The sequence below is a fragment of the Prionailurus bengalensis genome, chromosome A2 (genome assembly GCF_016509475.1).
Source record: "Prionailurus bengalensis isolate Pbe53 chromosome A2, Fcat_Pben_1.1_paternal_pri, whole genome shotgun sequence".
NCBI classification, from domain to species: Eukaryota; Metazoa; Chordata; class Mammalia; order Carnivora; family Felidae; genus Prionailurus; species Prionailurus bengalensis.
The window spans coordinates 156,632,219-156,692,840 of record NC_057348.1 but is presented as its reverse complement, the minus strand read 5'-3'; the positions used below and the strand labels follow the sequence as shown (position 1 = coordinate 156,692,840).

General features: G+C 42.8%; 3 protein-coding genes and 1 long non-coding RNA gene across 4 annotated transcripts; 1 reads left to right on the top strand and 3 right to left on the bottom strand.

Annotated features, from left to right (window-relative positions):
* Positions 1–613: 613 nt before the first annotated feature.
* Positions 614–5,054, bottom strand: GSTK1 (glutathione S-transferase kappa 1). The gene is made up of 8 exons (XM_043589788.1): positions 4,863–5,054; positions 4,296–4,377; positions 3,991–4,119; positions 3,585–3,685; positions 3,377–3,412; positions 1,633–1,749; positions 1,187–1,280; positions 614–926 (listed from the first exon to the last, which is right to left on the bottom strand). Exons 1-8 carry the CDS (start codon positions 4,932–4,934, stop codon positions 877–879), a joined length of 681 nt encoding a protein of 226 aa, XP_043445723.1. The 5' UTR covers positions 4,935–5,054; the 3' UTR covers positions 614–876.
* Positions 5,055–5,336: 282 nt separating this feature from the next.
* LOC122488459 lies at positions 5,337–27,089 on the top strand. Its single transcript, XR_006298618.1, has 2 exons — positions 5,337–5,600; positions 26,860–27,089. It is a non-coding gene; the product is annotated as an uncharacterized LOC122488459 (long non-coding RNA).
* Positions 27,090–27,783: 694 nt separating this feature from the next.
* TAS2R40 (taste 2 receptor member 40) lies at positions 27,784–28,748 on the bottom strand. The gene is given in 2 exon segments (XM_043589785.1): positions 27,784–28,065; positions 28,068–28,748. Coding segments are annotated over 2 exon segments (963 nt in total).
* Positions 28,749–51,889: 23,141 nt separating this feature from the next.
* On the bottom strand, positions 51,890–55,171 carry TAS2R39 (taste 2 receptor member 39). Its single transcript, XM_043589647.1, is given in 3 exon segments — positions 51,890–54,795; positions 54,798–55,020; positions 55,022–55,171. Coding segments are annotated over 3 exon segments (1,038 nt in total). The 3' UTR covers positions 51,890–54,130.
* Positions 55,172–60,622: the final 5,451 nt, after the last annotated feature.

Genomic DNA, 60,622 nt, shown 5'->3' with positions numbered 1-60,622 from the left:
AGCCATCAAAAACTCCACACCTGGTTCCCAACAGATGCCTAAGTGTGGTTTCAGCTTTGAATAAAGAGTATTCTCAAAGAAGTCCAAAGATTGTTGAAACACAAGGTATTCTGATTACTGCATAGCTGGCACAAACAGAGCCAGGCCTTTGGATAAATAATTGAGGGAGTGGGAAAGCTACAGGTTTGTATGGGAAGGAACAGGGGTTCCAGGGAGAGAGGCCCTGGGATTTTCTCGAAATCTGCTTTGTGGGTGAGGGAACTCTGTGGGATGAGCACCTTGCCCAGGCCATGGCAACTCCAGCCTGTCTCCCGGTGCTGCCTTGCCGTTGTTCTGCTGGTCAGTGTAGCTGGAGCTGTTCAAATATCTGGGTAGAAGCTCAGCCATGCTCTGGATCCCTCTCAGGCACCATGACTGGTTAGAAGGCAGTAGGTACCAAACTGGTTAGTTAGTTTTCGGTCCCTGAAGAGGGATGGTTTCCTGCTCCTTCCACACAAGCTGGCCTGAGGGGAGCAGCGGGGCTGGCAGTATGGAAAAAGCTGTTTAGAAACACCCAGAGTGGACAGAATATGACAGTAGGAAGAACACACAAACACCAGACAGGACACAGAAATATTCTGCCTGATGATGTTAGGTTTATTCTGAGAGAAAGTAGAGTTTGGGGCTCTTGAAAGGCACTTGTGAGGCACGCAAGTAAAAGCAGTCATGAGACTAAGGTAGATGATGTAACACGCAGTCTCCCTCCCCGGCATCCCCAGGGCCACAGAGGAACCGCTGTCAGACAGGAAAACCAGAGTGCTAGTGTCACACAGTGGAAGAAGCGTAAGCAGATTATCTACTTTTTTATTTCAGTAGTTTTGCTTCCCTTGGGCATCCTTAAATTTTGGCATTTATGGCTGGAGGCACAGGGCCCATCCACTTCTCTCCTGGATGGAGAAAATCACATATGTTAGAGGCTGGCCCCACAAGCCTCAGGGGTTTTCTAAGGAGACCTCTGCTTGGCTTCCTTCTTTTCTGTGGGGGTGAAGGTGGTCTCTCCCCATTCAACCTTGAGGACCCCTGTGTATGAGGCTTCATTGTTGGAAATGCATAGAATATGTTTTGCTCTGCATCTGTCATTCTGGTCAACTGATATAATGGGGTGGGGCTGGGGTCAAGGGCAGCTCACCACGAACCTGTAACTTACCCAGCAGGTGTGCCAGCAACTCCATCCGGTCAGAGCCAAACAGCATGTGGGTTTGGCCATCCAGATGGGCCACGGTGACAGGCAGCCCAAAGGCCTGGAGAAAGCAGTGATGGAGCAGGTGTTTATTAGGCTGGGGTCAAAGGCTAAGAGTCAATACTTGTCTGAGGTCATAGAAGCAAAGTAGCCAAAGATGTGATTGCTAAGAAGTTCCTTGGCTCTAAGGAGTTTTCTGGTTTTAACTCTCAGATGTTGTCTTTCTTCTTGCCATCCAGCTCCCTCCCTTTTTCTCCATGGACTATGGGATGGGAAGGGAGAGGATGAGGGTTGACTGGGGGCTGGGAGGACTCATGCTGGGAGCAACTTCTGGGATAGGTGCATGGGGACCCAGCAGATTCTCATCCTGTCTCCAGCACTGGGGCTGGGGACCCACATCAGGAGTTGCTCACCCCGTATTTGCAGGCTGCGTTGGTGGTATCCCTGAGCTCATTCTTCACCTTTGGTGTTGAGATCTTTTCCAGAAGTCCCTGGGCTTGTTCTGTAGACATGCCAGCTTTCTCTGCAGCCTGAGGGCATGTGGTAGGGAACACAACTGTGTCTGAATTAGTGGGACCAGAAAATTCTGGTCTTTTTATTTTCTGCTCCCATCTTCATGGTAAGGCCTTTGTCCACCCACAAGTGGAGGTCTAGCTTTGCTAAGAGGGGCAAAACCTTGAGACTGGTGGAAAGAACAGGTGGCAGAGTCATAGCTGTAGAAATTTAAAGCCAGGGGGCATCTTAGAAACCAGTGAAGGGACTGTTATCCAGAGGCAGTCCATGACTTGGTTGGCATTAAAGAGCTTGTGAGTGGCAGAGCCAATGCTAGAATCCAGGTCCCCTGACAGTAAGTCTGGGCTCTTGCCTTCTTATTTCTCAGAATTCTTGAATATCTTGTGCTCTTCTGACTCAAGGGCTAGGCTACAAATTCTCATGGAATTTCTGGAGGACTTCTGAGCAGAGCACAGGGATACAGCTTCCTGCATGGCTAACAATAACAAAGGCTTCAGTATGGGGTTTGTTGGTATCGTTTGGGATTAGGGGTTCTTAACTTTGGCTGCACGTTAGAATCTCCCAAGGGAGCTTTTAAAAAATCCCATTCACAAGTCACCCCCTGGAACAATTACATCAGAACTTTTGGTAGGCAGTGTCCAGGTGCTCTAGGGGACTTAAATATACAGTCGAGGATGAGAACCACTGCAGCCTGACCTCCTCAACCTGGAGGAGGAAACACAAAGTTGTGCAGTGTATTCTAATGTGACACTATCTTTCTCGTACTTGTCTACGTAAGAGAATTGCGTCCCAGACTAAATGTTCAACAGGGGAATGGTTAAGTAAACAGAATGCTTCAAAAACAAAAAAACAAAATTGCCCACTGAATGCAATGCTATGTAGAAACTAAGAATGGTACTTTCAAAGAGCTTATGATGGCATGGAAAAGGATTGTTCATAAGTGGAAAGGCAAGCCTGGGCATATACTCTGCAGGAATAAAAACAGTGGAGGAATATATTGGCCATTCTTTGTATGTGTACTTTTGGTGATTTGCCATCTTATGTATTAAATCTGAATATGCTTCGACTATCATTTTGTAAACTGCAGGGGAAATATTATTTTGAGTTTCCCGATTTAATTCCAATGAAAAACTTAAGTTTTTATATACCTCATCGATGGCTGGCACACATTCCAATGTTTTGAGCTATTTCTATTTGTTTTCACTCAGGCTTTTGTGTAATTCTGGCTTGAGCCGGTTATCTCTTTTAGTCTCTTTAAAGTCTGTCTGTAAAGTCTCCTGCTTTCTACTCTGGCTATGTTGGTGTGGTCTGTGTTGGAGTCTCTGGGGCCAAGATTGGCAATGCTTCATCCCTCCCCATGTGGGGATGCCACCATTTAACAGCTCTCTCCCACTGACTCCTTTCATGAGATAAATTCTACCCATGCAGAAGTTTGCACTTCCCCTTTCAACCATGAGAGAATCTTCTGAGTGTCCTCCTAGTTCCAACCTTTCAGTAATTTGGCTTCTCAAACACAGACCTGCTTTCTCCCCTAATAACTATGACCTCTTGCACTGAATATGAAATCTGTGCCCTCTCTGCCCCTAAACACCAACTGTTCTCAGCTTTGCTATGAGAGGAGTGGGGACAAGCCAGGATACTCACAGCCAGGATGCTCTTGGGCTCCGAGATGTCTTCATCCTGAGAAGAAGAGAACACTCAGCAGGAAGGAGGTGGAGAGGGCGGAGATGGGGGACAAGTAGGCCAGTGAACAAGAGGGAAAGGCAGGACCAGGATGCTGGAAATGGTTCTGGGGGAGGGTCAGAACACCACCCAGGGTCTCCCAAGCAGGTTCCCAGAGTTCTGTCCTCACTCGTGACCAGACGCGCATCCATAGTTCTCTGGACACTTTCTCCAGCATCTTTGGGTGCTCCAGGTTCACAGCAGTGAGGAATCGCATGGCTGATAAACTTCCTGCAGGACAGAGGTACTCAGAGGTGGGCTCTCCTGGCTTGTTTCTGATGAAGGACCAGCTCTTTCATGCTTCTGGCATCCCCAGAGCTCAGTTGCCTTCAGCCTCCCACCCAAATTTCTCATAGCCAATTTGACCTGCTCTTTCTCCCCTTCTGTCCCCATAAGCTTCTGCTGACTCAACTCTAACCTGCGTTTCCCCCAGGTTTGTTTCAGTTTCATGTGGTTGCCAGCCCTTACTTCTTGCCACTGGTTTCCAAATGCGCTGCCTTTCACTAGATACCCCTTCTGTATCCCACTGTCTTCACCTTTTTCAAGGATCACAGAGAAGAAATCCTTGGGGAACTGGATGGGAACCTGGATATGCTGTCCCAGGAGCCTGATGTCATTTTGAAGGTATTGGGCTTTGCGGGGAAGCAGAGCTGGCGGCTGGTTTCCTGCAAATGGAAATTTGGGGACATTGGTGAGAGACCACGTGAGGGTCCCAGGCTTGGGGGCCGGCTACCTGGGTTTTGGCCAGAGGGCAGATTATGAGCTACAGGTGCCAATGTAAAGACCCAATTGAAGCCATCCCTCCCTCAAATCGCGGTCCCAAAGGCGACTGCCTTCACACCGCTGTCTTTCATGATCGCTGCAATGAGGCTCGGGCGCAACTGCAGGTTGATGTTCCAGAGCTTCTTATATCGGCACAGGACCTGCAGAGGCAGAGATGGGGAGCCATTGTGTCAGATGGAGAGAGTGAAGATGGCTAAGCGCAGAGTAGGGGTTCTGTGGATACCCTAAATTTCATTGCTAGAAATCGATCCCATGAACTTTGCTCCGTCCCAAGAAATCGATCGCAGGATCTTTCTGTGGACGGCTTCCATACTTCTCACTCTCAGGCCCCCAAAAGTGGTGGCAGTGCCATGGAATTCTCTTTGATACTTTGGAGTTACCCGTCTTCTTCCAAACCGCCGTGGGAAACCACTGCCTTAGAATATAAAGGCTCGACCTGGACCCAGCGACCGTATCCCGTTTAAAAACACAAAGTGACCTTCAGCGCTTCACCTCTCTATCGCGTGTCCTAAACCCCGTCCGGCAGCGCCAGGCCTTTCACGAGACTTCGGTCCCCGCGCCCCGCTCCCGCCCTTCTCTCCGCCCTTGCCCTCCAAGCCCCGGCCGAGGGGGCTCCCGGAGTCACCTCGAAGCCCAACCAGGAGTAGGGGGACAGCACATCGTAGAAGAGCTCCAGAGTGCGCGGCGCGGGCGTCATGCTGGCAGCAGCCGAGATCCTCTCTGGCGCGCCGAGCCCGCGTAGGGATTCCAGGCGTGGTATGGAGGACCCGCCCCGCTCTCCGCTGCGCAGCCGCGCGAGGAAGACAGCCCTGGGCCAAGTCTGGCCGAAGGTCGTGTGGGCGGGGCCGTCTGGCGGGAGCGGGTGGGCACCGCCCCCTGGGGAGCGCGTGGCGCGTGAGGGCGGGGCTGTCACTGGCCTGGTCCTGAGTATACGGCCCAGGCGGGTGTTTCAGATGTGGACTGTGTTTCTCGTTTAGCTGTGCTCCTTTGGCAGGCCACTTGACGTCTCTGAACCTCACTTTCTTCCTCATCCCCTTTTCTTTCTTTCTTTCTTTCTTTCTTTCTTTCTTTCTTTCTTTCTTTCTTTCTTTCTTTTTTTTTGAGAGAGCTCCTGCGAGCGTGGGGGAGGGGCAGAGGGAAAGGGAAAATCTCAAATAAATTCCAGGCCCAGCACAGAGCCTGAAGCCGGGGCTGGATTACACCATCCTGAGATTATGACGCCAGCGGAAATCAAGAGTTCCACGTTTACCCGTCAGTCTAACTGTGGGAGCCACACAGAGGACCCCCTCCTCATCCCTCCCCAAAATGGGGATGCTTGGGGCATCTGGGTGGCTCCGTCAGTCAAGACTTGATTTCGGCTCAGGTAATGATCTCACAATTTGTGAGATAAAGCCCCGCTTTGGGCTCCACGCTGACAGCACGGAGCCTGCTTGAGATTCTCTCTCTCTCTCCCTCTCTCTCTCTCTCTCTCTCTCTCTCTGCCCCTCCCCAGCTTGTGCATGTGCTCTCTCAAATAAATAAAATGAAAAAATTTTTTAAAAAATGGGGATGCGTAATGATAACCCTTACCTCACACAGCCTTGTGAGAAGAAAAGGGCTGATACGTGTTAGTTATTTGTGTTACCTGGAAGTTGCAGGAAGTTCCTGGGACCAGGGCCGAGTAAGAAGTGCCCAAATTATACATTTCTTTTGCATTTCTCAGAGCTTAGCCTGGAACATATTTGACAATCAGTGCATATTCTGAGAGTGAGTGCAGGAGAGAAGGAGGCCTCCCTGCAACAATAATAAGAGGAATAATGGGGAATGGTGTGTCCTATCTGTATTCCTGAATATGTCGTATTGTCTTATATTGGGATTACATTGACTGCAAAGAAACAGTTAAAATATTTTTTTTTTCCTTTTTAATGTTTACTTTTGAGAGAGAGAGAGATAGTACGAGTGGGAAAAGAGCAGAGAGAGAGGGAGACAGGGAATCAGAAGCAGGCTCCAGACTCTGAGCTGTCACAGCACAGAGCCCAACTGAGGCTCAGACTCACCAGCCCAGCGGTGAGATCATGACCTGAGCCAAAGTGGGATGCTCAACAGATTGAGCCACCCAGGCCCCCCAAAGAAACAAATTTTTAAAGTTCCATTTAATTTTATTAAAATTATTCTTAATGTTTCTGATTTTATGAATTGGAAAACACATAACAATAAAGATTCTACTTCTCATGCATATTCAGGAGAAAAAGCAACCCTAAGCCATCAGAATACAAGGGCAGTGTAAACATTTACCTAGAGTAGAAAGTATGAAATGAAATGAGATAGAATGTTATTTTCACCTACTTGAAAATTGAACTAATTGCTTTGCAATCACTGAAACTGAAAAATTACACATTTCTTCAGTTAATATTAATTTAAAAGTTTCCAAGAGCAAATTTAGCTCCATAATAATATCTTATTTTAAATAATATCCCATATTTTAAAAAACCTTAATTTTTAGGAATAATTTTAGGCTTACAGAAGAATTGTAAAGATAGTAGTACAGACGAGTTTCCCTCGTCCAGCTTTCCCTGACGTGGACAACTTACATAACCTTGGTATAATGAGCAAAGCTAAGAAATTAACATTGGTACAGTACTATTAACTAGATAATGGGCTTCATTTGGATTTCACCATGTTTTCCACTAATGTCCTTTTTCTGTTCCAGGATCCGTTCCAGGGTACCACCTAGCATTTAGTTGTCATGTCTCTTTAGTCTCCTCCTATCTATGAAAGTTTCTTGATTTTTTTCTTGTGTTTCTTGACCTTGACACTTTTGGAGACCATTAGTCACATATTTTGTAGAATGTCCCTCAATTTCCGGTTTGATGTTTTTTCACGACTAGGCTGGAATTCTGCATTTTTTGGAAGTATACCACAGAGGTGAAGTGCCCTTTTCCTTGAATTGTGTCAGGGGGTTCCTGATACCAACATGACTTATTATTACCCATGTTAACCTTGACCATTTGGGTAAGGTGGAGAAAACTTGTCAAGTTTCTCTAATGTAAAAATCATTGTTTCTTCCTTTCCCTACTCTATTCTTTAGAAGGGAGTCACTAAGTGCAGCCCAGTCTGGAGGTGGGGTTGGTTGTGAAGGACATCAAAGAATTTGTGGATGTATGTTAAAACCACCATAGTATTTAAGACATGTTTTGGGAGAGATACTTTGAAGGTATGAAATGTCCTATTCTGCCTTAAACGTTCATCTACCAGTTTTATCATTCATCAGTAGATTCTGCCTGCAGCAGTTATTACTGTGGTGTTCTAATGGTGATTTTCTATTTCCCTTGTTTCTTCTGCAATTATTAATTGAAATTCTGAAAAGAGAACTGCTCCATTTATGTATTTGTGTATGTATTTATTCATTCAGTCATTCGTTTATATCATATGGACTGATGGATATTTATTTTACAAATCATAGCATGGTAAAACATAATCTGACTATATCCTGCCTCCATACACTGTTATTATTAATATTATTATTATATTGGGCCCTGTGGATAATACAGAGTGGGAACAACAAAAATATTTATACTTCTTTACACCATTATTTCATATTGTTGAGGGGAGTGTCTAGGCACTGACTAGAGTTATTGGAACAAGAAATAGTGATGTAAGCCAATTATTTAAAGTAGCAAAAATAACTAGTAAAGGAACTAAATATGATGTAATTATCAAACTTTGGAGGGGTGAAGAAGGGCTGGTATATGTAAACCAAATCCTCATCAGTAATATTGTCTACATTCAAAACATCACGAGAGCTTTAATCATGTAATTTGGAGTTAAGTATTTGAAACCACAGATGTTTTAGACAAATTGCCTTTCCAAGTAAGTAAAAGATGGATTGTTTAATAAGTGGTATTGGGACAACTGGGAGGTTTAAGCAAAACGTAGTTTGACCTATACGTCACACCTTACACAAGGAACATCTCTAGCTTGATGGAGTATTTTTTTGTTGTTTTTGTTTTTTTTTAAGGGCTATTTCTTAAATTTTTTTTTTTTTTTAACATTTATTCACTTTTGAGAGACAGAGTGCAAGCCGGGGAGGGGCAGAGAGAGAGAGAGAGAGAGGGAGACCCAGAATCCAAAGCAGGCTCCATGCTTGGAGATGTCAGCACAGAGCCCCACATGGGGCTCCAACCCCTGGACCCCGACATCATGACCTGAGCTGAAGTCGAAGGTTTAACTGACTGAGCTAGGGTTCCTAGCTGAACTGGGTTCCAAGAACCCCTAGAATATTTTAGGTTAAAGAAAGAAACCACTAAAGTACCTGAGGAATTTATGGAACAACCTTAAAAAAAAATCTGGGAGTAGAGACTGCTTTGCTAGCTGTGATACTAAATGCAGAAACCTTAAAAGATTTTAACATTCAATACATAACTTTAAAAATCCGCTTGGCAAACTCCATTACATCAAAAAATAACTGGGAAAAATATCTGGGTTCATTTCATAGTCAAAAAGCTAATTATCTGTGTGTAAAAAGAGCTATGAAATCAATAAGGTGCCAAGAATTCCACATTGTACGATTCCATTTGTATGAAATTTTCAGAGAAAACAGAAGGTGGATCAGTGGTTTCTCCTGAGGCTGGGAGGGGGAGTGACTGAAAATTGGTACAAGAGGACTATTTGAGGTGATGGAATTTCTAGATGTCTTCTGCGGGATCAGAATCCCCTCTGGCTGAGAATCATTGCACTAGTGTTTATTGAAGGCCCCTTATGTCCCACATACTGTTGGGAGTGCCCATCCATACTGTGGGGATGGATACAAGCATTATTCATCCGTTGATGTGGGAATCAAAAGGCATAAAATTGGTCTAACATAAAGTGTATGTGGGGGTGCCTGGGTGGCTCAGTGGGTTGAGCGTCCGACTTTGGCTCAGGTCATGATCTTGCAGTTTCTGGGTTTGAGCCCTGTGTCTCGTTCTGTGCTGTCAGCACAGAGCCTGCTTCAAAACCTCTGTCCCCTTCTCTCCTTGCCCCTCCCCTTCTCTCTCTCTCTCTCAAAAATAAATATTTTTCAACAAATGATATAAAAAAATAAATGTGTGTGTATGTGTGTGTGTGTGTGTGTGTGTGTGTGTGTGTTAGGGTGGGGTGCATTGGGGGCAACGAGGAAGAATCAAAAAACTTCCTAGAAAAAGTGACCTTGCGTGAAGACTTGAAAGGTGGGTAGGGGTTAAGTAGGAGTTAGACCCTTGAGAGGGAGCACAGGTAGATTTGCACCCAGAGCCAGCAACAGGTACAAAAAAAGGCAGTGTGGTCCAGAGTCTTGAGGAACTGAGCAAATTTCTTTTGGGCAAAGAAGGCAGTGTGGCCTGGGAAGGTGGCAGGTAGAGGCCAGGTCATGTGACAAGTTTCAAAGTTTCTACTTGAATGACCTCAAGCTTAGTATAGTTTTTAAAACATATTTTATAGAAGAGCAGTAATTCCATTGCTTAAGTACTCGGATGTTGTGCCTCTTGAGGTATGGGAAAACATATAAGAACTGTCAGGAATTTACTCAGGTGATGAATCACATAGCCACAAATAATTATTTTTATTATTTAGGAAGTACACATTGAACTTATATTACTTACTGCATGTTAGATGCCGTTATAAAGTGCTTTATGAAAATTAACTCATTTAATCATCATGACAACCCTACCAGGTAGTTGCTATTTTTTTTTAGCAGCTTTGTTGAGGTTTAGTTTACATATATAAAATTCACCTGTTACAAGCATACCATTCAGTGATTTTTATTAAATGTATAGAATTGCACAACCATCACCATGACCCTGTCTTGGAATATTAATGCCACTCCCAGCCCTCATCTCAGGAATCCACTGGTCTACTTTCTGTCTTCATAGATTTGCTTTTTTGGAAATTTATATAAATGGAATCACATAATATATAGTTCTTTTCTGGCTTCTTTCACTTTGTATATTTTTGACATCCATCCATGTTGTAGCATATATCAGTAATTTTTCTTTTTTTTTTCATTTTTTAAAGTTTATTTGTTTATTTTTGAGAGGGCAGAGAGAGGAAGAGAATCCCAAGCAGGTTCTTCACCGTCAGCACAGAGCCTGACATGGGGCTTGAACTCATGGATCTCAAGATCATGACCTGAGCCAAAATCAAGAGTTGGATGCTTAACCAACTGAGCCACCCAGGTGGCTTTTTTACTTCCTATTGCTGGATAGTATTTTGTGTATGGATGTACCACATTTTGTTTATCTATTCACCAGTTGATGGGCATTTGGGTTATTTCTAGTTGTGGGCCATTAGGAACAATTCTGCTGTGAATACTTGCAGACAAGTCTTGGTGTGGACATATGTTTTCATTTCTCTTGGGTGGAATTTCTCCGTCTAATGGTCTAACTTTTTAAGAAACTGACAAACTACACTCCCAAGTGTCTGTTCGGTAGGTACTATTACCACGTTGGTCCTCATTCTGCTGATGGGAAAACTGAGGCATGGAGAGATTCAGAAACTTGCACAAAATCATAAAGCCTGTAAGTGGTGGGAATGATAATTGAACTTGTGTGGTCTGGAGTTGCCTCTGTGACCCTGGCACTAAACTGTGACCTTCGTTGGCCACTTTCTGGGTTGGAAATTGTTCTCCGTTTCAAAGAATGAGGTTTGTCTGCTTTCCCTCACCTGATTTTGGCTTCAGAACTGCTGGAGAACATGTTGTTTTCAGCTCTATCCATGGGAATTTTGCCTGAAGGCATGTCTGTGATGTCCTTTTTCTTCTTTCCTTCCAAGGTCATTCCCTAAGCAAATATCAAGCGCTCAAGTATTTTTATTTTTGTGTTTCTTCTGTGAGAAAAATGAACAAACCTAGTGAGTGTTTTGCAATTGGGATTTATAAACTCTCCAGTGAGCTAATCCCCTTTCTTGGGCCAAGAACCACCTTCTTAGGACAAAATACCGTTATAGCTACTGATTCAGTGTGTGTGCCTGGTGGATTTCCTTTAAACACAGCAGCAGTGCCCTGCAGTGCACATGCCAATAATAGCTTGTGGGCTGGTAGCCATGCATGGGCCAGTGGCTCAAAAGACCCTCTGGCTCTGACTGGTAATTACCTCCTGATTTTAAAGGCCAGCCAAGTCAGCACCGGCCTTCTGCTTCCAAGATTCGATGTGATCACTCCCTTTAGCACCCTTCCTTTGCTGAGAATTACAAAAAAGGCAACAGCTTGCTCTACAACCACTGAGGAGATGCTATCTTTAGGCCTTTAGATTAACTTATACATGATTGGCAATATGCACTTTCCAGGATTGTTCTTAAAGAGGTAGGAACTACTTGTGAGAGGCTTAATCATAGCTAAGATTATGCCACGTCCTGCTGGGGTCTTTGAATTCTAGTAGTATATTCTTAGAGCCTGAGTGTTTTCTAATTGTGATTACTCTGGGAATGTAACTTGCCAGTAATCATAAAGAATAGTGAAAGGCAAATTGTGATCCTAACTCAGATCCCAAATCTTAAACTCTAAGTCATCCTGTCCCCCAACATGCCTATCCTCCAGAATCCTTTTGTGAACCTGGAGGCTAACCTGTCTCTCTTCTGGGTTCTTGTGCTGCCCTGTGCATTCTCTTACCATGGCCCCTATCATAGTAGATTGAAATTTTCAGTATCTCCCACTGTTCTGTAAGCTTGTACAGGGAGAAAATGTGTGTGTGTGTGTGTGTGTGTGTGTGTGTGTGTGTGTGTGTGTTTGTGTTAATCTCAGGTGCAGAGAGAGTTGAATTAAATATTCCCTTCAATCCATAGCTCACTATTATCATACACACAAGTTTCCACCCTTGTTTTTTTTTCATTTTATTTTTCTCTTCTACTCTTAATCCCCCTCTCATATTATTATGGGTAATAATAGCAAACAACAACAGTTAGGGAGCATTTACTGACAGGCACTGTTTAAGTACTTTTATTAACTCTGCTAATCCTCACCACACCGTAGAGTCCTTGCTATTATTATCTACCATTTTTCAAGTGAAGAAACTAAACACAGAGGTTAAGAGACTTGCCCAAGGTGACGGAGCCAGTAAGCAGCAGAGCCAGGATTTGAACCCAAGTGGTCTGGTGCTAGAAGCCATGCTCTGAACTACTGTGTGATGTGCTCTCCCAGGTACATATGCTGCTGTGATGGATGATGTCCCTGAACGTGAATATCACTCCTCAGATGTGCAGTGCTGTTTGATGTGTGCTTTTCATATACATAAGTGGGGCTCAGCTATGGGTCTTATTCTGCTTCGTTTTGTTTTGTTTTGTTTTGTTTTCTCTGCTTCTTGTATTTCCTCTTGAAAATATCCAGTGTGCTGTTTGTATTTCTAGTGCACAGCTTCTGACTGCTGTGTGCTAGTTTGCACTGGGCACCCACCACACCTTATGACCCATTCTTGTTTGGGTGCCTTCAGCTCGCTACCTCCACAAGCAATGCTTTAAGGAACACCCTGTCTAGTCCCCTAAAGAGCCTGTGCTAGAGTTTCTCTTGGGGATGTACCCAGGAGTGGATCTCTAAGTCAAAGTGCATGTGAGTATTTTATTTCACCAATGCTGACAGATTGGTCTCTGAAATGGCGGTACAATTTCACATGCCTGCCAGCAGCACCAAGGTTTCCCTTTCTTCACATCCTTGCCAACACTTGGTAATTTTGGGTTATTCTGACTAATGTAAAATAATATCTTATTGTTGTTTTAATTTGCATATTCCTGGTTACAAGTGAGAATGAGCACCTTTTGTTGGACATTTGAGTTTCCTCTACCTATTTGTATTTTATGTGTGTGCGTGTGTGTGTGTGTGTGTGTGTGTGTGTTAGTTTTCCTGTACGGTCTTGTTAGTGGTCTCCTGTCGCTTTTGGATATTGTAAACGCCTTCTCCCTGACTGTCATCACTACCTTTCACTGAATGGAAATGCAATCAATTTTGAGCTTTTGGGATCTTGTTTAATAAGCCATTTTCTAGTCTTTAGTTACAAAATTGTAAATTTTCTTCTGTTAACTTTATAATACTACCTTTCACATTTGGGTCTTTTATCCGTTTAGATTTACCTTTGTGTAAAGTGAGAGGAAGGGATTCAACTTTATTTTTCTCCAAACAGTGAGCATCATTCCCAATACTTTTTATTATTTTTACTTTTTTAAAGATCTTATTTTGTTAAGTAATCTCTACACCCAATGTGGGGCTTGAACCCACAACTCTAAGATCAAGAGTCGCATGCTCCACTGACTGAGCCAGCCAGGTGCCCCCCGCCACGCCCCGTATTTTTTAATAAATATCTATCCTTTGCTCACTCATATATGGTTCACTTTTTATCATATCTTAAGTTCCTATGTATAAATGAGTCTATTTTTATGTTCATTTTCCTATTTTTTTAATGTTTATTCTTGAGGGGTGGGGGTGGCAGAGAGAGAGGGAGACAGAGGATCTGAAAGCAGGCTCTGTGCTGATAGCAGAAAGTCTGGTGCAGGGCTTGAACTGATGAACCATGAGATCATGATCTGAGCCCAAGTCAGATGCTTAACTGAACCACCCAGGCGCCCCTTCATTTTCCTGTTATATTAAGTTAACAATAACTCAGTAGCATGCCTTAATATCTGGAAGAGATTAGTTATTCAAGGACCTTTATTCATCTGTATAAGTTTTAAAATAAGTTGTTTGAGTTGATAAAAAATTAATATTTCTGGAAAGATCTAGATTTACTGATAGGCAAATTCCTTCTATATGATTTTTTTTAGAGCATGATTTTTAATTTTATATTTTTAAATTTACATCCAAATTAGTTAGCATATAGCACAACAATGATTTTAGGAGTAGATTCCTTAGTGTCCCTTACCCATTTAGCCCATCCCCCCTCCCACACCTCCTCCAGTAACCCTCTGTTTGTTCTCCATATTTATGAGTCTCTTCTGTTCTGTCCCCCTCCCTGTTTTTATATTATTTTTGTTTCCCATCGCTTATGTTCATCTGTTTTGTCTCTTAAAGTCCTCATATGAGTGAAGTCATATGATTTTTGTCTTTCTCTGAGTAATTTCACTTAGCATAATACCCTCCAGTTCCATCCACGTAGTTGCAGATGGCAAGATTTCATTCTTTTTGATTGCTGAGTAATACTCCACTGTATATATACACCACATCTTCTTTATCCATTCACCCGTCGATGGACATCTGGGCTCTTTCCATACTTTGGCTCTTGTCGATAGCGCTGCTATAAACATTGGGGTGCATGTGTCCCTTCAAAACAGCACACCTGTATCCCTTGGATAAATGCCTAGTATTGCAATTTCTGGGTCGTAGGGTAGTTCTAGTTTTAGGTTTTTGAGGAACCTCCATACTGTTTTCCAGAGTTCTTCTATGTGATTCTTATTTACCATTATATCCTTACAACCTGGCACAGCAGCTTACATATACAGTGGCTGAATAAATATTTATAGAACTGATCTATTTTTCTACTGATTTGTGTCCCCTTTCAAAGTGACTGGGCAGTAAACAGATGATGTGATAATGGAGGGCACATTTAAAACCATATTGCCTTCCTTTGAGTGAGAGGAGAGAGCTGAGGAAAGCAAAGATCAGGGAACTGACCCCTTCTGTAACAGGGACAGTTGTAGCTTTTGTTTTTATTCCTATAGTTACTAAATAAGATTAGACCCTCTTGGTTGAAAATAACTTCTGCGTCAAGCTTTCGAGGTGGCTGCACACAAGGGTCAATAGCTGGATCCCTAATGGATTTTCAAAGGAAAATATGAAGCTTAAGCCAGGATATGAGAGAGAGGAAAAGTTGTGTCAGTTAATTCATTTGATCCAGTTAGTGTTGAATGTGGAGTTGCAAATACCTTTGTAGAAAGGTCTTGTGCTACAGAAATGAGGAGGATGCCATCTAGTGGCAATAAATCCACACAGCACCATTTGATCTAACGTCCTGGGTAATAACAGGAAATAATATTATGATGCCTACAGGAAGCTAGGCACTGTTGTAAGAATTTTGCACATCACAGAAAAACCCACAAGACAGAGGTATTTATTACCCCTGTCGTAAAGATGAGGAAATTGAGTCTCAGAGGAATTAAGCAACTTGCCCAAGGTCACAGAGCTAGTACTCTGTTGAAATCTAGACTGTGTGGCTACAGAATTGGTGTATGCTCAGTCTTTTTGTTCTTTTGCTTAAGGGGAAGAGGGAGTGGTGTGCTGGAGTTGGCTGCCACCAGATAGAAAGCATGGATGGTGTGCATTTCTTCCCAACTTCCAATTTAGTGACATCATGGTGGGAGTGTTTACACAATGAAAATTCACAATGAGAATACTCCACATATCAAAGCTTTACTCTCTTTCTCTCTCTGTCTCCCTCCTTCTCTTTCTGTCTCTCTTTTTCCCAGAGAACTGGTTTGCCAACATACCCTAGGTGAGGAGGCCTGAAAATTCAGAGACATAGCCCTAGGCTTTCTTTAGGGAAATTGGGCAAGAGATTTGAAAAGTAATTAAAACCCAGTTTTGGGGGGAAAAAAGAGAAAGAGGTTTTTTTTTTTTTTTTGAGAAAGAGGTTTTAAGACCTTTCTTCTTGATTTTCTTGGTATTAAAATAGAAACAGGTAGTTTATGACTAGTGTAGAACTCTTTAAAGTGAAGGTCTATTGGAGAGTAATGTTGAGTTGCTCAACCACTTTATGAGGAAGGAAGGCAGGGTCTCTGTTGCAAATCACACATTAAAAATGGCCAAAGAGGGGCACCTGGCTGGCTCAGTTGGTAGAGCACGTGACTCTTAATATGGGGGTCCTGAGTTTGAGCCCCATGTTGGTCATAGGAATTACTTTAAAAAATGGCCAAAGAAACAGATGAGTCAGGAAGAACCAGCAGAACCATTTTTAGAGGAACTTAAGCTAAATACAGTCAGACTAACTTAAGGACTGTCAAATGGGCAAAGTAGAATTAGAAAGTTCAGAGAACAAACACATGTATGCCAATTTGAAGGGAATCAAATCACAGACAGAATGGCCATGGTATTTAGGAGAAATGACACAAAGTTGCCATAACTTCCCACTTTAGACCCACTTTAGAACAAAACCTTTTAGGCTGAAGCTCCTAGAAGTATTTGAATCATACAATAACCCTACTCAAAAGCCTTCCGTAGACAGTCCTGGCAGAATGTTATTTGTTGAGGCCAAAATACATAAGGGATCACTGTTCTATTTCTCTACTTTTCTGTATGTTTGAAATTTTCCATAATTAAAGAAGAAAAACCCAAACCCAAGCCATCAGACTTTTCAAATGATTGTATTCAGTACAGTGAATAAAATAAAGGATCAAAATCTGTCAGAAGAGGTAGGTCTGAGATGCATGCAGAACGGAGGGCTTTGTAAGCCCATCTGAAAATCTAAAGGTAATGGAAGCCACTGGAGGATTTTAAGCAGGGGTGTGTGTGCCTGGGCATGGGTGTGTATGTGTTCGAAGTTCAAGTCTGTGTATGTCTGTTCATAAAGGATTGGGACTGGAATGAATATCATAGCTGTAGTTGAACGACAATAATGAATAAAATCTGAATATAGTCTCAGTCATTTGGGTGGTGCTCAGGTGACAAACTGTCTTGGTTTGCCCAGGACTGAGGTTTTTCTGAGATTTGGGATTTGGGGTTTTAAACCCCAAAGGTGGTGGCAGAGTGTGACTTCTTTGTTTAAAGGGTGCTTGATGGATAAGGAAATAGGATAAAGACAGGCAGCTGAACAGATAACAGAAGCTGGAATGGAGGGTTTATAATAAGGAGGTAGTCAGCCTTGCCCCAGGCCATGGAGGAGCAGAGAGGAAGGAGACTCAGACCACAGAATCGGATGTTCTAGGATGACCTCTTTAGACCAGGATTTGCCAGACATATTCTTCAGTTACCCAGCCTTTGAAAACCAAAAACCAAAACCAAAACCTCACTTCACAGCACATACAACTAATCAGTACCAAAGATGTAGTCTCACTAGTACTTTTAGATGTTAGAATACAGATTCAGAAATCGATTAGCTACATAACTCATGAAAAGGTAAACTGCAAAGGCAGAGGCATTTTATCATTTAATACTCTGATTCTTTCATAAAAAGATTAAGGCAATCTCACAGTATTTAATTTTTGTAATATATATTTTACTATATTAAAATAAATTTCACAGAAAGCTGAACAAATATTTGTTAAAAATATAAATATAAAACATAAACATGTGGCAAACTTACATACTCCAGAGCAAGTAATTTTAACCCTACTTGCTAATCTTAGTTAGTTGACTGATTGAGTCCACTTGGCATTGGCTATGCTGCACTATGAATGAGGTCCTTGGCCAAGGGTTTTGGGGAATAGAGACAGAGAGAGAGCAAGAGAGAGCATGAGCAGGGGAGGGGCAGGGAGAGAGAGAGAGAGAAGAGAAGAGGAGAGGAGAGGAGAGAGAGAGAATCCCAAACAGGCTCTACGCTGTAAGTGCAAAGCATGACATGGGGCTCAATCTCATGAACCGTGAGATCATGACCTGAGTGAAAACCAAGAGTCGGATGCTTAACTGACTAAGCCACCCAGGCACTAAGGGTTTTGGGGAATAGAAAGCTGAGTTAGGGTCTTTCAATATGATTGTGGACTTTTTTTTTTTTTTTTTTTTTTTGGCAGGAGGCTGTATCTGGCAGTGTGGAGAGATCCCCCAGGCTGTATAGTCTGTGGGGTTTGCAGTTTGAACTTTAGGGTTTATTCACCAAAGTTGTGTAGGCACTGATTCACTGGAGAATTGACCTGTCTTCTCAGACACACCTCAGCTAGAGATCTGGAAAGTCATATGGCCTTTCCTTTTTTTTTTTTTTTTTCTATTTCTTCTCTTTTATTTTTTTATATTGGATATATTTATTTATTGTTTTAATTTTATTTTTCATTTTTTAAAATTTACATCCAAATTAGTTAGCATCTGGTGCAACAATGATTTCAGGAGTAGATTCCTTAGTGCCCCTTCCCCATTTAGCCCATCCCCCCTCCCACAACCTCTCCAGTAACCCTCAGTTTGTTCTCCATATTTATGAGTCTCTTCTGTTTTGTCCCCCTCCCTGTTTTTATATTATTTTTCTTCCCTTCTTTTATGTTCATCTGGTCTGTGTCTTAAAGTCCTCAGATGAGTGAGTCATATGATTTTTGTCTTTCTCTGACTGACTAATTTCACTTAGTATAACACCCTCCAGTTCCATCCACGTAGTTGCAAATGGCAAGATTTCATTATTTTGATTGCCGAGTAATACTCCATTGTATATATATACCACATCTTTATCCATTCATCCATTGATGGACATTTGGGGTCTTTCCATACTTTGGCTATCGTTGATAGTGCTGCTGTAAACATGGGGGTGCATGTGTCCCTTCGAAACAGCACACCTGTATCCCTTGGATAAATACCTAGTAGTGCAATTGCTAGGTTGTACTGTAGTTCTGTTTTTACTTTTTAAGGAACCTCCATACTGTTTTCCCGAGTGGCTGCACCAGCTTGCATTCCCACCAGCAATGCAAAAGAGATCCTCCCTCTCTGCATCCTTGCCAACATCTGTTGTTGCCTGAGTTGTTAATGTTAGCCATTCTGACAGGTGTCAGGTGGTATCTCATTGTGGTTTTGATTTGTACTTCCCTGATGATGAGTGATGTTGAGCATTTTTTCATGTGTCGGTTGCCCATCTGGATGTCCTCTTTGGAGAAGTGTCTTTTGCCCATTTCTTCACTGGATTATTTGTTTTTTGGGTGTTGAGTTTGATAAGTTCTTTATAGATTTGGATAGTAACCGTTTATCTGATGTCATTTGTAAATATCTTCTCCCATTCTGTCGGTTGCCTTTTAGTTTTGCTGATTGTTTCCTTCGCTGTGCAGAAGATTTTTATTTTGATGAGGTCCCAGTAGTTCATTTTTGCTTTTGCTTCCCTTGCCTCTGGAGATGTGTTGAGTAAGAAGTTGCTGTGGCCAAGATCAAAGAGGTTTTTGCCTAGTTTTTCCTCGAGGATTTTGATTTCCTGTCTTATATTTAGGTCTTTCATCCATTTTGAGTTTATTTTTGTGTATGGTGTAAGAAAGTGGTCCAGGTTCATTCTTCTGCATGTCATTGTCCAGTTTTCCCAGCACCACTTGCTGAAGAGACTGTCTTTATTCCATTGGATATTCTTTCCTGCTTTGTCAAAGATTAGTTGACCATACGTTTGTGGGTCCATTTCTGGGTTCTCTATTCTGTTCCATTGATCTGAGTGTCTGTTCTTGTGTCATGACCTTTCCTTCCGTATACTTCAATCATTTTATGTCCAGAGCTTACCTCTGGCTTAATCTACTCCCTTTGTTATCTCCACACACTCCATGAGTGCAGAGAAAATGCATGCTTACCCCAGTCCTAACTCCTGATGCCACTGCCTATCAGGACCTGCTCAGGTGGGGTGGGGAATCTGGTATCCGTCCAGTGTAAGGGCAGGCAATTGGGAGTGGCTGGTGGGTAGAGAGGGGGTGGAGATAGGAGTTAGGCCATGTTTCCTCCTATTTCCAACCTCAGCATAGGATACAAACCCTAGCTTCTCTCATTCTGTCCCCATAGAGTCCTCCAGGCACATCTGCCATTGTTCCTTGGAGAGCAGGTCATGGCCAGGAGGAAATGGAGGGTGGGTGCAGGCCCTGTACAGACACAACCACAACCTCCAAGTGGCTAGACTGACTTGTTCAAGGTATTTTTCTTGGCCTTTGAATCCAAAGGTAAGCAAATTTTGCTCTGTGCATTCATGAATAGAATGCGAATATTAGGTCCTATTCCACTGAGAAGTAAGATGAACAAGAAACCAGATTAGGATCCTCTGAGGTCTCCTGTCTTCAGAGAGTCAGACTGCCACCCTGTCCCGGCTAAGCATTTCTGTCATTCTTGGTCCCAGCTGCACTCAGGGCCACCAGCATCTGGTTTGAATAAATCACAAATCTGTTTTCAGTCTCCAAGAGCTCTTGGCAGGAGATGCAAACAGCAGCTTTCCCTAGGGAAGTCTGGGTGTGATGGGACCCCTTTCTTTTTTGCATCCTCAGGCTGTGATGAGGATTTTGAAGGATAGTCAGTGGAACGTGCTTCTCTGCTGTCCTGAGTTCTCCTTTCTCTGTCACAGAAGGAAATAAAGCACGAAATTTCAGGATTTAATTTTTTTATTTTTTGGAGAGGAATTTTAATTGTGAACATTTGAGGTGTGAGGTACATCCCTGACCCCATAGTACAAAGACCTACACTGAAGTGTTTCCCACCTTGTAATTATACCTCTTGTTCTTTACCAGCCTCTGAGCCCTTGGAGGCTGAAAGTTTAGCTGTGTTAACCTTTGAATTCTGTGTCTCATTTAATGAGCAGTCCTCTCAGTACATGTGTGTTGAATGAATAAATGCACTCACTTTTGTATGGTGATTTCTAGTTTATTATGCACATATATATTATTTCCTTTGAACCTCAAAACAACTCTGTGAAATCGATATTCTGATCATCTCTGTTTTTCCAGATGGGGAAACTGAAGGCAAAACAGGTTTGGTGACTTTCTAAGGATCACCTAGAATGGGCACTCAAATCTAACTGTTTAAAAAAAATTTTTTTCCCTTTATTCTGGAGAGAGAGAGAGAGAATGTGAGCACGAGTGAGCCAGGGGGAGGGGCAGAGAGGGAGAGAGAGAGAATCCCAAGTAGGCTCCACACTCAGCACAGAGCCTGATGCAGGGCTTGATCCCACTACCCTGGGATCATGACCTGAGCCAAATTCAAGAGTTGGATGCCCACATCTAGGCGCCCCTTGAATCTGGACTTTTTGACACCAAAGTCTAGGTTCTTCCCGTGTGCCACACTGACTCTAGATGTTTCCCATCATTGTCTTAGTAAACCAGCTGAAAAGGACACAAAGATATAAACATTGCCCTGATTGGTCAGAACCACACAGGGAACTGCAGCCTACCATCCAGTCCAGTCTCACGGCGGGAGTTTGTAGGAGCATGATCATTTCAGAGCTAGAGACATAGCTTTCAAAACATTCCCGAGGACCCTGTAGGAACCTGTTTAATGATTTTTACTCCTTGTTACTGACTGAATAGATTCACGGTGGTTTTATTTATTTATTTATTTATTTATAATATTTTATCTTCAAATTCCATCCACTTACTATCTTAGTGAAGTCTTGAGTCATTTTTAAAAAAAATGTTTATTGAGAGAGAGAGAGAGAGAGAGAGAGAGCATGAGTAGAGGGGCAGAGAGAAAGGGAGACAGAGAATCCCAGGCAGGCACCTGACTGTCAGCACAGAGCCCGACTGGGGGCTCAAACCCATGAACCGTGAGATCATGATCCAAACTGAAACCAAAACCAACTGAGCCACCCAGGCACCCCTGAAGGTGGTATCTTTTAAAGTTTTATTTTTTTATTTTATTTTTTTTATATATATGAAATTTATTGACCAATTGGTTTCCATACAACACCCAGTGCTCATCCCAAAAGGTGCCCTCCTCAATACCCATCACACACCCTCCCCTCCCTCCCACCCCCCATCAACCCTCAGTTTGTTCTCAGTTTTTAACAGTCTCTTATGCTTTGGCTCTCTCCCACTCTAACCTCTTTTTTTTTTTTTCCTTCCCCTCCCCCATGGATTCCTGTTAAGTTTCTCAGGATCCACATAAGAGTGAAACCATATGGTATCTGTCTTTCTCTGTGTGGCTTATTTCACTTAGCATCACACTCTCCAGTTCCATCCACGTTGCTACAAAAGGCCATATTTCATTTTTTTCTCATTGCCACGTAATATTCCATTGTGTATATAAACCACAATTTCTTTATCCATTCATCAGTTGATGGACATTTAGGCTCTTTCCATAATTTGGCTATTGTTGAGAGTGCTGCTATGAACATTGGGGTACAAGTGCCCCTATGCATCAGTACTCCTGTATCCCTTGGATAAATTCCTAGCAGTGCTATTGCTGGGTCATAGGGTGGGTCTATTTTTAATTTTCTGAGGAACCTCCACACTGCTTTCCAGAGCGGCTGCACCAATTTGCATTCCCACCAACAGTGCAAGAGGGTTCCCGTTTCTCCACATCCTCTCCAGCATCTATAGTCTTCTGATTTGTTCATTTTGGCCATTCTGGCTGGCGTGAGGTGATACCTGAGTGTGGTTTTGATTTGTATTTCCCTGATAAGGAGCGACGCTGAACATCTTTTCATGTGCCTGTTGGCCATCTGGATGTCTTCTTGAGAGAAGTGTCTATTCATGTTTTCTGCCCATTTCTTCACTGGGTTATTTGTTTTTCGGGTGTGGAGTTTGGTGAGCTCTTTATAGATTTTAGATACTAGCCCTTTGTCCGATATGTCATTTGCAAATATCTTTTCCCATTCCGTTGGTTGCCTTTTAGTTTTGTTGGTTGTTTCCTTTGCTGTGCAGAAGCTTTTTATCTTCATAAGGTCCCAGTAATTCACTTTTGCTTTTAATTCCCTTGCCTTTGGGGATGTGTCGAGTAAGAGATTGCTACGGCTGAGGTCAGAGAGGTCTTTTCCTGCTTTCTCCTCTAAGGTTTTGATGGTTTCCTGTCTCACATTTAGGTCCTTTATCCATTTTGAGTTTATTTTTGTGAATGGTGTGAGAAAGTGGTCTAGTTTCAACCTTCTGCATGTTGCTGTCCAGTTCTCCCAGCACCATTTGTTAAAGAGGCTGTCTTTTTTCCATTGGATGTTCTTTCCTGCTTTGTCAAAGATTAGTTGGCCATACGTTTGTGGGTCTAGTTCTGGGGTTTCTATTCTATTCCATTGGTCTATGTGTCTGTTTTTGTGCCATCTTTTAAAGTTTTAGATAACAAACTTATTTGGGGCCCTGTGTCTGTCCTTAACAGTGTGGCAGTGGTAGGAGAGGGACTAGGGTGCTCATTGTTTTTCACAAAGAACTAAAGAGTTGTGATTTAGGGATCACCAAGGGGTAGACCCAAGCTGGACAAACTGAAAGTGGCAGAAATATTCAGAAAGTTGCTGTGTTCAAGACATGGCAAAATTATCATGATACGCGTCTCTGGTTTACAGTAAAGGTAACTGGGGTTTGTGGTGGGTTTTGGTGCCTCCTTGAGTTGGAGAAACTGTGGCTTGGGGGTCAAATATGACCCACCTCCTGGTCTTGTAGAGCCCACAAGCTAAGAATGCTTTTTGCATGCTTAAATGGTTGAAAAAAAATCGAAAGATATTTTATGACATGTGAAAATTATATGAAATTGACATTTCAGTGTCTGTAAAGAAAACTTTATTAGCACAGCCACTCCTATTCATTTACGTGTTGTTTCAGATGGCTCATGTGACAGGGGCTGCATGTGGCCACAAAGCTTAAAATATTTATTGTGTGTGGCCCCTGACAGAGTTTGATGACCCGTGACATAGTGCCCCCCTTCCTTCAAAATTGCCAAGGGTTTAAACCCTGTGTCTTTCTGATGTTGTCAGAAGGGTGTGTGGGAGCCAAATACTTCAGGACTCCTCCCCAACCCCTCACCCCCGCCCCACACATCCACCTACCACTTCAGATGATGAGCTGTTATGGATCGAGCCTGGTTCTGTGGATCAGGCTCACCCCTCTGTGTGTGTCCAGCCCAATCTTGGCCTTTTCATATCTGGCCTGCTCTAAATATCCTCATTCTAATTTTTTTCAATTAAAAAATTTTTTTTTTAATTTTTTGGGAGAGTGGGGGAGGGGCAGAGGGGGAGAGAAGGAGGGAGAGAGAGAGAGAGAGAGAGAGAGAGAGAATCACAGAATCTTAAGAGGCTCCATGCTCAGCGAGGAGCCCAGCCTGAGTCGGGGCTGGAGCTAATGACCATGAGATCATGACCTGAGCCAAAATCAAGAGTCAGATGCCTAAGCAACTGAGCCACCCAGGCGCCCCTGTATATCCTCATTCTAGACTCCTGGCCCCTCAGCCTCACATCCCTTCTCTTAACAATATTAACAGCTAACATTGGTTGAGAGCTTACTCTCAACCAATAATAAGTTGAGATAACCAAAAATAAGTTTTATCTCACTTATTTCTTAGGATGAGATAGGTAATCCCAGGAGGGAGGTATTATTATCATTATTCCCATTTTACAGATACAGAAACTAAGGTTCAGAGAGATGCAATAACATGCTTGTGTCAAAAACCAGTAAGTAGCAGAGCCAGGACCCAGACTGAAGTCGTTTGGACTCCAGGAACTGTGTGGCTGGAGGGGCAAGGCAGCTACCCGACGTGACATTTTCCTGTTAATCTTCCACCTTGGAATTCTCTCCTCGGATTCCCTTCGCTGCTGCCACATCTGAACCAAACCCAACCCAGGGGATTGTTGATTCCTTTTCTTTTTGAACTGTTTTCAGAGCGGCTTTTCTTTGATTTTATCCTGACACAACTGAGGGAGGACAGAACATTTTTAAGACACTTTGCTAAAAAACTAAGGGAAACCAAATGAGAGAAACAAGAAACTTTACCCCCACCCCCCAAGTCCATTTCCTCCCCAGTGAGGCTGGTTGATAGGCTAGCTTTGCAGACACAGGGCACCTGTGCAGTATAGAGTCCCACCCAGAAATAGTCCTCTGGAAAGCTCTTAGAAGATCTTTTGTTGCCCCCAAAGGCCAGGCAGGAGCGGTAAGTAGATTGCTTCCCCAGATGAGCCTGGCCAAGCACTCAGCACCTTCACACCTTCCCTTTCCTGATCCTTCTGCCCTGGCCTCCCACCCCACACCTCTTATGCTTGCTGCTCTTCTCTGTTCTGGCCTCACCTCCTGGGCCACATGCCAGGCTCTAAGAGGCTTCTGTCCTGTTGCCATCAACAACTTTCTAGCCATGTAGCATGTTACCTCCCCCAAAAGGACATGGAAATGAGCATTTCCTTCTGACTTTCACCTCTGCTCTCTGAGGCAACCTGTCTCCAGTGCAGCGAAGGGGTCCAGGGAGCTCCCCCAGCCTTCTAACACTAAGGGCTGGTGCCCCGGCTTGCTTACTCCTCCTTTCTCTCCTGAAAACCAACCTTCCCGAGCATGTAAGGAATTTCCATACCTCTCGCCTCTCCTCTAAGGAGTCCCATTTCTGTCCATCCTGCCATGATTGCTTCAGATTTCTGCCCTTGGTTTCTGTTTTCCCCCTCCAACTCAAGACTCATTGGTTGGTTGAATTTACAGTTCCTTTCCCTTTATTCAATAGATATTTCTGTCCTAGCAGCCCAAAGGAAAGGATGTCTGAGATAATAGTAAAGGAGAATTCCTGCAGAGTCCACTCCCAGAAAAGCAGGAACCATGGTGGCATTTAGCAGATTAAAAGGTGAAGATCGTGTTGGATTGTGGGGCACTCTGGTGCCCACAAATCCCAGCCCTTAGAATGACCCTGGCTTCTACTCTAGTCTTCCTTCTCTAGGACTCAGCTGGGTTTGAGACACCCCGCCTTGTACTGGGCCTTCCACATTGGAGTCCCCGTGGCAACCCAAGTCCCCCTAGCTGCTCCACGTGGTGGGTGAATGTCCGGAGTGACTTTGTGAGTAAAGGAACCCTTCACACCAACTTTCAGACCTCTCTCAGGGTACAGGGGTGTCATGTAGAGTTTGCAAAGCAGATCCTTTAGGACTTCTGATTTCTGTCTAAAGCCAACCAATTGGAAGGTAGGGTGCCCATTATAGAAATCTAGGTGGGTTGTACAGAAAGAAAGAAAATAAGGAAGGAGAGAAGGGGGTAAGGAAGGAGGAAGCAGGGAAGGAAAGAATGAAGGAAGGAGGGAAAGAAGGAAGGAAGGAAGGAAGGAAAGAAGGAGGGGAGGGAGAGAGAACTGGAGGGAACTTTACCTAGTTGAAGGTAAGGCAACACACACTATTAATGTCATCATCCTTGAAGCTCTGGTTAGCTCTCTGCTGCTTTTGGCTTTTACAAACAATGACATGTTATTTCTTCATAATAAGCACAGAGAGGGATTACATAGTTTGTTATCTTGGTGTGGTTCATATTAATCACATGCTGGCTCTAAATCAATTTTCTGTTTTTTATTGGATGGGTGTGCACGTATTATTGGGAAAATGTATATTTCTCTATTCTTTAGGAACTGGAATGAAACTTCAAAATCTAATTTGCCCCACCATAACAACTATACCAACCTCAAATAGTCATAGAAGTAAATATCAATTAGGAAAACAATGAAAAATGTGTGTTTCCATGAATATAGTTTCCCTTCTAATTGAATACATCCCATGCTGTTGGAACTGTAAAGGGGTGTATGTGAGAGTGTGTACATGCCTCTGTGTGTATGTGTGTGTGTGTGTGTGTGTGTGTGTGTGTGTGTGTGTGTGATTTTTTGCTGTTCACGGATATAAAGGGCTCTTTCTAAAAAATGTGCTCGAGAGCCCAGAAGCTCAGCATTTAGTCCTTGCTACCAACCTTACATTTTCATTTGGAAGCTTTGGTGTGATGAGTGGCGTTCTTTTCATACTTTCCTCAGTAATTCTGATTTTGAAAACACCAAATACAAGAAAACCCCAAGTTCCTAACTTTCTAGTTCCAAGATGTCTAGGAGTGGTGTCTTATTTTGTACAAGGCTGTTTGAGGTGGTGCTGATGCCATCATTGTGAAGAGTGGCAGCAAACTGTGACATTTTCTTTCTTGTCAAACAGCCCCTGCCAGGTAACCTGCTCTGGCACCATGGTCACATCAAGGGCACCTAGAACTGCTATCGCCAGAGGCAGATGCCATTTACATTGCCCCCAACACAGGAGCACAGCAAAATAGATGTTCCTTTGCTCTGGACTCTTCCTGTTTTCTTCCTGGGGCTGCACATGCCACTCTTCCCCCCACGCCCCCCTGCCATTTGGAAAAATAAAACATTCAATTGACCATCCACTTATCCATCTGCCGCCCTGTATTTCATGTTTTTCTCCAGACAACCTCCTGAAATTATTGGTCTTTACAAACTCCCTCACTGTTTTCATCACCTACTCTGGAAACTTCTGTAATATGAATGCTACCTGTCACTGCACTAATAGTATACACAGCCTCCATTTTCCTTGAGACCTCTGCAGCACCTGGTAATTCTGGCCGGGCTTTCTCTCCTTAGTCCCTTTTCCCTGTAGGTATGCTAGCCTCCCTTCTGCCTCTTGGACTGCATACAATGCTTGTCACTAGCCCTCCTTTTTCTTAACTGTGGGTTAGTAGGGTGCCTTCAGTAGGGTGACCATGTAAGTTTTCATCCAGACCAAGATATCTTTGAGAATTAAAGGGTGCCCAGTGACCACAGGCACACACTGAGATCATCCCCGGCAAATGGAGAGGTCCAGCCATCCTCTCCTTACTTAAGGCTCAGGGCAGGAGATGAATGAACATAGATCAAGGAGCTTCCACAATCCATTTTAGAGTTGCTTAGCTACTTCAGCTTAGAATCTCAAGTTAGAAACTCAGTTTCCCATTCATGGAACAACCCAGTTACCTGAGAAATAAGATTAAGCAGAAAAGAGGGGTGAGGAGAGAGGTTTAGGTGGGGGAAAGGCAGAGCTGGTTGAACCGGTCCTGTGGCACTCTGGATTCCATCACGGGGTATGCTCTTATAGATGAAGATGAACACGGTGCTGAAACCTCTTCCAGGCTCTTCTCAGCCCAGGGTTGCCCAAGATCAGTAGCACTGAGTGGCCAGCTGGGTAAGCAGCCATGACGATTTTGCACAAAATATTCCAGGAACTGTTGATGTCAAAGATGTTGGACATGGAAATGAATAGAGCAACTGCATTGAAAATATAGAAAATGAGAAAGTAGCTGATAGCTTTGATCGCCCCCATGTGAGCCTCCATGCTGGGGTCCCTGAAGCCAGTGGCATGTGTAGGGTGTATCTCTTGTGTAGGGTGTATCTCTTGAGAGAGATGATCAGCAGAGTGGCTGCAAAGATGAACATGATCAGAGGAATGAAGATCCCCAGGTTATAGAGAAGAACCAGGTTGACCATGTTAGTCTCAGAGAAGTACTTCTTCTCAGTGGTGTTGGAGGAGGGGATAGGAACGGAACTATTTACGTACACATTGAAGATATCTTTAGAGAAGCGAAAGCTGAAGCATAAGGAGATGAACAGTGACAGCCCCAGAAGCCGAGGCATCAGCTCTCTGATTTTCCTCTTCATCATGGGGAACAAACAGTGAGCAAAGTTTGCAATTCGAAGGCAAGAGACGATGTTGAGCCAGGCAGCAAGCCAGAGGTTGGAATAGTTCGGAAACATGGTGGTGACTTTAAAGATTATAAACACTGTGTTTTGGTTATAAGTGACCAGGAAGAATAGACTGTAAATATTCTCCAGCATCATCCAGATCTGCAGCAAAAGCCTGGAGAAGCTCAGCTTCAACAGGATACAGTCACTCACAGGGAGCCTTTTGCCTCTGGCCCACTTGGCCCCCTGGATGGCAGTGATGAAGCCATTCCCAATCATGCCAGTCATGCACTCTACTCCAGAGACCACCATGGTGAGGACGATTTTAAACCTGGACGTGTCTCTATCCATGGCATCTGTGTTCACTGTCGCCATTCTCTTTGGCCCTGACCTCCAGGTTTCCATGCCAAGGCCTGGTACCTGCTATGCAGTCTTCTGATCCTCCCTCAATGTTATTATAATTTTTTTCCCCAGTTAATGGTTATTTCCAATTTTTCTTCATTTGTTTGCCCCATGACTACAGGTCGGAGGCTTGAAAGGCAAATGATGGGAGGATCTTGTTACTGGATGTCTCTGTTTTTCATAAAGACCCATTTGCTTCGGGCTTGCAGGAGCTCACTGGAAAAAATTTGAGATAGGTTCCTATCATGGCATCTTTCTCCCTTATTTACTTTAAGTAAGTAACCCACTCTCATTCTGTCTCTGTCTCTCTCAAAAATAAACATTAAAAAATTTTTTAGGGGCACCTTGGTGACGCAGTCGGTTGAGCGTCCGACTTCAGCCAGGTCACGATCTCGCGGTCCGGGAGTTCGAGCCCCGTGTCAGGCTCTGGGCTGATGGCTCAGAGCCTGGTGCCTGTTTCCGATTCTGTGTCTCCCTCTCTCTCTGCCCCTCCCCCGTTCATGCTCTGTCTCTCTCTGTCCCAAAAATAAATAAACGTTGAAAAAAAAATTTAAAAAAAAATTAAAAAAAAATTAAAAAAAAAAATTTTAAAAGGCAAGAGTCCCACGTTAGGAGTCTTTGTGCTCACGCATTTGTGCTCATTTCATAAGACCTGTTACCTGCCAAATTGTAAAAACACAACAGCTCCTTTGATCTGCCTTCTCCTGCTTCTTTTTGTCTCCCTTATTTGCAGAGACGTTTTTATCCTGTGGTTAGCATGTTCATGAATAAGAAGTTCCCATCAGTTTGTATGCAAACATTTTTACTTAGACCCAAGTTTCCTCCAGAAAGGTCAGCTATTATAATGTCCTCAGACACAGAAGAGCCAAAATTTGATGCCATTTGGGTTAATTAGAGACTAGAAAAACTGCCTTGTGACAGTTTCATTGTTTGTGTGTTTATCACTGATTAGAATTTACACCGCGATGCACATCAGTATTTCAACTCAGAATCGGGTTAGAATTAGCTTGGGCAAGTGGTGGGGTGTTCTGAACACAGTGCTGAAGTTGAGAAATGTGACCAGACACTGTTAACTTGAAATTTAAAGTCATATGGAGATGCTCGGGCCTCATTCCTGATCTAGTTAAGTCAGAATCTGAGCTAGGGCCCAGACATGTTCTATTTAAAAAAAATTTTTTTAATGTTTATTTTTGAGAGAGACAGAGACAGAATGCGAGTGGGTTAGGGGCAGAGAGAGAGGGAGACACAGAATCTGAAGCAGGCTCCAGGCTCTGAGCTGTCAGCACAGAGCCTGACGCAGGGCTTGAACTCACGAGCTGTGAGATCATGACCTGAGCCAAAGTCAGATGCTCAACTGACTGAGCCACCCAAGCGTCCCATAGACATGTATTTTTAAAAAGTTAAAAGTTCATATTGCTCAAAGCCAGACTGAGAACCAAAATCTTAGCTACAGATTAATGAGTCTTGGGGCCAAATCTGGCCTGCCATTGTGTTTTATCCTGCACAGCCTGAGACTGGACGGCATTAGGCCCACCACCAGTGCTTGCTACTTTCTGCTGGTCAACGTGCAAATTTAGGAGGTTGCATATATGCACAAAAAGTCTGTCTGCCCTTGAAAAATTAGAAGATTGGGGAACATTGGGACTGCATGGTGAATTGGTTGAGGAAGAATAGTAGCTGCACATTTATTTTTTATTTTATTTTTTAAACTTTTAAAAAATGTTTATAATTTACTTATTAGTATAACTTATTGTCAAATTGGCTAACTAACATACAGTGTGTAAAGTGTGCTCTTGGTTTTTGGGATAGATTCCCATGGTTCATTGCTTACATACAACACCCAGTGCTCAACCCAACGAGTGCCCTCCTCAATGTGGCTGCACATTTAAAACAAGGTTATGGGGGCGCCTGGGTGGCGCAGTCGGTTAAGCGTCCGACTTCAGCCAGGTCACGATCTCGCGGTCCGTGAGTTCGAGCCCCGCGTCAGGCTCTGGGCTGATGGCTCGGAGCCTGGAGCCTGTTTCCGATTCTGTGTCTCCCTCTCTCTCTGCCCCTCCCCCGTTCATGCTCTGTCTCTCTCTGTCCCAAAAATAAATAAACGTTGAAAAAAAATTTAAAAAAAAAATAAATAAAACAAGGTTATGTATGTACTTTTCAGTTTGTCACAGTATTCACCAACTCCTAACGTCTTCTTGATTCTGAGGCTTCATGCCAGTGTGATGGCCCTGTTGTAATTTTTCTAATAGAAATGGAGAGATGATGAAAATGGATTTCTCCATCTCCAAATTGATTTTATCTCAAATTAAACTCAGAGATTTATTTTTATTATAAAATTGCCTCTTATTATTAAATCATGGTTGCATACACATAGCACCAGAAAAAGCAACATATTGCAAAATTAGGAAAGCATTGTTTAGAGAAATTAAAATTCATGTCAACACAAAGACTTGGACAAGAGTGTTCATAGAAGCTTTACTCATAATAGCCAGAAACAGGAAACAACAAGATTTCTTGACAGGCACCTGGGTGGCTCAGTTGGTTGAGTCTCTGACTCGATTTCGGCTCAGGTCGTGATCCCAGGGTCATGGGATCAAGCCCCTCATTGGGCTCCAGGCTGAGAATGGAGCCTGCTTAAGATTCTCTCTTTCTCCCTCTGCCCCCCCCCCCCCCGCTTGTGTGCTCTCTCTTAAAAAAAAAAAAAAAAAAAGATTCCTTGACAAGTTCTGCATATCTGTTGAGAGTCATTAACTTCTGTTACTTCTGCTAATAGAGAGTAGTATTTATCATCAGCTTTCATGAATTCCAATGCACCAAACTCATCTTTTTGTGTACTTTGTTCCAACTTATATCAGTTTGTGATAAATAATATCTCCCTAATTTTTTTGCACACAATTGTTTTCTACTGTTCTACTACTATCTTCTGTTGGCATTTGTTCACCTTTTTCTCTGATCTTAATAGGAAGAGCAGTGGGGGCTGATGATATGACTGGTGCCATATCAATAGGGATGTGGAGCCAATTCGGTTTTTATTCTGTGACCCTTTCTCATTCAGGAAGCTAGAATGGAGTCTCCTTTGGAGGAGACTATGGAGGAGGTCCATGGGGGAAGCAAAGACCAAAGGTTTCATATTCTTGGCTATTGGGATCAAAAGCTTTGGTGCAGGTGTCAGATAAATCAGATTTGGAAGACTATGTGTTTGGGGGAACCATTTCCAACACTTCTCTCTCAAGCACCACCATGCAGACTAGAAGATGCTTTCCCAGTTGGGGAGGAATGAGAAGTGCAGGGAAGAGTCAGAGGAGGTGAGCATCTCCATGAAAGAGACCTAGCATCCTGCCCGCCTCTCATGGCTGCAGGGGGTGGCAAAGGCAAAGTGGGGCTGCAGGACTGCTCCAGAGTCTCCCCAGGCACACTTGAGAGAGCCACTAAACCTTGTGTTCACACAAAAGGCTTAGAAATTTGCTGCGGGAGTTAGTGGATTCCAAAGAGGTCCGGTGGTCTTATCCAGGAGGCTTTGCAAGCTTGGGTTCAGATGAAGCCAATGCAAAGACAAAGGAATGGCCATGGAAGAGGCTCCCCACTCCCCACCTCCCTCCAAGTCTGTTTGATGCCCACGGAACATGGGTGTCACTTCCCAGAAGACAGGAAGAAGAAATCCTGAGAAAATCTTATAATCATAGTGTTTAAACCTGTGTGACTGAGAAAACACTGAAGTACGATTCATTGATAAAGTGGTGTCAAGTCATTAAGCAGGATAAACGTGACCAAGATTCTTTCCTTTGATCGTAATGCCCAACTCCATGCTTCTGACTCTCCCTTTCCCATCCCATGGTGACATGTTGGGCAGATTTCATCTTTCCTAGTCTTTTTTGGTTGTTAGTATTCGATCCAGTTTAGTTTCATGCTTGGTTTAAACCTTATCATCTCCCCTCCTCCCACCCCCAGCACAGTTTGAGCTGAGACCACATCTGCTTGGATTGGAGAGGGACCAGGTGGGTCTGGGACACCTGTCTCCCTCTTCTTCCAGGGTGCTGCTGTGGGAGAGGGGATGGGTGGTAGCTGTATTTCATTGGCTGCTATGGTAAATTCATCCCCTTATGTTTGCTGCTACTGCCCTGACATCATCTGGCCATCCGTGCTTCTGGGGGTCAGGCATCATGTACCGGCTGTCTCGTGAGGAGCACATGTGAGGTCTGCTTGCTCCACATCTGTCCTTCTCAACCTTGTCTTTGTGCCAGAATTGCCTGAATTAACACTGTGGGTCTTTAAAAGACATCATACCCATGTCCCATCCTCAAAGATTCTGAGTAATCATGGTAGAGAAAAGCTAAGCATTGGCATTTCCAAAGCTCCCCATTGTGGCTCCAGTAGGAGCAAGGGAGGGTTGAGAACCACTACAGGCAAGGGGTACTTACTGGCATGGTTTATGGTGTGGGCATCCTTATGGAAGAGACTGAATGCCTTCCTGGATAAGACTGAGGACATGTTCTTCCATCAGGTGGAGGAGATCAGATCCAGAGGTTGAATTACAGAGAAGAGTTATGTATTTTGGAAAACTGAGTTGTGCTTTGTGAAGGTCACTTCTACTGTATTGTGTTAGAAAAGCGAATATTTCTTACGTCTCTGTGAAAAGGAGGAAGTAGAACATAGACGTAGAGAGTCCTATGTTCCACTTTGTAAACTGAAGGCTACTTCTGTGTGCTTATGTGGCAAAGGATGTAATTTAAGGCAACAGCCTAGGTGGTGTGATGAAACAAACCACTGTAAGAAAAAAGACCAAGGATGTGGAAAAGATGTCTGATCAAATCCTAAGAGCTGCAAAGAGAACTGAAAAGCCAGCAAGGTTTGTTTTCATTTTTAATACAATCAGCAGTTATATATTTTAGTGAAAAATCTGCCTGGGCCATCAAATTCTTCACAGATAGCAAGTTGTAAAGGAGTGTCTATTGAATGGGGTAGAAATTGTATGTCCTGAGAAGATACAGACGTGTGAAAATAGAAGTGTAACCAGAAACACTGTTGCTCAATGTACTAGAAATATGGCTAGGAAACTAAAAGAAAAATTGTGTGAAAAAAGTTTTAAACATTGTGACATTTGCTTCTGCAGCTGATGAGGGGACATATTTAGTAATACTTAGATGTAATAATTAGCTCTATTTATTCACCGTGGGTTTGAGAATTTTTATATGACTGAAAATATTTTAGACAGTGTGCCCATGACAGGCACAACACTAGGAAGTAATTAAGAAATTCATTTCTGTAACAAGAGGAAACTTTCAAACAATTTAATATAGATGATGATCCTGGGATGGATGGTGCTAATATTGGACTTGCGGTAACACTTAAGTTCCATGTGGCAAGTTATGCAAGGACACAGGCTTTACCTCTACTCATTTGCATTACTCAGCAGGAATTGCTTTCTGCTGGAAGTTAAAAATGGAACGCATCACAGACCCAGAGCTCACCACCTGTAAGCTGGGTCTCCCCCTGGGGTTTGGGCCACAGAGCATCGCAGTCACCGTTGAATGAATTGGACACATAACACAGAGGTCTGCTCACTGCACGTAGGTCACCACTGAAGCTAAGGAGATGTATTGAACTGTTGAAATGAACTCATAGGAAAAGAAATCTTTGTTTATGCTAAGCAGCAAAGATTGTTATCACAGAATTGGCCTTTTGGGTTGGCGAACACTTTGAACGCCGTGCAAAGTCATCCATTAGAGTTATGAAACATTATGGAGACAGTGATCTGGCAGAGCGTTATTTGGTCTTCTTTTCTGTGCTAGAATTAGCTCTAGAACTGTAGCTGATGGTCAGAGCCCTGTGATGGAAATTCTGTGATGCTGAAAGCTGACTTTGTCGTTGACTTCAGCACTGTGAAGGTAACGTTCCCCTGCTCAGTGCTCCTTTATCTCTTCATACATACTTGCAGTGTGAAAGGTGATCTGCGGTGCGACACAGGACTGGACATCTAGCACAGTGACACCAGAGCCCCAAACTCCTGCAAATATCTGAACAGTTGTGCAAAGATTGTTAAAACTCTTTGAAAATGCCTACGTTTGTGAACAGTTCTTCTCAATTTTTGAAGTCAAGGCTACCAGTCAAGGCTGAATTCCGTGCTCGCGTGGAACTTGGTACAAGATTTAAACAATGATCTGCTAAAGAAAAAGTCGCAGATTTCTGGTTCCAAAACAAGAGTTAACAAATTGTGAAAGAAAATGTTAAAAGTAAAATATTTCTATTTTATGGTTTTTTTTTTTCCAATTTTGAATTTAAGTTACCATTGTCAATATCAGGTGTATGCATTATGTGGTATGGTTGTAATCCTGGTTCAGAAAAATAAAGTTTGATTATGCTCCTGGCACTTGGTTGGTTTTTCTTACCTCTTCCGTGTTCACCCATAGACCTTTACAACCCTGGAGTTTTCAGTGACCTCTTCAACGAGTGTTTTGTGCGGGCAGTTATCTGATAGTTTAGAGCTTAGCTGACAGTATTCGTTCACTCATGGTAAGGTGGAGCCTGGGAATCCTTCTTGGAAAATCTGGCAATTACTCAAGTTGTCCACTAGTGGGCGGGCATGCTCTTTCTTTCTCAACAGGAGCTTCTGGAAAACCTTAGAAACCTTTTTCTCTGTTAGGCATTTGGCTAAGAGTTTTACCTACCCACTTTTAGGGAGAGTTCTGAATCTTTATACTCATGGTTAGAGTTATGGTCATGGTGAGACAGCTTTCATGAGGAAACTCATATTGTCTCTTAAAGCATCTTTTTTGTTAATAATTATTTTTATTTTTTATTTTTTTACTAATTATTTTTAAAGATAACTTGCAGATAAAAACTATGTCCCTTAAAAAGATTAACTTGTGGGGCGCCTGGGTGGCGCAGTCGGTTAAGCGTCCGACTTCAGCCAGGTCACGATCTCGCGGTCCATGAGTTCGAGCCCCGCGACAGGCTCTGGGCTGATGGCTCAGAGCCTGGAGCCTGTTTCCGATTCTGTGTCTCCCTCTCTCTCTGCCCCTCCCCCGTTCATGCTCTGTCTCTCTCTGTCCCAAAAATAAATAAACGTTGAAAAAAAAAAAAAGATTAACTTGAGTTGACTACAGAGCCTGTTTCTAAAGACTCCAGATTATCAGAATACTAGTACTGCAGGTGACCTGAGAGCTGGTGTTGGGGATGAGAACTGAGGCCTTAAGCAGGCAAGAGAATTGCTTGGGGCCACTCACCTGTTGAGGTCATTACTGGAGTATCAGGTAATGGTCTTGGTGGTCCCTTTAAACTTGCCTTTGGATTTCTATTAACTTCTCTGCAGGCTCTCTCTTTACTAATGGGTAGTTACTTGCCTTATTAGGCTCTTCTTATCCAATCCAGGAAATGTTCATGAAAGCTCACTTCAACACAGGGCTCAACAACTTTTTAACTTAATTTAACTTTATTTTATTTTATTTTTTGCCTTAAATTAAATGAGTTCCTGCACTTAAATGGTATAGATACACACAATGACCTTTGTTTCTAAAGGAAACTGGAATCTCATTTATTCAGTCAACAAATACATAAGTGCCTACTATGTCCCAGGTAGTGGAGATAAATAGTAAACAAACAACTTCCTGTCTTCATGAATCTTACAGTTTAGTTTGGGGGGTGGGGGAGATGGAGGGGAGTGAGAGAGTTTGGGAATTTGGGAAGGGTAGATATTAACAAGTTAACAGATGATATAATTTTAGATGATAGCTTCCATAAAAAAGTAAAGAATTGATTTTCAACAAGGATGCCAAGACTATTTAATGGGGGGAGAATAGTCTTTTAAAAAACTAATACCTACAACTGACTAACTCCATGCAAAAGAATGAAGTTAGGCTTCTACCTCACACCATATACAAAAATTAACTCAAAATGGATCAAAGACTGAAATGTAAGAACTGGAATTATTAAATTCTTAGAAGAAAACAGAGGTGTAGGGGTGCCTGAGTGGCTCAGTCAGTTAAGCATCCAACTTTGGCTCAGTTCATGATCTCATAGTTCATGGGTTCAAGCCCCATGTCGGGCTCTGGGCTGAGAGCTCAGAGCCTGGAGCCTGCTTTGGATTCTGTGTCTCCCTCTCTCTGCCCCTTCCCCACTTGCACTCTGTCTCTCAAAAATGAATAAACATTAAAAAAAGTTAAAATAAAAACAGGTGTAAATCTTTATGCCCTTGGATTATGCACTGGCTCCCTAGATATGACGCTTAAAGCATAAGCAATGAAAAAATAGAGAAATTAGATGTTATCTAAATTAAAAAAATTTTGTGCTTCAATGGTTTCTGTTAAGAAAACAAAAAGACAACTCATATAACTGGGAGAAAATATTTGCATATTCTATATCTGATAAGAGTTTAGTATCTAGAATATATAAAGAACCTTTACAACTCAACAATAAAAAGACAACCCAATTTAAAAAGTGGGCAAAGGATTTGAATAGACATTTTTCCAAATAAGATATACAAATAACTACTAAGCCCATGAAAAAGCACTGAGCACCATTAGTCATTAGGGAAATGCTAAGTGACAGAAGCCAGACATAAAAGGCCACATATCACGTGATTTCACTCATATGAAATGTCCAGGACAGGCCAAATGACACAGATAGAAGATAAGTAGATTTGTGGTTGATATGAACTAGGGAGGGGAGAAATCAGGAATAACTGTGAAATAAATAGCATTTCTTTTTGGGGTGATGAAACTGTTCTACAATCATATAGTGGTGATTGTTGCATACATCTTGTAAATATGCTAAAACCCACTGAATCGTATACTTAAAAGAGTGAATTTTTATGGCATAGGATTACATCATAATAAAAAAAGTACAATGATCGGGCAGAGAAAGTGGGCAAAAGGCAGTGGTAGATTATTTAAACACTGTGATGAGGGAGGCTTTCAACAGGAAAGCAGACCGTTTGAATTAATGAATGAATGGATGAAGCCCACAAACCCCACTGTGCTCTCTGTTCTCTCTTCTTTTGTTTGTATATGTCCTTTCTCTGTTACTTACATTATTAGAGCATGTCTCCACTCCCGTGCCATAAATTTGTGTGAAAGACACATTAAGAAAATGAAAGTCATTATTTGATGAAAATGCTTGCCTACAATGCTTCCTTCCCTGAAGAATTAACAGGGAAATCTCTAAGTCCTAACAATGCCTTGAACATCTTATGGAAGGTGTGTAACAGGACGTTAAATGAGGGTTTTAAAGTTTTGGCTAAGCCGTCTAGGTGGGATACAGTCAGTGATACGTGACCACATAATCTAGAGACAGAATCCTTAATTCATCTTCTGCCTTCAATTTACGTAAGAGAGGATCCTTCAAAGGGAATTTGTATAAGAGGAGATCATGCAGCTTTCCTGTCTGTGTCCCTAGAATGCTGTCCTCCGCTTCCCCCAACAAAGACAAGGGAGGTTGGGAGATGCCAGGGCATCACTGGTAGAATCAAGACCCTTGGCGGAAAGGGAGACCAGCATCTTACTCACCATCTGCCCTTGTTGCTGTCAGAGGAGACAGCAAGAACGTTCTTCAGAGAGGTTCACCTGGACTTCCTGGAGCTGAACTTCTAGACCTCGGTACTATTGACATTCTGGGTGGATAAATCTTTGCCATGAAATGTAGAAATGTTCAGCGGCATCCCTGGCCTCCACCCACTAGATGCTAGTAGCATGTCCCCACCTCCCACAATTGTGACAACCAAAATACATCTCCAGACATGGCTAAACATCCCCTGGGTGGGGGGCAAAGTTACTCCTGGCTAAGAACCATTGCCCAGTTTTAGAGGGCAGTAGCGATCTAGAGATTGATGCTTGACTTTTGCTTGGTGAAATGAGAAGGGAAGAGGCTGCCTACTGTTGCCACTAATGGTGCAGCACAGAGAAAAGGTGGGCGGTGTAGGGGCTGCCTGACTGCCAGTGTTTGGTGGAGCAAAGAAGGGTAATGCTTTCCCTTCACGCACACACTGTAGAAGTGAGTCAGGCTCAAGCTGTTCTGAAAGGACCCTCTTGAAGGTAAGAGAGGTGCTGGCTATTGGACAGAAGAGAGATTGTAAGAGGCCAACAAGTTCATTGCTTGCTTTAGATTAGGGTTTTTAACCTTGACACTACTGACATTTTGGACTTGATACTTCTTTGTTGTAGGAGCCTGTCCTGTGCGTTGTAGGATAGTTGGCGTCTCGGGCCTCCATCTGCTAGATGCTATTGGCATTCCCCCCAGTCGTGATGATCCAAAATATCTCCAGACATGATCAAATCTCCCCTGGGGGGGGAGTGGATATAAAAAATTGACCCTGGTTGAGAAGTACTGCTTTTGGGAAAGATAAATGCCAAGAGTCCCTCTATGGAGGTCTGGAAACCCCACAAAGAGTCCCACAAGTCAGCTACTTCCTATTGCTACTGTAATAGATTACCAGAAAGTTAGTGGTTTAAAACAACACATTTCTGATCTCACAGTTCTGGAAGTCAGAAGTCCAAGCTGGGTCCTACTGGGCTAACATCAGGGTGTTGGCAAGCCCACGCTCCTTCTGGGAGCTCTGGTGGAGAATTCCTTTCCTTGGCAGCTTACGGTGCTGCCTCACTTCCTGGTGCCCTACTCCCGGCCAGTAATGGCCTCACGCTGACCTCCATCCACTTCCATCATCACATCTTCTCTGACTCTGACCCTCCTGCCTCCCTCTGATAAAAGACCGTTGTGATTACATTGGGCCTGTCTGGACAGCCCAGGTTCATCTTCCCATCTGGAGGTTCTAAACTTCATCCTATCTGCCAAGTCCCTTTTAGCGTGGAAGGCTTCACAGATTAGGAGGTGGACATGGTTGGGGAGGACATTCTGTGTACCACACATGGGCTCCCGCTAGCCAGAGGACACTGAGTGGCCAGATGCACCAACACTAGTTAGGTAATACCTCGTGCTTTCTACTTCCTTCTCCCTCTGCCGCCTCCCAGGAACTGGAAGCAGCTGAGCCAAGTGGGAAAAGAGGGTGAGAAAGAGATATCTCACCCTCCCCTCTGCATCGCTGGAACCCAGCGTGGAGGTGTGCTCGGGCCTAGCTGCAGAGAGACCTTGAAATCATTTGGGAGATAATGGTTTTGATTACAATGGGACTGAACTTTTTTTTTTTTTTAGTTTATTTATTTATTTGGGGGGGCAGAGAGAGGAGAGAGGCAGAGAGAGGAGAGAGAGACAGAGAGAGAGAGAGAGAGAGAATCCCAAGCAGGCTCTGCACTGTCAGCACAGAGTCCGATGCAGGGCTCTAGCCCACAAACTGGCGAGATCCTGACCTGAGTGAAATCAAGAGTCAGACACTCAACTGACTGAGCCACTCAGGTGCCCCTGAACTTTTTTTTTTAATGGAAAATTATGCTATTTTGATTCCCCACTTGTCTGGAAAGCGACAGGCTCTACCTGGAAGGATAGCTAGCAAGGAGGCTGTTAAACAGTAAACCTGAAGGCAGTGATGGAGAGAGAAAGTCACTGCTCTTGGTCCCTCATAGAATCCAGTATATTGAATAAACCCGGTGCAAGAAGGTTTTGGTGGAGAGAGGATTTCAGAATTCTATTGTGTCACCCCACAACTGGGAAGACCCTCTCTCCAGAGAGGGAGAGGTGGGAGTGTTGAGCGCATCTGCTTCCGGCTGCAGAGATGTGGGGGCGTCTGGAGGCCCATGATTCTCCTGGGAACGCTGGATGGTCTTGCTCTTGCCTAGAAATTTGGGGAGAGAGGTAGCGGAAGGAGAGAGAAGAATGGGAAAAAGGTAGACAGACCTGGGCTGATAACTACCAACATTCACGTGGGGAAGAGCAAGCAGATAGCGTTTCAAATCTGTGCTGGCAGGAGGAGCTGGGGCATATGGCCCCCCGCACGGGGAGGGATGCAGCTTGCGGCTCCATGGCTCTGAGTCAGACTTGAAAACGCTTCCCAATGTGTCAGTGTATGGCCTGCCTGAACCCTAAAACTATAACTGGAAAACTTTCATGGGTTTCTTGGGGACACCAATTAGATAATCCAAGCCCACGTGTCTTCCGTCCTGGCTGGATGAGCCTGCGTCCTTCCCTTCTGGAACATGGAAACACAGCAGAGCAGGCCACACTCACAAAGATTAAAAATGGTGAGTGGCAATCCATAGGCTAAAACCAAAATTGCCTCTAGTTTTGTATTGTATGTGGTGTATTTATATATAATTTTAATGACCATTTAAAGAATATCAAAATGACAAATATAGTCCTCAACATTTTTTTCCACAAAGAGAGATATAATGATTTGAGGTGAGGAAAACTTTGGGGAGGAGGGTAGCTTTGGAGCACTGAAAATGGATGTGTGTTTTGTGCAGGAAGAGAGTCATTGATGTGTCTGAGTGGAGTGGACTAGTCGAGGTAGAGTGGGGCGGATGATGAAGGTACTTTGTGCTTTCCACACCAGTACAGGATGCGGGGGAGCTACAGAAGAGGACCCAACCCTGAACGGAGCAAAGGGTCCAGAAAGAAGGTGCCAGACTGACCTGAGGAGAGGCAGGGGCAGGGAGGGGCCCTAAACAGGCTTCACCTTTGTCTAGATTCTAAGTAGGAATGAGCTTTTCCAACGCTATTGCAGGTGCACAGCACATATTGGAAGTAGGATGTTGTTTTTGTGCTTACTTCTGTGGCTGCACGCGGTCTTCATGCCCAACGTCTTACCCACGATCGTCCAGCAACAAAATTACCTGGGATTTCTCCTTTTTCCTTAGGTAGGTGGGCAGAAGTATCCAAGTGAAGCTGGGTTCTATCTCTGTGTATTTGTAGCGAGCTACCTGGGGACTGGTGCTTTTTACTTTTCAGTTGAATGCAGTAAAGTCTTATTTTTCTAAATTAAGGAGCTTGTGCCTGGCCACATGTTAAGCTCTCTATAAGTAATTTGTTGAAGGAAGGAGACAGGGAAGGGAGGCGGGAAGGTAGGAGGAAGGCAAATCGGAAGGACGGGAAGGAGGAAGAAGGAGAAAAGGGGAGGAGAGAAAGAAGGAAGGAGGGAGGGATGGGAGGAGGGAGGGAGGGGTGGACAGAAAGACAGAAGGAGGGAGGAAATAAAGACTTGCCTCTCTGTGTGTGTGCTTCCAGAAGTGGCACAGGAGATCATGGAGAAGGTTAGCTCTGTGAGGAGCGCTCCAAGCCTTTGGGTTGTGACAGAAAAAGCAGGGAGGCTACTTCGATGCCAGATCTACAAGGTGTGTTGTGGGAGGGATTGAGCTGTTCTTATTCTGTGAGTGAGTCTGAGAAATGCTGCCGTGACTTGTGAGCTCGTGGACCCTAAGAATGTGGATCTTCCCCCAAAGCTGCCAAATCACCTGTCTCTGGGGGCACAAATACAGTCAAACCCAAGGAGCCTGTGCTTTCTTCATTTACTGCCCTGCCTTAAAGTCACTTTCTTTCATTTTATTTTATTTTACTTTATTTTATTTCATTTTATTTATTTTAGGGGGGGAGGGGCAGAGGGAGAGAGATTCTCAAGCAGGCTCCATGCTCAGCTCGGAGCCTGGCGCGGGGGTCCATCTCATAACGGTGGGAGATTGTGACTTGAGCTGAAATCAGGAGTCAGACACTTAACCAACTGAACCACCCAGGTGCCCCTCTTTTTTTCTCTTTTTGGGCCACTGGAAGCCTGTTTTCTCCCATATGTATGCTGGGCATCATTAGCCTTGTGCTCTACACTGGGTTTTATTTGAGGGGCTGGTTGTCTGTATCGTGTGATCCCCGAAGAGATTGGTCTGCTCTCATTTCCCAGATACCTTTGGTTCTGTACTGTGATTTTCAAATGTGGCTGTTCTAAGGTGGCTGGACTTGGACGGATGTAAATAAGAGATGTCGCAAATATTAAAAGTGAAGAATCTAGGTGTAGAGTGCGTGTTGATCAATATTTGTGGATTTTGAAAACACTCAAATGCTTCTTCTTTACTAATGCCTTTCTTTGTCCTTATGCTGTCATTATTTGTTCTTCAACCAAGACCCCAAGTCTTTGGTCTCTATGATCAAGAGAGACATTTTCTGACTTGACAAGTGTAAGCCACCACGTTTCTGAGGAGGGGTCACATAATCTGGGTGATCCCTAGAGAGTGCAGAGCCACCCTCTCTGCGTGACTGGCAGTCAGGTAGACAGTCTAAGTTGGAGCACTGGGAAACTGATAGGAAGACGTGTACTCTTCTTCCCCCTTTCCTTCTTCTTCACATATTCTGAGAAAGAGAAAGTGTTTTTTTTTTTTTAATTTTTTTTTAACATTTATTTATTTTTGAGACAGAGAGAGAGCATGAACAGGGGAGGGTCAGAGAAAGAGGGAGACACAGAATCTGAAACAGGCTCCAGGCTCTGAGCTGTCAGCACAGAGCCCGATGCGGGGCTCGAACCCACGAACCGCTAGATCATGACCTGAGCTGAAGTCAGATGCTCAACCGACTGAGCCACCCAGGCGCCCCGAGAAAGTGTTTTTAGTTCAGCAGAAAATGAGAAATTGAGGAGATCCTGGAGCTGAGACAGGAACGCTCCACAAATCTGGCAATGTGGTCACTGTGTTGCCTGCCCCCTTACACCCAGGTTGGGCTGTATGGTCAGCTCTGGCCAGTGGGCTGTGACTGGGGGGGATGTGTGACACCCTCCTCACTGCAGACAATTCCACATGCTCCCTTCTCCTGCTGAGGTGACCCCGAGTCCTCATTTCAGATGGTGGTGCATTAGCTCTAAGCAGCCTGGATCCCTGAGACGCTGTGTGGAGAACAGCTACTCTTGGAATGCTTGTTCAAAGCCCATAGAGGGTTTTGAATGAGAAAGGAAGAAACCTGTGTTTTCTTAAGCCACTGAAATTTTCTTTTTTTAATTTTTAGGGAAAATGAATTTAAGTGGATACCTTAAGTAGTATAATTTTTAGTTTAAAAACATTTACCAGCACTTTGTAATTTATAGAGCATATTTTCGTAGATATTATTTCTTTGAAAGCTCACCATGCTCCTAAGGTAATTTTCCTTTCTTTTGACTCCTATTTTGACTTAATTTCAGGCTTCTAGAAAAGTTGCAAGAACAGCACACAGGATTCCTGCACACCCCTCCCCCAGAGTGCCCAAATATTACCATTGCACTGCACTGCTTGATTCTTCTCTCTCTCTCTCTCTCTCTCAATATATATACATACTTATTACTTTTTTTCTGAACTGTTTGAGAGGAAGCTGCAGATAGGATGCCCCTTCATCCCTAAATACTTAGGTGTGTCCCCTAAAAAGGAAGACGTTAGGATCCTGTGTTCTGCCACCTAGCTTAGCTTATTCTAGACCAATACAGACAACCTTTGTGGCACTGCTGAGCATGGAAGGTTTGATACACAAGAAGTGGAAGGCCAAACAGGGGCCAAACAGCCCTTTCGAGGAAACCGGCTTAGAATTGGGGAGATTAGAATCTTAAAGGAAACAGGTTTTTGTTTCTTCAGTCGATATTTTTTGATATGATATGAAATGGTATTTAGGGAGCCAGATAAAGGTTGATGGGAAGGGAATTACCACATTCAGGTGTGTGGAGAGAAGGGCTTTCGGGAAAATCTGTTTCCTAAGCAAGGTAAACCTGGACTCCTGTTTCTGCTTTGCGCCCACGGTGGGTATTGCTATCACACTCTATCGCCGTGTTTTCAGTAAAACCACCTCTGTTTTGCTCCAGGCCTAAAAATGTATCCAGGCCACTGGTAAGGATGACATTGAGAAGCGTGTAGCTAATAAAAGTGTAGGGGCGTCTCTCTGGGCTCGTGGTTGAAAACAACGCTCACGGAGCTGGAGAAAGGAGTGCTGTTCGAGACATCCAGAGTCAGCTGAGGGTCAGATACCTGGGAACGCACGGCCCAGCCTCCTGTCTTGGCAGTGACACCGACTCATCAGCCCCGATTTCCAGAGCTGCGTCCTTCTCACTCCTCCTTCCAAATCCACCTCCACTTGGGCTTTCAATCTGTGCCTGGTTCTGGTTTGAATGAGCCACTGATGTATTTGTAGCCATCCGGGATCTGGAGCGCAGATGCAAATGGCAGTTTTCTCTGGTAAGTGTTGGGGCAATCGGATCCTTTTCTGATTTGCATTCCCAAGTCCTGCAGGTTCTCAGGAAATCACATCTTCCAGGCAGTCTGGTGGGGGTTATTTTTAATCTCAGCTATAAATGCCAGTCCATAATAGTTCTTAAAACCGAAAGAGCCTTCGTTTACAAGGCAGAGGACAGTTAGAGACAGAGTCATTAGTTTAGCAAAAATCTCGGACCAAAAAAGGGGATGAGGAGAAGGGACTCTGGGGATAGAGAAGGCTTGGGGTTCAGGAGTGAGAGGGGGGACAGGCACAAATTTGGAAGACACTAGCTTTTGGGGGACTTAAACCATAAGAATGGAGGGGCTTGTTCAGGGAGAGCATTCAAGGAGAAAGAGAGAAGAGCATGTTAGGTCTACCTGGGCACGTTAAACACACTGCTCTTCTCTCAGAGTCAGTCTTATTAGCATTCATCCCTGTTTCTGACATAAATGGTGATTTCTGAGGGTCTATCTCACCTATTCCCACCACTTCTCAATCTCTTGTCTCTTGCTGGTGCTGGGCCCTACCTGGAGATAATTTTATTCCAAATTCCAGTCCAGGGTTAGAATTCGTTTATGTGCAGATGTATGCTCTGTGAGGATATTTCAAAATCCCAGGTGAGCTCCCACGTAAAGTAGGAATGAATTTTAAAATTTGCAAATCGAGTGTGTGAAGAGCAACTTACATTTTAAAGGTAATTAGTTTAATATCTGCATAGCCCTCCCTTCCCCCAATCCACCTGGTGGGTGAAAACACAATTCTGGGTAAACGCACTCATTTCGTGTTACACTCAGCCCACTCAAGATTTTCTCTCCTGCTTTGAGCCTGGAGCTACTTAAAGGCGGAAGGATGGTGGTTTGGGCTGGTCTCTAAGGCAGATGTCCAGTCACCAGCTGTGTCTTTCCCATCTAGAGAGTCACTGCCCGCAACGCTCTTTCCTCTCACTGTGACAGCTGCATTCAGTGTGGCACCTTCACTTCTCGCTTAGCCTGCCCCTTCTCTCACTCACTCTCCTGGTGCTAGCACTCCATCTTTGTGTTCAGCTCTGTTTGTTTTACAGAATCCCACTACTCGATGGGCAGAATAGCTGTCTCCATGGTGATGCAGGCACTAGTCTTCCCAGGGAATCGGCCGCCATGTCTTTTTATCTACTTGGCAGGCAAGTTAGAGTTGGCTGGGATGGGCTAAATCCTGCCTTTCTCTTCTCTGTGTTTGTTCTTATGCTCTTATGAGAAAATTCTCAAGCTGATGAGGCCATGCACACAGCTGTGTGGATTGCAAGCGGAGAGGCCCCATACAGATGTTTGCCTTTATTTTAGTATCCTGACCACTCAGTTTATTGATGAAAATCTCTCATTTCTAGCCCAGTAATCAGCTTTTACCAATTTCAACTTTCTGGAAATTTTCTATGAAATCAGTGAGAAAGGGGAATTGCTGCTATTGTTTAATCAGTTTGAAGGCTTGATAAACTTTCCAAGAGGTCAGTCACATAATGAAATTAGCAGGTCTGTTAACAGATGAGAAAAACACTAGCATAAAACAAAAATAAGATAAGCCTGTTATTAAGTTAATGCTCTAGTTCAGAAACTTCCTTAGAGATTTCCTGTAGAGGAATGCCTGAGTGGCACAATTGGTTAAACATCCAACTCTTGGTTTTGGCTCAGGTTACCAACTCACACTTCACAGCTTTGAGCCCCGTATCAGGCTCTGAGCTGATGGCATAGAGCCTGCTTGGGATTCTGTTTCTCCTTCTCTCTGCCCCTCCCCTGTGTGTGTGTGTGTGTGTGTGTGTGTGTGCGTGCGCGCTTTCTCTCTCTCAAAATGAATAAATAACTTAAAAAATTGTAAAAAAAAAAAAAAAGAGAGAAATTTTCTGTAGAAAACCAGTTTGGGGGATTTTTATGACCCCAAATTAAGTTTTGGACAATTTGAAATTGTCCATGGTAAAGCACTGTCATGAGCTTGACAATGACTGAGCTGAAACAGGCTTAGAGGTTCTTGTGTAATAAAAAGAAATATTGTGTATAAGGCTTCTGATTTTAAATTTTAGACCAAACAAATGTACTTGACTCCCCCTTCTTCTGAGACTCCACTGAGAAAAACAATCCCATAATAATTAAGAGAGAGGAGTGAGGGCAGACTAGAGATTTCATCCCATCTCTTGGATGTGGACCATCCATGAAAGCGTGTTGTGGATGAAGTGGCACAGAGGATGCTCAGAATATGCACGAGGTGGTCCTCTGGCAGTGTGGTGGCTGCTCAGCTTGCTTGAAAGCCCTGAGGTCCCCTGATGTGTTTCCTAGCTTTGGCTAGTAGGAGTGAGGCAGGGTGTAAAACCAAGTCATTGTTGTAATTCTGTCTGCCATATAACTGCTTCAGTGATTCCTTCCAACCTTTTCTCCATCACTGCACACAGAACCATTGACAACCCTCATATCAACAATGCTTTTGTAGAGAAATTGAACGCATTTCCAAGAAGCAGGGCTTCCAGTGTGATGTTTGCACAGAGATTAAATTCTTTCTTATGACATTTTTGATTTCAAGGCTAATGTCTGATTTTTTACCCACATACCTTAAAAAAAAAGTCATCAGAAGCCAATCCTGATGAACTGGATGGCCCAGTTACAAAACAGAGGTCCCAATCAGCCTTTCCATTCAGAAGAATGTCCTGCTGGGGAATAATTCTTACTTATGCAAAACAGCCTTTCATTTTCCTTCATGAATTAGTAATCAAGGATTATCAGAAATAGGAGCAAAATTCACAGCCTGAAAGAGAAAGACCAAGATAAATATTCAGAATAAATGACCCCTGGAGAAATAAAGATCAAAGAAGAATACTTAAAAAATTTGAACTTGTATCTTCAGAGAAGGCAGAACAGATACTGAATTCATAAATTAAGAAAAAGATGCTATTAAAAAGAAATAGGAAATGAAGAAACTTTGAGATTAAAAATATTTAAAATTACATACTGTTAACACGATTTCAGTAAAATTAAGATGAGTTCAAGATAATATCTCTGAATGCTCAGCATAAATCAATGATGAAAAAGATAAGAGACACAGATATTTAATCTAGGAGGCCTAAAATCTGACCAAAAAGAATTTTAAGGATCAAATTTAGAGAAAATGAAGAGGAAGAAATTATTTTTAAAAAATAAAAGAAACTTTATGAGTGCTGATGAAGGACATGTTTTTTTGTTTTTGTTTTTGTTTTTGAGAGAGAGAGAGAGAGGGAGAACAAGTAGGGGAGAGAGAATCCCAAGAAGGCTCCATGCTCAGTGCAACGCCCTATGCAGGGCTCGATCCCACGACCCTGGGATCATGACTTGAGCCGAAATCAAGAGTCAGATGCCCAACTGACTGAGCCAGTCAGGTGCCCCAAAGACATGGTCTTTGATTGATAAGCCCTCAATTGGTCTTACACAATTTTCACCAAATGGAGCATCTGATACTAGTTGTCTAACCCATGATCATTCTTCCCTCTTCCTCAATATAAGTACCTTAATTTTGTTTAGAGTGGATTAGGGTGGAAGTGTGCACAATTACAAATTAAAAATAATTCTTTCTACAATTTTCCTTGTGAAGGTGTCATGTGACCCAGTTCTGCCTAGAATGTAGAGGTGATACTCTTAATTTCAGCTCAGATCATGATCCTAGGGTCGTGGGATTGAGCCCTGCGTAGGGGCTACTGGGATTCTCTCTCTCCCCTCTCTCCCTCTCCCTCTTCCCCTCCCCAACTCGTTCTCTCTCTCTCTCTCTCTCTCTCTCTCTTTCTCTCTCTGTCTCATGTTGCCTCAGCAACATGATGTGGTAGGAAAGGAAGCTAGAAGGATCCTGAGTCATTAGTGACTTCCTGGAGCATTTTTTCAACCTCTAGAATTCATGTTACATTTAAAAATAGCATTATATGGTCACTTTAATCAGATTTCTGTTATATGCAATTGTAGTGCAGTCTTGGTGAATCATGAAAGATAAAAAGAAGATTTTAAAAATGTCTAAAGAAAGAATACAAAAAACTAGAAAGGAAAAAGACACAGGTTGCTTTCACACTTCTAATTAGTAACAACAAATGTGAAAAGAATGAAATTTCTTCTAAACTTAAGGTAAATTATTTTAGACCTAAAATTGTATATTCAACCAACTATCAACTACTAATCAAGAGTGAGGGCAAAGTAAAAACATTTCCCTTTTCCGAAGGACTTTTCTGAGGAAGTTACTTAAGGATGTGTTCCGGTAAGTAAGGGAGGAAATAAGAAAAGGAAAAGTAAGACATGTGATCTAGAAAATAGGTGATGGATATAACCCGGACATCCAGGTGGATGACAAACATGAGTCAGGCTTAGGAGTCAATTATCCTGAAAGGATATCCAATTATCAAGAAAGGAATGAGAATGAAAGGCATTGATCAAGTTGCTACTGGAAAAAAAAAAAAAGTGGATTACATCCAACTGAGAGTGCCATGATTAAAATACTGAATTCCTTTGAGTAGGTGGTAAGGAATATACTTCTCTCTCTGGGAGGCAGGGCTGGTATAACAACATAAAGGAAGGCAATTGAGCAGGATTATCATAAACCCAAACTAAATTCTTTCATGTTGCTGAGTAAATGATGGAGTGTAAAAAAAAAAATGCATTTGATTTTTATGCTGGAAACAATCTCCTTTTACCTGGGTTTATGGATTGTGTCATTGAACTTAATGAAAAGCACTTTTTGGTCTTGAGTCCAGTAATAATAGTTTTACTAACAATATTAGAAATGCTATTTATTGATCATCTACATTAAAAATTTTTTTTTTCAACGTTTTTTATTTATTTTTGGGACAGAGAGAGACAGAGCATGAACGGGGGAGGGGCAGAGAGAGGGAGACACAGAATCGGAAACAGGCTCCAGGCTCCGAGCCATCAACCCAGAGCCCGACGCGGGGCTCGAACTCATGGACCGCGAGATCGTGACCTGGCTGAAGTCGGACGCTTAACCGACTGCGCCACCCAGGCGCCCCTGATCTTCTACATTTAAAATAAATTCATAGATGAAGCACAGAAGACTGAACGATAGTTACAGAATAGCATATGACAATGTGAAAGGAGCATGTTGCTTTCAGCAGTTAGAATGTGGAAAAGGGGGCCACCTGGGTGGCTCAGTTGGTTAAGTGTTCAACTTTGGCTCAGGTCATGATCTCATAGTTTGAGTTCGAGCCCTGCACCGGGCTCTCTGCTGTCAGCACGGAGCCTGTTCTGGATCCTCTTCCTCCCTCTCTTTCTCTGTCCCTCCCCGCTGTGCTCTCTCTCTCTCTCTCAAAAATAAATAAAAATGTTTTATTTTTATTTTTATTTATTTTTTTTAATTGAGATGTTTTTAGTTTTTTATTTATTTTTTTCAATATATGAAATTCATTGTCAAATTGGTTTCCATACAACACTCAGTGCTCATCCCAAAAGGTGCCCTCCTCAATACCCATCACACACCCTCCCCTCCCTCCCACCCCCCATCAACCCTCGGTTTGTTCTCAGTTTTTAACAGTCTCTTATGCTTTGGCTCTCTCCCACTCTAACCTCTTTTTTTTTTTTTTTCCTTCCCCTCCCCCATGGGTTTCTGTTAAGTTTCTCAAGATCCACATAAGAGTGAAACCATATGGTATCTGTCTTTCTCTGTATGGCTTATTTCACTTAGCATCACACTCTCCAGTTCCATCCACGTTGCTACAAAAGGCCATATTTCATTCTTTCTCATTGCCATGTAGTATTCCATTGTGTATATAAACCACAATTTCTTTATCCATTCATCAGTTGATGGACATTTAGGCTCTTTCCACAATTTGGCTATTGTTGAGAGTGCTGCTATAAACATTGGGATACAAGTGGCCCTATGCATCAGTACTCCTGTATCCCTTGGGTAAATTCCTAGCAGTGCTATTGCTGGGTCATAGGGTAGGTCTATTTTTAATTTTCTGAGGAACCTCCACACTGCTTTCCAGAGCGGCTGCACCAATTTGCATTCCCACCAACAGTGCAAGAGGGTTCCCGTTTCTCCACATCCTCTCCAGCATCTATAGCCTCCTGATTTGTTCATTTTGGCCACTCTGACTGGCGTGAGGTGATATCTGAGTGTGGTTTTGATTTGTATTTCCCTGATAAGGAGCGACGCTGAACATCTTTTCATGTGCCTGTTGGCCATCCGGATGTCTTCTTGAGAGAAGTGTCTATTCATGTTTGCTGCCCATTTCTTCACTGGGTTATTTGTTTTTCGGGTGTGGAGTTTGGTGAGCTCTTTATAGATTTTGGACACTAGCCCTTTGTCCGATATGTCATTTGCAAATATCTTTTCCCATTCCGTTGGTTGCCTTTTAGTTTTGTTGGTTGTTTCCTTTGCTGTGCAGAAGCTTTTTATCTGCATAAGGTCCCAGTAATTCATTTTTGCTTTTAATTCCCTTGCCTTTGGGGATGTGTCGAGTAAGAGATTGCTACGGCTGAGGTCAGAGAGGTCTTTTCCTGCTTTCTCCTCTAGGGTTTTGATGGTTTTCTGTCTCACATTCAGGTCCTTTATCCACTTTGAGTTTATTTTTGTGAATGGTGTGAGAAAGTGGTCTAGTTTCAACCTTCTGCATGTTGCTGTCCAGTTCTCCCAGCATCATTTGTTAAAGAGACTGTCTTTTTTCCATTGGATGTTCTTTCCTGCTTTGTCAAAGATGAGTTGGCCATACGTTTGTGGGTCTAGCTCTGGGGTTTCTATTCTATTCCATTGGTCTATGTGTCTGTTTTTGTGCCAAAAAATATTTTTTAAAAAGCAGGTGGAAAAGGGAGAAGTAGTAAAAAGAAGGATAGGGGCACTAACATACTCTTTTATATAATGTGGAATTGGTAGGCATGGACTATAAATAGTAGAATAAGACACTGCAACTTAAAATGATCATTCAAGGGGCTCCTGGTGGCTCAGTTGGTTGAACGCCTGACTTCGGCTCAGGTCATGATCTCATGATTTCTGAGTTGAGCTCTGCATCGGGCTCTGTGCTGACAGCTCAGAGTGTGGAGCCTGCTTCAGATTCTGTTTCTCCCTCTCTCTCTGCCTGTCCCTCACTCATGCTCTCTCTCTCTCAAAAATAAAGACACATTAAAATGATCATTCAATAATTTAAAAGCAATGAGAATCAGAGCCAGAAGTAGTAATGCAATTACTACAGGGCAGCATTTGATGGCAATGTAAGTGACACTTCAGTCCTCACCATTGACAGTGATGAGTCAATAGGTGTTTACAGATGGATAATACAATGTGCGTGTCTATGTATACCTGTTCGGAGCTATGAAAGTAACCACCACAAAAACTAGAGTCAGAAATAATAGAAATGTTGCTTTGGGGAAGTGAGATTTTGGGTGAGGCAGGAGACTTACTATTCACAAAAGACCTTTTCAGCATTTGTTTACTTATTTGTTGGCCAAAAGCTGATATTACTTTGAATATGATGATGATGACAATCAACTTGAAACAACTCTAATTTCACTTCTGTAATATTTGGGTGGAGATTTAGAAATGAGTAATGGTGTTATGTTTTTGTAAGTATTGACAATCTCATTTAAAAAAAGCTATATGTGAGAATTGGAGGGAAGATGCTTTTAATAGACAGCTTTGTAGCAATCAGGCTATTTCACAAGAAAATAAATCTCACCACATTAACCAGAAAATAGTGAGAAACACTGGTGACATGTGACATGTGATATATACTTCCCCGATGATCTGTTACTTGGTTTTGGGAGTTGCTCGATGAGGAATGTAGCCATTTCCATCAATACTTTGTCATAGGTGATGGCTCTGATGCTCTATTTCCAGCTGCCCATGACTGTGTGTTTTGATAGTCACTCACTTAATGTCTTCAGCCTCTGAGAGTGTTTACAGAGCACATCTATGAATTTTCTTAGCATCCAGTATATTATTCAGAATCCATTTGTTAAGGTACAAGGAAGCATGCTATCATTTTGAATATCAAATACTTTTTTTTTTAAACAACAAAATCCTTGATAGGGATTAAATGGCAAATAGTGATGTATGTCTAACACTCACACCTGAAATAGTTGTGTTCCTTCTCTGAAGACTTTCATGGTGTCAAGTCATATTTACTTTCTGGTAGGTTTTAAGGATGGCACATGTGAGGAGTACTGGCTAGCACAGTTAAATCTTCAGCCCAGTGAGGACTCCCCCCGAGGTGTCCATGTTTACAGATTGTTCTATAGTCTGGTTATGAAATGGGGGAAGGTAGTTCACCCTTTCTTCTCTCAGGATGGTAGCCCTTTCCACTCCAGGACATGAATAACCAGGCAGCCTGAAGTCCAGAACCTATCCTGAATAGATTCAAGTGGTCTTGAATTGCATCTCTCTCTTGGATTGAAAATTTCAAAATTTCAAAGTTGTTCTTACATTTTGCCCTTTTGATTTTATTTATGTTATCTTACAAGCCCATGGACATGGAAGTTCAGAAAATGAGACCTTTAAAGAAGAGTCTGTCTATCTTCTTGAAAAGAAAAAGAAACAATTCCTCTATTTCAGGAGAAATTTAACCTAATTTTTTGCAGATAGGAAGAGAAAGTAGAAGAAGTTTTATGTGGTGAATTTTTCAAATATTAAGTTCTAGAGATTGGTGATTCAACATTAGTTGCTACCCCCAGTGTGGCTCCATTTAATAATGAATATAGCCATTTGGATGTAAAATATTGCAACAAATAATTGGTGCATATGTCAATTTTTATGTACTCAAGTATATCTATAAAATAAATACCCCCAAGTATAATTGTCAAATGAAAGTATGTACTTTCAAATGTGTTACTAAACTGTACTTAAAGAAGCAGCAATTAACATTTCCATAAATTTATGAGATTGCCTTGTCCCCATGATCACACACAGTGTGTTACCAAACTTTTTGATCTTTGCTTATCTAATAGGTAAAAAATTATATCTCAAAGTAGTCTTAATTTTCTTCCTGATATAAGCCAGGCTGAGCATCTTAAAATTTTTTGTTTTAGGTTTTGGAAAACAATCACCTTAAGAAATTAAAAAGAATTATCTAAGTTCCAACACCAAAAATTCTGACTAAATTGATTTAGGATCAGGTTTGGACATTGGTATTTCAAAAATCTCCCCCAGAGATTCTAATGTGTAGAACCGCTGCTTTTACATGGAGCAAGTGGAGCTAAAATAGAAGGCTTAGGGAAAGAATATGTCAAACATCACTAAGACTGTGCCCAAGAAGCAAAAGAGAAATGAAGATTAACCTTCTATATAAAAAACCACATCAGGTGGAAGGATCAGATCAGGTTTGGGGAAGAAAGGAGGTGGGAGGAGAGGGGTCTAGGTAAGGGGGAGGCAGAGCTGGTTGGGCTTGTTTTGTGGTATTCTGCTTCTTTTAGGTGAAGATGAACTTGAGGCTGAAGCTGCTTCCAAGCTCTTCTCAACCCAGGGTTGTCCTGAATCAGCAGAATGGAGTGACCAGTAGGGTAGGCAGCCATGATGAATTTGCACAAAATAATCCAGGAACTGTTGGCATCACAGATATTGGACATATAAAGAAATAGAGCAACTGCATTGGAAATGTAGAGAATGAGAAAGTAGCTGGTAACTTTGATGGTCCCCATGTGAGCCTCCATGCTGGGGTCCCTGGAGCCAGTGGCATTGCTTTCCATGTGTAGGGTGTGTCTTTTGAGAGAGATGATCAGCAGGGTGGCTGCAAAGATGAACATGATCAGAGGAATGAAGATCCCCAGGTTATAGAGAAGAACCAGGTTGACCACATTGTTCTCAGTGAAGTATTTTTTCTTAGAGGAGTTGGGAGAGGGGATAGAAGAATTGTTACAATACATGGTGTTGATGTCATTGGAGAAGAGTACACTGTAGCCTAAGGAAATAAACATTGATAGCCACAGAGCCAGGGCATCTGTCCCGGAAATTCTCCACTTCAGCTTGAGGAAAAGGGGTGGGAGAAATCAGCAATCTTCACGAAGTAGAAGCTGAGCCAGGCAGCAAACCAGAGGCTACAATGATTTAAGAACATGAAAGTTACTTTGAATGTACCATATATAACATCTTCATTATAAAAATGTGGGGATGTTGAGCTGAAGGTAATTTCTATCATCATGAAGCTTTGGAGAGGTATTCTGGATACACTCAAGAAAAACAGGATCCTGCTTATTGGAAACTGCCTTATTTTTAATCCATTCAGCTATATTTATAGCCATGATGAACCCATTTGCAATGATACCAATGATGCATTCAGTGCCTATAATTGTTAAAATTGAGAGGATGTGAAATGGTGAAAATTCATTATCTGCAGGATTGCAGGTTTTTGTCATCCTGAGTTGTTACTCCTGTTTGGTGTGTGGAGGAAAATGCCTCTCTAGTGTTTGATAGGCAGATCCTCAGTAGCTCCCACTATTCATGTTATAGGAGGAAGCCTTTGATGCATCATTTCCAAATTCATTCCATTTGTTTATCTCAGAATTCTTAGCTCTAAATCTGGGGATGCAAATGATGGAAGGATTTGCTTTCTAATCCTCTTCCATGTCCATTTGGACTTGTTGGTTTTAGTTCAATTATGGGGCCCAGGAAGGACTAGAGTCAAGCCCGATGCGGGGCTTGAACCCATGAACCGTGAGATCATGACCTGAGCCGAAGTCAGACGCTCAACTGACTGAGCCACCCAGGTGCCCCAATCTTTTGTATATTTTAAAAAAATTTTTGGGGCGCCTGGGTGGCGCAGTCGGTTAAGCGTCCGACTTCAGCCAGGTCACGATCTCGCGGTCCGTGAGTTTGAGCCCCGCGTCAGGCTCTGGGCTGATGGCTCAGAGCCTGGAGCCTGTTTCTGATTCTGTGTCTCCCTCTCTCTCTGCCCCTCCCCCGTTCATGCTCTGTCTCTCTCTGTCCCAAAAATAAATAAACGTTAAAAAAAAAAATTTTAAAAATTTTTAAATTTTATTTAAATCCAGGCTAGTTAACATATAGTGGAATAATGATGTTAGAAGTAGAATTTAGTGATTCTCATCACTTACATATAACACCCAGTGCTCACCCCAACAAGTGCCCTTCTTAATGCCCATCATCCATTTAGCCCATCCTCCACTCAATATCCTTCCAGCAACTCTTAGTTTGTTCTCTGCATTTAAGAGTCTCTTACAGTTTGTCTCCCTCTCTTTTTTTAATCTTATTTTTCCTTCTCTTTCTCTATGTTCATCTGTTTTGTTTATTAAATTCCACATATGAGTAAAATCATATGACATTTGTCTTTCTCTGGCTGACTTATTTCACTTGAGACATGCTCCTTTATAAACCACTAACGTGGTATTGAGAACCATGGCCTTTACTAATGCCAGTTAAGTAGAACATCTGCCTGCCAAGTCACCATTTAACTTAGTTTCACTTGTGACCTCAGGGAACTGATTGGAAATAATAATAATAAATTCAAAGTCAATATAATATATAAATCAATGTATGCTGTGTATAGCGTGTGTGTGTGTGTGTGTGTGTGTGTGTGTGTGGGCATATGCTAGACACTGTTCAAATACTTTATATATCTCATCAAATTTAAGCCACACAGCAATTCAGTGAAGAATGTATTTTATTATCTACACTTTGCAGATGAGGAAACTAAGGCTAAATAACTTGTCCCAAGTCACACATCTAGAAAGAGACAGTGTTGGGATTCTACCTCAGGTCACCTGGTTCCAGAGTCCATCTTCTTACCACTCTTTATATTTCCTACACCCACGTGTGGATCCTTTTGTGTGCGCCAAAGACAAAAGTCAGGGTTGACTTGACTGTAACATTTTTTTCCTGGTAGTCTTTTATGATGCCTTCACTATTTAAGGGAAGAATAATTGAGTTAAAAAAAAAAGCGTAATCTAGCTTTCTACCTGTGAGACTTTCTTTACTACTCACACCGAACACTTCACTTCTGACACTTCTGGTCATTGAACATGTGTGTGGTTTTGTTTTGTTTTGTTTTGTTTTGTTTTGTTTTGTTTTCCCCACACCAGGCCATTCTGTGATAGTAGCTGGGTATCCTACAATTTACCTCAATTCAGACACTAACTGCCTGTTTATTATTATTTATTAATAACAGTTTATTATAAAAGGATATGCTAAAGGCTACGGATGATTCTTCAGGTGGAAGAGACGCAGAAGGCAGAGTATGTCCACGCCCTCCCCAGGGGCCCCACTCTCCAAACACCTCACATGTTCACCAGCCTAGAAGCTCTCTGAACCCAGTCCTGTGCGATTTTTATGGAGGCTTCATCATGTAGGCGGGATTGAGGAAATCATTAGCCATTAGTGATAGTGTCAACTCTCACCCTCTCACCCGCCCCCGCCCAGCACCCCCCCCCCTCTAGAAATCAGGGGTGGGACTGAAAGTTCCAAACCTCTAATCACATGATTGGCTCTCCTGGCAGCCTGCCCCCAGCTTATGTGTGATCCATTGGAAAGCCACATCATTAACATAACCAAAGACACCTTTATAACACTCATCTCTTCGGAAATTCCAAGGGTTTTAGGAGCTCTGCTAGAGAAACAAGACCAAATGTATTTATTATAATACATGATATGAAATGATATGATATGATATGATACAATATACATAATCATACCATAATATACAATATCACAATGGTAAAACAAGAAGACACTAATTTTCAAGAGATAGAACTTCGTTGCAAAATGAATTACTTAACAGATAATAAACTTCTTTTGTTACATATAAATATTTAAAGGCCTACACAAAATTTACCTTTCATTTAAATAGAACACTATGAAAATGAGGGTTGAAGGTATTAAAAAAAGAAAACTGGAGGCATCTGGGTGGCTCACTCTGTTAAGTGTCCAACTCTTGATCTCTGCTCAGGTCATGATCACACTGTTTGTGAGTTCAAGCCCCACATCGGGCTCTGTGCTGATAGTGTGCAGCCTACTTGAGATTCTCTCCTTCTTTCTGCCCTTCACCTGCTTGTGCTCTCTCTCTCTCTCTCTCAAAATAAATAAATACACTTAAAAAGAAAGAAAACCACAGGCCCAAAATGATGCCACTTAGACCAAGTTCCCAAACCAGGGCTTAATACTCAATCTAATTGCAACTTCAATCTCCCCCAGAAATATTGCCCTAATTGTCTGGAATTTTCTGGCCAGCAATAAAGAAGTAATCTGTCACTGGGACTCTCTCAGTCCCCCCCAAGAGATGAAGTGAACTGCAAGATAAGATCCTCTGCCCTTTTCCCTAAAAAGAAAGTGACCTTGCCTGGAGCCATCCTTTCTTTTCTTTCCCTAGTAACTTCCTTGCCCCTCCTCCATCCTATAAACCTTCCATTTTGTACAACTCTTCGAGGGCTTTGCTACTTGCCAGATGAGGTGCTGCCCGACACATCGCTTGTTGAATAAAGCCAGTTAGATCTTCAAATTTACTTGGTTGAATTTTGTTTTTGTTTTTGTTTTTTTTTAACAAAGGAAAAGTTCCCCGTTCCTTTACAACATAGGCTAACCAACAGTAGGGTACAAACAGCACCAGAATCACTCAATCTATTTTGGAATATTAAAACTAAATGGCCATTGTGTAGCAGGATTCTCACACAGAAAGACGGACTCGAGGCTTTCTTTTCCAGGAAGCGCTTTATTTGTCGTGCCAGCATGGGCTCAGTGGGTTTGTACCCGGAAAAACCGAGCCCTGAGCGCAGCAGGGCTTTTGCGCTTTTGCGCAATTGCGCTTTTGCGCAATTGCTGCTTCTTTGTCTCCCATATATGGTGACACACATAGTCTGATTGAACCCAGTCCAAGTTTCAGAGTTGTGTCAGAGTTATGCATACGTGTATAGGAGCTGATTGGGCCACGTTGCCTTCCTTTGTTCTGAGAAGGCCCCCACCACATTCCTTAGGGAGGGGCTCTACCTCTACCACAATTGGGGTGGTCATTTCTAATTTTAAAATGTATGCACGGGACAAATGATGATAAAATTGACCTCTCAATTCAGAGTAAATAGACTTTCGTGAATGAACATAACTCTAAAGTAATGACAAGTAATTCTAACAAAGAGAAGGTTGGTGAGTGAGATGTCTCTGAAACTCTTCATAATATTTGTTTTCTTCTTACTTAAGGCCTCTTTTTAAAAAAAGCAAAAAGCTTATGAAGGTTTTCTGACTTGATAAACTGACACAAGTTTTTATGGATTTTACCATCTTGTCTTTAAATCCCTGTTTTTGAACTCCAGATATTTCCTTCGAATACAGTGTCGTAAACAACTCTGCTTGTTTCCACACACTTGTGCAAGCAGCTCAGGACCTCTGATTTGGTTTGAAGAGGTTTTTCTTGTCACTGGCTCTTCCCCAGCTCTGCCCACCCAGGTTGCTGACAGTAAGGGGGAAGGGGACAAGCTCTGTTAAGAGTCTGATGATTCTCTCCTCCTTTCTTTGCTAATCACAGTGTCTCACTCTCAGCTCTGTCACCTGTAGTGCCTGACCCCCTGGGAGGCGGTACAGATACTTGCTGGTGAATGAGTGATCTTACCAGTGGCCCAGAGAACTTCTTCCTAATGACTGGCATCCAGAGAAGGCAGTTCAACCACCCCATAAATCTAGAATTTTTGCAGGTTTGATGCCCAAATTGAGTGTGGGAGTGTGAATAACAAGGCTGAGTGAGAGCACAGCAGTTCTCTGTATTAGGGTCTAATACTGTGAGAGGAACACTGGTGGGAGATAGAGAGTACGGGGTGGGGGCGTGGGCGGGAATAAGTTAGAGGAAGGGGCAATGACCTCAGCCTGTGGCTGGGCTTCCTAGTGTTCAGGGGTCGCACAGAGGCGGTGGGCAGGAGCAGGGGCCACAGCCATCATGAGAGGCACCTCAGAAGAAGCTCTGCTTGTCACAGCCAATGGCAGAGTTGCTTCCTACAATGGAAAGAACATTGTTGTTGTTGACAGGAACTCCCAGGGACAGTCTGAAGTGGGGGGAGGTAACTTTTCTAGGTGAAGAGATGATCTTTAAAGTTTATTTATTTATTTTGAGAGAGAGAGAGAGATAGAGATAGAGAGAGAGAGAGAGAGGAGGAGAGAGAGAATCCCAAGCAGACTATGCACTGTTAGCGTGGAGCCAGATGTAGGGCTCGAAATCATGGAGCCAGGAGGTCATGATCTGAGCCAAAACCAAGAGTCGGACACTTACCCAACTGAGCCACCCAGGGGCCCTGAAGAGATGATCTTTTCAAGTAGAACTAGTGGAATTAGTAGAACCTAAATGATAAATCTAGTTTAATATATCCTGGATGTATTCAAGTGTGTGTCTAACCACAGAAATCTCATCAAGAGGACGTTGAACCATTAATGACAGAGAAAATGGCTTCAAGCAGTTCTGTTTATTTGCTATATCTTTAAATTATTATTTTGAAATAGTTTTTGACATAGAGATGTACTGTAAAGATACTACAGAGAATTCCCACTTATACCCCTAGCCCAGCTTCTCCTAATGCTTACATCTGACATAACTGTGGCACAATGACCAAAACTAAGAAGTTAGTACTGTTACAAATACTGTCAGTTACACTGTAGGCTTTGTTTGGATTTTTCAGTTTTCCACGGATGTCTTTTTCCTGTTCCAAGATCCAGTCTAGAATACCACCTTGTGTTTAATCATTGTGTATCTTTATTCTCTTTCAATCTGTAACAGATTCTTGGTCTTTTCTTTTCTTTCATGACCATGACAGCTTTGAAGAAACATACCAGTCAGGTATTTTGTGAAGTAGTGCTTAGCTTGGGTTTGTCTCATGTTTTCT

What these genes read in the sequence shown, in the direction of transcription:
- GSTK1 (XM_043589788.1), bottom strand. Translation starts at nt 4,934, where the DNA reads ATGACGCCCGCGCCGCGCACTCTGGAGCTCTTCTACGATGTGCTGTCC. An exon ending in CTCTGTGATCCTTGAAAAAG is followed by an intron (nt 3,686 to 3,990) that starts GTGAAGACAGTG and finishes TCTGTCCTGCAG; the next exon opens with GAAGTTTATCAGCCATGCGA. An exon ending in ACGCAGCCTGCAAATACGGG is followed by an intron (nt 1,281 to 1,632) that starts GTGAGCAACTCC and finishes TGCTTTCTCCAG; the next exon opens with GCCTTTGGGCTGCCTGTCAC.